The following is a 72,089-nucleotide window of genomic DNA, read 5'->3' on the forward strand; positions in this document are numbered from 1 at the left end:
TTCAGGGTAGTGGTCTCCCCTATGGCCCACAGTAGGTCCAGAAATCTTATCCAAGATCCAAGACCTGGAATTGGGTACCCCAAGAACCTACTTGTTGTTTTCCCCACTGTGGCGAAGCTGGTACCTAAGCTGCAAGACAAAGTCCCTTTTACTTTTCTCTCTGCTTTTCTCAAGCGAGAGTCTCTCCTCACAGCCTCCACAGCTGTGCTGGGTCACACCTGAAGCCAGAACAACTCAAAGTCGCACCTAAGGCACACTCCATGTAATACCTGTTTACCACTCCTGATTATTCAGGGCCCAAAGGATCTTTACTAAGCAGGTGTTCCTGTCAGTACTGGGTCCTTCCCTTCTAGCTAGCAGGTTCCTTTTTGGTGCAGGGAGTGTCTAGAATGCCGTCTGGGAGCTAGAGTCTGGAATAGGGGCCGATGATCCTGCCTGGTGCCCTATTCTACTGTGGTTGAGCTAACATTCAAGTTGCAAGACAAAGTTCGTTTTACTCTTCAATCAGAAAGAAAGAGTCTATTTTGGATTTGTGAGCTGTGCAGCTTGGGGTTAGGTGAGGGTGGTACAAGAACTTCCCTGGCTACCCTGGCAGGTGTCTCACTAGGTTGTGTGCACCCCGTCCCCCAAGTCCACTGGCTTTGATCTCAGCACAGCACCAGTAAATGCCTAGGAATTGCCTTCCTTGTGGCTTAGACTGCCTTTCAAGTTTATTTAGAACCTCAGAGCACTTAAGCCCACAGCTGTGAGACTCGCTGAAATTCAAGTTCAAACCAGTGGGACACATGATTCCCTTATGACTAGGACATGTCTAAATGCTCCCTTTGTTGGAATTGGCTGAGTTCTGCCAAGTGTTGGCAACCCTGAGATTCAATGCAATGGCTCACAATTGCTGTGCTCTCACTCCCCCAAGAGTACAGATTTTCTTTCCAAGAGACCGGTACACTGCCATGGGATGGAGATGAGTGATATCAGCAATTCAAGACAGTTTTTTCTGACTCCCTTCAGTGCCTTTTTCAGCAATATAAAGTTACACCCAGGTACTGTGATTGCTTTTCTGATTTTTGGTGCTAATGAAGGTGCTTTTTGGTGGATATAGTTGCTAACTTTTGTGTTTCCATGATCAATGGAGGCTTCTATCCAGTCTTCTTGCTGTATCTCCCTATATTTATTGTCTCTCTCTCTCTCTCTCTCTCTCTCTTTCTCTCTCTGTGTGTGTGTGTGTGTGTGTGTGTGTGTGTGTGCTCGTGTGTGTGAAATGGAGGCTCACTCTTTTGGCCGAGGTTGGAGTGCCTTGGATCACTACAATCTTGGATCAATCTTGGCACAATCTTGGATCACTGCAATCTCCGCCTCCCATGTTCAAGCAATTCTCTTGCCTTGACTTCCTGAGTAGCTGGAATTACAGGCACACACTACTACACCCAGCTACTTTTTGTATTTTTGGTAGAGACAGGGTTTTACCATGTTGGCCAGGCTGGTCTAAAGCTGCTGACCTCAATTGATCCATCCACCTCAATCTCCCAAAATGCTGGGATTACAGGTGTGAGCCACCATACTAGGCCATTTTTTGTCTTTTTAGTGCTAGACATACTACATAGAGTATGAAGATATCTCATTTAGTTTTGATTTGCATTTCCCATATGATTATTAATGTTGGGCACTTCTTCATTTAATTGTTGACATATCATATGTCTTCTTTTGAGAAATGTCTACTCAGGTCCTTTGTTCACATTTTTAATGGGATTATATTATTATTGCTGAGTTTTTTGAATTTCTCCTATATTCTGGATATTCATTTCTTGTTTGATGAATAGTTTGCAAATATTTTTTTTCCAATTTAACTATTTATCTGTTCACTTTGTTGATTATTTCGTTTGCTTTGCAGAAGGTTTTCAGTTAATATAATCTCATGTATCTATTTGTGGTTTTGATATTTGTGCTTTTGAGGATTTAGCCAAAAAATTTTTGCTTAGACCAATTTTCTGGAATCATTCTCCCATATTTTCTGCTGGTAATTTTCTAGTTTTAAGTCTTACATTTAAGTCTTTAATTCATCTTGAGTTTATTTTTGTACATGGGGAGAGATAGACATCCAGTTTCATTCTTCTGCATATGGATCTCCAATTTTTCCAACATGCTATAAAAGAGAATGTCTTTTCCATAGTATATGTTCCTGGCATCCTTGTTAAAAATTTGTTGGCTGTAAAGATGTGAATTTATTTCTTGGTTCTCTACATTGTTTGATTGGTTTATATGTCTGCTTTTTGTAAAAGTGCCATTCTGTTTCAATTACTATAGCCTTTTAATATATTTTGAAGTCAGTTAATATTAAACTTTCAGCTTTGTTCTTTTTTCTTATGATTGCTTTTGTTATTCAGGCTCTATTTTTTCCATTGATTTTTCTATTTCTGTGAAAAATGATATTGGTATTTTAGTAGGGATTGCACTGAATCTGTAGGGTTTTGAGCAATATGGTCATTTTAACAATATTAATTATTCTAATCCTCAGCATGTGATGTCTGTGTCCTTTTCAGTTTCATCAATACAATTTCTTTCATCATTTGTAGTTTTTTTCTTTTAGAATTCTTTCAACTACTTATATTCTGAGCACTGCTATGATAACATTATATAAGTTTTAAAATTTTTAAGAATAACTAAGGTAAATTAGTATGATTACACTCAAATAACAAACTTGTTCTTTTAAATTAAAATATAAAACACACAGCCAGGCACAGTTACTCATGCCTATAATCCCAGCACTTTGGGAGGCTGAGGTGGGTGGATCATGACATCAGGAGTTCAAGACCGCCCTGGCCAACATGATGAAACCCCATCTCTACTAAAAATACAAAAATTAGCCAGGCGTGGTTGCATGCACCTGTAATCCCACCTTCTAGGGAGGATGAGACAGGAGAATTGCTTGAACCCAGGAGGTGAAGTTTACAGTGAGCTGAGATCATGCCACTGCACTCCAGCCTGGGTGACAGAGCAATACAATGTCTCAAAAAACAAACAAACAAACAGAAACACAGTCATTGCCTTTAAGATAATGCTTTCTTCTTTGCACATGGGTTCTATGAAGGAGTTCTGGATGGTCTTTTGCATAGCATAATCTTAAAACATTCTATTTTATTTCTAGTAAGTTTGCTTAAAAGATAGTGATATTTTAGATTTTTTTAATTGAGTGTAAGATTCTTATGTATTTTTAGGTATTTTTTCTCAGTTTTTAAAAATGGACTCATTAACTCCTAATCATTATACAAAATTTTTAGTGATTCACTTTTATTGAGCTTTCTCAAAGCCAGACTTCCAGGCTTACTGGAATTCTTTATTGTTAACATTAATATGTCACTAGTTCATCTAATATTGAAAATGTTCAATTATTATAAAAAGTACTACTGTCAAAATTAGGCTTAAGAAAAGCAAACCTTATTAATGTGGTAGATGTAATGCAGCTGTTCATAAGAGATTGAAGGCACATTAGAGTGTAGGCAAAGCCTGCCAAAATTAAAATGTTCCTTAATCAAAATTTTGTATGCTTTACAGAAATACAAAGAGCAAGATGGTTAAATGAAATTGACTTTTATGCTAAGAACAGCAAATAATTAATATTTTGATAATAGTTAAATCTCCCACAAATGAATAACATCAATGGGAAACAAATGGAAGAGCAAGAAGATAATGACATAATGGCAATTTATAGAAGAGAAAAAGCACAAACAACTAATAAGCATATTTGAAATGTAAATGAATTTAGGAGGGCATACATCTCTTTGACAGGCTGATTTTACATCTCTCCTTGAGGTGATTAATATGCCTATTAGCTTAATTTAATAATTTGATATTACATTCAAAAATCACAACAACTTTTTACTCAAAAATATATAAAACTATAGTTTGTCATTATACAATTTTTAAAATAATAAATAAATAAAATGTAAATACAAGGAAGATCATTTGACTGCATTTACCTGAAAATGACTGGATCAGGTTTACTGCCAGAAGTTTGAGAAATGAGAGTTAAAGATAGAAACTTAATCCAATTATAGAAAACTAACGCATATTCTTCATACAAAAATATTTGGCTTGTAAAATTCATAACTTATTTATGGGTAGAATTAAATGAAAAACAACATAAATGAAGAAAGAAAACAAAATCCACATAACAAACTCTACTGGTTTTTTTTGTGACTGATGTAAAAATGGCTAGAAATGCATTGGCCTAAAACAATATAAATATGTCATAGAGTTCTGTAGGTTAGAAATGTAATACAAGCCTTACTGGATGAAAATCAAGGCATGAGCTGGCTATAGTATTTTCTGGAGGCTCTAGAGGAAAATCTTTTCCTTTTTTTTTTTCCATCTATCAACTGCTTGCAATCCAGAGGAGTAAATAATTGTTCATCCTCAAATCCAGCAAAGTTGCCCATCTCTACCCATTATTCTGCAGTCACATTTTCTGACCACACCAAAAAAGATCTTCCATTTTAAAATCCTATGTAATTAGATTGTTCTCAATGAACATTCTGGTCTAATCTCTTCAAGTCCCTCGGGTAATCATATATGCAATATCCTTTTTCATGTAAAGTAACATGTTCAGGAATTAGGATAAGAAAATATTGATGTGGATGTATAATTCTGCTTATTAAGCAAAAATTCTTTTATGCCTGATTTTTATGTCACTGTCATATCATTGAGGAACAGGTGAAGAAAACTGAAATTAAGGATGACATATAAGTTTATGTCTCTTTCCGAAAATCAGCCTTAAGGAGAAAGTAATGATAAGCTGGATGAGGGAAGAGAGCCTTGAGGAATTGTCGCAAGAATGCCAGTATGAAAATTTTAGAAAGCTAAAGAATAGAAATTAATATATATTGGTTGTCTTTTTTTTTCTAAAGACTCTGTTAAACATTTCCTTAGGTTATACCTTTTTATCTTTTGGACAACTCAATCAGCCTACAGTGGCGGGGGGAAGAAATATGGTGTACTGGATGATATTTAGGAGAAAACATGAACAAGAATTGCTATAAGTATTCTAATAACACTAGAGAAGGGAAGCCATTGAAGAATAAAGTGAGAACTTCCAAAACTAAAAGAGAGTCTAAAAATTACTTTTATGAGATCAAAGTAAAAATTACTTTTATGAGATTCTAAACATGAGTGAAATCCTGTGGTATTTGTTTTTCTGTGCCTGGTTTATTACATATAACATAATGTTTTACAAGGCCATTCATGTTTTCACAAATGACAAGGCTTGGCTGGTTAGGGAACGGAAGAGAATGGGAAGATATTGGTCAAAGGATATGTAGTCACAGTTTGGAGAAATAAAGTGAAACAATTTTATTGTACAGCATGGTGGCTATAGTTAGTGAACATATAGTGTAATGCAAAGATAGTAGGTAAGGGTTCTTATTAAACAAATAATTATGTGAGGTAATGCATTTGTTAGCTAGTTTCAATTACTGTACAATGTATATATACTTCAAAATGTCATGTTGTACATAATAAAGACATATAATTTTATCAATTTAAGCAAATAAATAAGTTTTCCTATTAGTAAGAGAAATCTTATTTATTAGATAGGAAAACTAGATTATAAGATTCTAAGAACTTAATGGAGGTGAGAAAGAAGCTATAATAACTGTAAACAATTTGTTTCAAAAAGCCTGGGTAAGATAGTAATACAAAGTAAACAAAGAAAAAATTACAATGAAATCAGCTCCTCATAGAGATATCTTCATTCCCATATTCATTGGGGCATTATTCACAATAGCCGAGATGTGGAAACAATCTAAGTGTCCACTGATGGATGAATTAATAAAGAAATTTTGTCATATATCCACAATATAATACTATTCAGACATATAATAAAAAAAAAAGACACTGCCATTTGTGACGACATGGATGAAACTAGAGGACATTATGCTAAGTGGAACAAGCCAGACACATTAAAAAATATTGCATGGTCTCATTTATATGTGAAATCTTAAAAAATTCAAATAAATAAATAACTGACTGGAGCAGTGGTTACCAGGGACAGGAAAGAAGAAAAAAAAATGGAGAGACATAAGTCAAAGGGCAGAAATTTGTAGTTAGGTAGAATGAATAACTCTAGAGATCTGAAGTACTTAAGGATTTTAATAATATTGCATTGTATACTGAACATTTGCTGAGAGTAAATTTTAGGTGCTTTTACCACACACAAAAGAATATCTAGGGAAGGTGATGAATATGTTAATTTATTTTACTATAGTAAATATTTCACCGTGTATATGTATATTAAAATATGCCGTTCACCTTAAAAATATGCAATAAAAACAAATTTCAAAAAATTAAGCAACTGATTATGTTATTAGTAGAAGGAGTCAGTGAATTGATGAGAGTTCAATAGAGCAGATTTATAAAGGAGTGTTTGCATAGAGATGAGTGGTGGGAACCTAGACATAAGGTGGTAGATGTATTAGTCAGGATTCTCTAGAGGGACAGAACTAATGGAATATATAAATATTATATGTATAAATGAAATATATAAGAAATATATATGGGAGTTTATTAAATATATATCTACATATACACTTAATAATAATGTATAACTCCCATATATCTATATATGGTATCTATATAGGGGAGTTTATTAAGTATTAACTCACATGATCACAAAGTCCCACAAGAGGCCATCTGTAGGCTGAGGAGGAAGGAGAGCCAGTCTGAGTTCCAAAAATGAGGAACTTGGAGTCTGAATTTCAAGGGCAGGAAGCATTTAGCATGGGAGAAAAATGTAGGCTGGGAGGCAAGGCCAGTCTCTCTTTTCGCATTTTTCTGCCTGCTTATAATTCTAGCCTCACTGGCAGCTGATTAGATTGTGCCCACGCAGATTAAGGGTGGATCTGCCTTTCGCAGTCCACTGGCTCAAATATTAATCTCCTTTAGCAACACCCTCACAGACACACCCAAGATCAATACTTTGTATCTTTCAATTCAAACAAGTTGACACTCAGTATTAACCACCACAGTAGGAAACCCCAACAGTTTACATTATATGAAACTCACTTTAAAACAGATTGAGGTAAAAACAACATATCTTGATGTAAGAATAAATATTGAATTTTATTATAATATTCAAAATTTACATTGACCAAATGAATCAAGAAAAACAATGTAATGATAAAATATATAAAGTATACGAATGTTTTTGTTGGAGTCCAGAAAATAATGTCATTCAAAATTTCAAAATTACAAAGTTATAGAATTTCTCTGAATGATTATAGAAGACTTTAGAAAATCAAAACATCAGACAGGATAAGCATTTAGATGACACAATCATCCACAATGAAAAATAGTAAGCATTTAATATAGTAGATTCAGAAATAGACCTGTGATCACAGTGCTACCTATAATTTATTGTTCCCAAGTGCTAGAAAATGAGCCAAATATTTTGATTCATAATCTGATTTAATTTTTATGAACACCATTTGAACAATGACTTTCACAAATCCTATTTTGTAGGTGAAGATATTGAATCATTTAGAGTCCAAACAAATCAAACAAAATCAGTAAATACTAAATTATTGAGCTAGTATTAAATTCAAGTCTGTGAAATTCTGGAATAAACTTGTTTAACCACTACATTATGCTACGTCCTGATGAAGAACATTCCCCCCCACCAAAAAAAAAGAAAAGCGACACAATGCACACAAACACACACACACACACACACACACACACTTTAATAGAAAAGTTGTGGCATGAAAATATCATAACTTAAAGGGGTACAAGTATTACATTTTATAAAAATAATATTAAATCTAACAAGAAAATGCTTTGGGATTTAAATAATACCTTTGCATTTTCAGTTTTCAAATGTAATGAATTTATGGTTAATACACTTGACACAGCCCAAGTAATTTAAAAACAAATGGGATTTATTATATTGATCTAACTACATATCTGTTAAGTAATTTTTAAAAATCCACCTGAGAAAAGTGTTTTTCTATAAAATTAATATCATGATAAATCCAGGATTCCAAGGTGAATTTTGGCAAATGATACAAATCTACAAGTATCTTAATTTGTCACAAATTCAATTGCATTTTTGTAAGCTATATTATATCACCTGACTCAACAAGTTACTTTCTTAATTTATTTGAAACTATAAAAAAAGGAGTTCTCGTAATAGTATGAATAAAGTCTTTCTACTGTAAGCAATTGTCAGAGTTAATATTTGCTTTAGTTTCTCAAATATAGAGTTACACTAAGAGAAAAAATTTCACTTAAAGTCAATCAATTGTTGCAAACATTATCAAAATAAGGCCAATAAATATGACTTTTTGTGGGAAGCTGTTATGAATTTGACACTTTGATGCAAAATTATCTTGGCTAACATTTCTTAGAGAATTCAGATACTGGATGACCATAATTTTAAACAACTGATTATACAGTATATGTTTGCTACATGATTGATTCTCAGTGTTGTTACCTGCCACTAAGTTAAGTCAAAGAGCCTAGAAGGTTTAATTTTTTTTCCCATTTGATTTTTAATTCAAAAATAATTGTTAGTTGTTTCCTTACCTAAAACATTTTGGTTCATAGGAAACATATGATAAAATATTATGTTTGCTTTCCTTATGCTTATTTCTACTGTATAGAGTATTAATATATTTTTCTTGAAAGGGCTTTAATATGGAAATTGGTAAATGAAACATGAGTTTGAAGACAGTGGATTAAAGACTGGAAATCAGTTGCAATTTTTTAAAACAGGACCTAAATGTTATGTTTTATTTTGGTAACATGACCACTTGTCTACTGGCATTATTTAACATTGGTCATGCAAAGAATAACTCAAGAACACTTAATAGAAATTATTAAACTTTACTTTTGTAGAATGAAAAAGCGTCTAAAGGAGAAAAGTGAGGAACACTTTAAGAGAAACTATAAATCCTGAAAATGTATCTTAAGTGATACATTGTATTTACAAAGTTATTTATAATATTTTTGTTATTTATCATGGTGTGTGAGTGATGTTATATGCTAAGGGAGAAAGATTAATAACGTATGGTCTTAATTCTCAAAAAACATACCATGTGATTTGACTTTTGAATTTGTAGTTGCTATCCTGGCACTTGCTTTATTTCACACTCACTTTACTTTTTGCACAAACTGGAGGGTTGAGTTTGGACTAGTAGCAAGACAACCAGTTTACAAACAATCCTTAGATTCGCTGGGTTTCTTCAGAGAGCTAAAAGCGTATTGAAGAGTTTAACAAGATAGTGTGAACTCAACTTGTTTTCAATGATATACTGACTGACCTTAAAGAGAACATTAAAATAAAGAGCAAAACTGAAGGTACTCCAACTTGTGTTAAAAGACATCTTAAGCCATTTGGGGGAGGGGGAGAAACAACTTCTTACTGTTGTGAAAGGATAAAAGTTTTTATTTATTATTCCTTTACCAATTAGCCTATATATTTTAACATACTTATGGGACTATAATAATAACAGCTAATATTATTTCAGTATCCAATATCTTATAGTCTTTGTAATTTGTATTGCATTCAATATATCATTTACTTGTTACAACAATCTATGTATCAGATATTTTTTTAAAAATTCTCCATTTTATGAATGACAAAATTAAGGCTTACAGAGCTGAGTGTAAGTAAATGGTAGAAAAGATAAATCATTTATACATGCACATACACACAGATAGATGGAGAGATGTGTATATGTGTATTATATCTATACATAGAATTGGCTATATATACGCACACACATATACATGTATCATTTGGCTTTTCAGTATGTTAATATTGTATTGAAATTCATTCCAAGTTTATCAAGATAATATTTTTCTTTATTTTAAAGCTAAAGAAAATGAGTCAAAATTATTAAATAACTTGTTGAATGGCACACAGTATTAAGTTAATAGGGTTAGAATCCCAGCTTATGCTCTTTCCAAGTTGTTCCATTGCCTCTTAACCTGGTTCACATTTTTTTCTTTCCTTTTTTTTTTTGAGATGGAGTCTTCCTCTGTTGCCAGGCTGGAATGCAGTGGCACAATCTTGGCTCATGGCAATCTCTGCCTCCCAGGTTCAAGTGATTCTCCTGCCTCTGCCTCCTGAGTAGCTAGGACTACAGGGGCAAGCCACCACACCCAGCTAATTTTTGCCTTTTTTTAGTAGAGACGGGGCTTCACCATGTTGGCTAGGATGGTCTCAATTTCTTGACTTTGATCTGCCCACCTCAGCCTTCCAAAATGCTGGGATTGCACGCGTGAGCCACCATATCTGGCCTTCTCTGTACTTCTTTAGTCCCCTATCTCCTTGGTTTTCTCTAGGAATTTACTATACAGAGATGGGTGTGATAGCATGTTTTAATCTTGCAATAACCATATATCATGCTAGTTTGTATTAGAAAGGATTATGCTGAAATTTCTATGGTTTATGAAACAAAATACAAGTGCTAACTTATGTCACATATCCTAAACAATGGTATGTATGTCTTGTAGAGATTGACTTATGAAAATATCAAATTCTGTAACTGCATCATTAGGACCTCAGGTCTCCTTGGTTGTCATGCCAGGAGGAAAAGCATGGGGATTCATCAGTGATATTTTCCTCATTCTAGAAGTGATAAATACCATGTGCCTCATATTTCATTGACCAGACTAGTTTTCTGAACCATTCTTATATAGAAGTAAGCTAAAGAGTATTGTCTTCCTTGCACAGAAAGGGAATGTGAACTGGATATTGGTGAAAACTAGTTATGTCTACCGATCATCCTAAAAAAGTGTCTTGGTCCTGACATGGGATTTCCCAAGAGACCACCTCGGCAAGGTCAGAAAATGAAGACCTTGCATAGAAGATACAAGATGCATAAGGTGTTTGATTGATGAGATGAGAGGTGAAACAAAAAGTAATATAAACTGTACAAAGTATAAGATTGCCTCCCCAAAGGCAGAAAACAATCTCTCATCCCTATGCTGCAGCTTGAATGAAAAATAGTGATAAAATTTACCACTTCTATGGATAAACAAAGAGACCCAAAAGATTGAAAGGCTTTTAAAAATAACCATTTGGTGGTATAATATTTTATAATGGCTCATGGCTTTTATAATTGTTTCTCATTGTGCCTGAAAAAATCAGAGGAGTACATGCAAAGAAATACAAAAGCAGCAGCCAGAGTCAGCAGTGACAGGCTCCCCACTGAGTGCCATAAGCTCCATTATCTTCTGTCATAGCAACTCCTCAATCAAAGAGAAATAGTGCACCGCAAGCAGGAGATGAGGAAAAATAAAACATACGCAAATTGCCCAAATGATAGTACAAACTACTACTGAAGACACACTTAAAGAATAATAGAAAAGAGCAGGCATTTTCTCACAATTTAGTTTTTTAATTCTAGCAAAAATTACATCAATTTACTCTTTCACATGCATTCCCTGAATAATCAAAGAGGTGGCTTTTTTTTTTTTTTTTCATTTGTAACAGGTATTTCAGAATGTTTCTGCCAGTATTATAAACAGAAGTTTATAATATCAATCTGTTCTCTTCTTGAGCCTTACACTCTGTGTATAGGGCATGCAAAATCACAGTTCTTTTATAAATATTTCATGTAAGATTTGTTGATGTATATTTTAACTTTAGGGTATGTATTGATACATGATATAATCCATGTGTTTCAACAAGAAAGACATAAGAGCACATGCTTTGCTAATCCTCACGTAAGTACCTTTTATCTGAAAATTAGCTTCTTTTGTCTGCTGTGTGTATGCCTGTCTCACAACTATATTTGTAAACACCAGTTTTGTATTTGCCAAACATGCCAATGAACAATAAAATACAAATTAAAGAAAATATTCTCATTTTTTCACTTATACAGCACAGAAACATTTCTTATTTTAATGTACTTTAAAATAAACCTTGCCTGCATTTTGAAACATGAAGATAATTGAGAATTTTCATTTCTCCATCTGATTTCTAAATTTTGCTAGTATTTTTTGAGTTGCATAATCTGCACACTAAAGCCAGGTGCTCTGCATTAACTACTGTAATCTGAATGACCCAATCTTATATAATAAAATGCATGACAAGCCTGAGTATATACATTAATTATATATCATTCATATACACAGTCCTATACATATTCATGAAAATGATGACCTTATGATTTATTTCTTTTCTTAGTGTCTATAATTGTTCCAAGTTCTAGTAAAACTTAATTATTTTAATTTCTATGTTTTGTCATTGCAACATTTTATTGCTATTGTGCAACTATAAAAAGGCAAAGAATCTTATGTGCTATGAGTCCAAATGAAAATCTCAAGAAACAAAAACAGTGAAGTGACTGGAAAAATGAAATCATTTTGAACTGATCCCAACAGCACTTCAGTTTCATTAGTGTTCTATTAATTTAATACTGTAACTAGATTTTAAGTTCTGACAAAGTTCTGTACTGCAGATCTCAGTATTAGGTTAATGTATGAATTGCACTGCAATACACATAAACATGATGTAACTGTGAATGTATAACAATAGTCTTATAATTTGAAAAGTCTTTGTAGTATTTTCAGAAAATATCCTAGATTTTCTATTGTTGAATTATTTGATTTTTACAAATTATCTTGAATTATGGAAGCTTATGTTAGTTTTTTCAAGCCTTAACACCATTGAGGATATTTATGTATCTCTAAAAAACAGAAAATGGTTTATAATTTACTCCAATGATTGATATCAATTAGATTTTATGAGGTTTTCAGGCATTATAAAGAACTAAGTAATTAAATATGCTTGAAAATTTTTTCTTCAAGTTTTAAGTAGGCTTTACATAGTGTAAACATGGTCATAAAAAATGATAGTATTATTGGGAGCTCACTTAATCCTCATTTTCCCTCACTATAAACTATGTACTATGATTATTCCTATTTTCTAAATAACGAAATGGAGAAACTGAGAAGTTAAGTAACTTGGTTAAGGTTATTCAGCCCAGTAGTTCAGAGCCATGATTTAATCTTTAGTCTGGCTCCGGAGTCTGTACCTCTAATCAATATTATCCAGTTTTAGTTTTGTATTTACACTCTTTTAATTTTACTCCTGTATATTTTGATTTTTTTTCTAACATTTATGGGACTTTTGGGTAATGATAACTTATGTTTTTATATTTACAAAAAATAAACAAACATAAAACATTACAAGTCATTGATTTTCATTTTGACTGGGATATACAATCTGTTACAAAGCAGAATATTAATCAGCTTACCTGCCCTCAAAGGAAAATCTCTTCTGTCTCTGAAATTTTTATGTTGCATCTAAGACTGTTTTTCTCTTGATAACACTAGGATGAGAAAGACGAAAATAGACTATAGCCAGAAGGTGTTACTGCTGTCTCTGTGACTATCTTTTTGCAACTTGAGTTTTTCTTTCTGTTTGTTAATTTGCAATTCAATCTCTCCTGTTTCATCTTGGCCCTGCATAATCTTCACAGAGTTCATTTATTTACTCATATTATTAGCTGACCACTGCAATCATGTAAGTTTTATAAACATAGTTAAGTTTGGGCAAATTCAGGGTGGCATAGCCATAGACAGTTTTTATAAACTTAAAAGCTGTAGAATCCTTCATAGGAAAGCTAAACACCTCTATTACTTCTGAATTTGTTAAAAAGTGTAATAGAGTAAAAAAGAGAGTTATATGTAAGTGTCTTAACATAACTATATCTATGTTTTCATCCAGTTATTATGCTAATAGCATCTTCATCAGATTCAAATATTTTTATTATTGTTTAACTGGAAGAGAATAACTTCCAACCCTTACTGCATACTCACACACAAACACATAATGTATATCTATTGTTTAAGAGATTCAAAGTAGATATGGTGAAAATCAGCAACATTTTTTAGAAAAAATATCTAACAAGTAGTAGTCTCTAATTAATCATATCATTCTGAATATTGTTATTACTGTTTTTAATGATCTTAATGATTCTGTTGACATAGTAAAGCCTATCTGAATGACTTAACCAATTATTGAAGGTAATACTAGAGGGAAACAACTTGATTTGAAAATTCACCTCTTTAAGGCTAAATCATTAAAAACCTCATTTCATAAAATTAACTACCAGCGTGAGCCACTATGAAGTATAGCATTCTTCTCTCTTGACTTACAAACCTCCACGCCTGTTTCGAAACTGCAATTCTAGACTTCCCAAGTGAAATATGATTGGCCTACTGCAACACATTTCATGAAAAGGAACTCAAGCTGCAAATTTGTCCAGGCATTTTTCCACTAAAGAATAAATAAGGAAGAAACTACAGTTTTCTTAGACTTTCTATCCTGCTTTCTTCACCTCTGTGTCTTTCTGTGATACAAATGTAAACTTGGGACAAGTTATTTTAACCTAATTAGCAGACTTCTCTGAATCTTTCAGTATATGTACAGACTGTAAATTTTCTCCTTTGATAAAGTTCATTCAGTTTTGATTAGAGCCACAATTAAGGAGTAAGCTAACGGTGGAAACGCAAATGTTGATTAACTTGTTTTGAAAATATTTCATTATAGTTGGACATGATAAATTTTAATGCATGATTAAAAATCATAAGCCTCAACCAAGAACGTTTTTTTAAAATAAAGTGAAGACATACGTACAAAAGAAAAAGAAAAAAACTTTAAGGCAAAACTGTTCTTTAATGAACTGCTACTCTTCAAGTGCACTAAGCCATATCTTTGATTAGATTATCTAAAATTCTACATATTCTTTCTTTTTTACACATTGGAATTTCTCTTTCTGTTTTCTTGGAAATATACTTTTTATATTTATTCTTAAGGTCACAACATGTTCAATTTCACATATCACTGGACACTGAAATCCCTTTTTAATTAGCTGCTTAGCTGCATTTTTACCTTCCATTTCCTATTTGGCTCAATTTACCAATTTACCAGACTGTCCTTCCTAACATACTCATGTGAGAGTCTGTTAACTTTTCTTACAAAGACACCCTCCGTCCTTCTCAAATTCTCACGAAATTTTAAAATATGACAAAAACATAATGCCAATTGGATAACAAAATATCAATATACCAATAAAGACAATGTTGGAGAATCTAATTCAATATGCCTCATACCCAAACCTAAGAATTTGGCAAACTTACCAATCTAAAACAGAGAAAGTTCTAAACTTGCCCAGATCCCAGGGAAGTGGCTTCATCCGGGAGGACCAGAGGGAGGTTAAAGGCAGGCTTATGAATGTGTGGAGGTAAGCTTAAATATTATTTTTCAATTTACCAATCAGTTAAACTCTGGTCCTCCTGGGCCCAAAAGAGTAGAGGGACAAGAAAAGGCCTTCCACATAGAAGACAACATCAGGAGTGGGGAAGAAATATTTCCACTAACAACTTTCATGATTCCACTGCTACTTAATAATTTATGTTGCTTTTATATTTCATATTAAGACCTATATTTGCTGCATTTCAAGAAAGTTTGTAAATTTGACCTCGGTCTCTTGACAACCCTATTCCCCAGTTCTCTGTATTCTCCCATTAGTTTTGACCACCACATGTCTGCATTATCTCTCACATATACTTAATTTACAAACTCCTTTTCTCATGCTTCCTTAGGAATAATAATTCATATTCTATCTGCATTTCTTTATTTTCCAAATAGCTATTTTAATCCATTCAACTTCTCAATTATTTTTTCTTTCAATAGCTTTTTTTTATTACTAAACTTTGAATAGTCAAATTTCGTCTTCTTCACTGAACATTGATGTCCTTAAAATCACTGGTTATACAACATAGCACCTAACACCTAGTTGACATACACTACTCATTAAGTGCCATTGAAAAATAAAATATAAAACAATTTTTGCATACTCAAAGTGCTGAACATTTTGGTGATTTTATTACTGTGTTTTTGCAAAATTTTAAGTCGTAACACAGGTATGACAGATTAAGAAATACGATACATTTTGTATACCTAATATTAGATTTCCATGACATTTGTCATCATCAGATCAAACACAAATTACATCTAAGGCCAAAACAGAAGACATGGATTTCTTTTTTCCTCACAGACAATACAATTAAGGGCAGTTGAGGGGCAGGACTTCTAAATAGTTAAGTTGAACATGGTTTGGCAGAGTCAGAACTGGTGTTCTAGCTTTTGCTATGAAGTGTTCATGAAGAGACCCATTCTGTGATGGACGTGTTGAAGAAAAAAATTATCTTCTTCCCTTTCGCTAATCATTTCCTGATGAAAGAGAACACTTGATTGATAAGAGAGCATTCCAGGGATTTCGAAATTACTAATGAATTGAGAAATCTTACACCTACTTAACACTGGGAGTTTTCTGAGTACAAATACCACAAATATGCTTGTTGCTGTTGGGTCCTGGAGGAAGAAAAATGGAGAAATGGCCAAGAAGAATAGTTATATGAAGCCAGTAAATATTTAACTGCCAGTTCTAGGGGTAGAGGGGAGGGAAATTTTGCATGTAACATTTGCTAAATTTTTCTCAATGTAAATATGCCCATCATGGCTAATTTCAAGCAACCAACATGAAGTTAATAAACAGGGAAATAGGAAGAATTTCATGCAACTGGCCCTGATAAGCCCACATAAGCGGCTCCTGCACCACTCTGGCTTGGTGACTGGTAACAATGTTCACTTCAAGTTTCTCTAGAGGAAACTTTCATGTGCATCCAATTTTTAAGTTTTGATGGTGGAAACAGAAGTACTATGTGTTTAAACTTCCCTAAAATCTACATGTCTGTATGTTAATCCATTCTTCCTATACTTCCTAGTATCTTGGAGATACAAATATATAAACTCCATAAAAATATAAACAGAACTAACATACAGGGGAGACAAAAATGCTTGAATAAAGAAGATGAAAGGTGTTCTGACATTGGCTGAGCTAATTGTACCAGAATTTAATAGGCTATTGACCTAAAATATATGTTATTTTAGTCAGAATGAACTAGGATATCTGAAAGCTGTTTTCTGCTGCAAAATGAAAATAGGCCACATAAATTCAGATGTATTAGTTAAGTAGTGTTATTGTGCATTATCTGAGGTGTGACTAGCAGGTTTTGCCTATTATGTGAGACTTGTAGAATTAAATTTTCCATACCAAATTACTTTAATCTGTGAACATTTTAATTTTTCCTATGCTTATCTTTCTTTTTTTCCTTTTCCAAATTTGAATCTGTTTCCAAATCTAGTAAAATCATTCTCCGTATCTATAATCCATTCATTTTTTAATATCAGTGCCTACCATTAGTTTATCCACGTGTAATTTTTGTTTTCTTTGTAATTTTCATACATCCATTCTTACCTCATTCTAGCTGTGCTACGGTTTGTCAGTTCTCATAGTTTTTTTTTTTTTTTGCAAATATTCCCCTTTTTTTATTGATTCACATTTTTCTGTACTTTTTTCTGTAATCTCATTGCCTGTGCCTTCTGCCAGATGCTCTACACTGAGCCAAAATGAATTGTTCACTGCTCCCCCAATTAAAATACACATTTTTACATATTTCATGTTGTTTTTCAGTTTTTGGGTTTTTTTAGATACAAGATTTTTCTGTGTTGCCCAGGTTGGAGTGCAGTGGCTATGCACAGGCAAGAAGATTATGCAATAAAGTCCTGAATCCCTGGTTTCAAATAATCATATTGCCTCAGTCTTCTTAGCAGCTGGAACCACAGGAGTGCACCGCCACATCCTCCATAGTTTTACTTTTACTGGGCTGGTATCTCTTCCTGAAATACTCTCCCTTCAATTTGTCCCCTTTGGATCACATCTCTAATGTTATTTCATCATGAAGGGACTTGACTCAATCATTGAACTTAGGTTGCATTCTGTCCCCTTTGCTAATACTGGCTTACCTCTATTTATCAAAGATGCTTTTTCATATGTATCTTCCTGGTGGATGATGAGTACAGCAAGAGAGAGATATATTTATTTTTATGTAGCTAATGTCTATTATATGACAGAAAATGGTGGCCATGTGATAAATATTAAGAAAACTTGTGTGAGGGGACTGTGTAGATGCTGAAGACATGTCACTGTAGTCCATGATGTTTTTCATAATGACTCTAAGGTAATCTAGGGTGCTACTAATTTTTTAAGAAGTTGAAGGCATTATATTAAGAAATTTTAGGCAAGGGAAACAAAAAGAAGTATAATAGAACCCAAAATTTAAGATAGTAATTTGCTATAGTTGGCAACTCTGAGAAATTGTGAAAGGCAATGATTTATGTGTTATCTTCCTGATATGTATTGTGATAATACAGTCAATATTTTAAAAAGCATATTTATATGTGGCTTGTTAAATATCTGACATATATAGGGGACTTTATGAAATTTTAAAAGGTATGTTTATATAAAAATAAATTTCAATTTATTTATCATACACAAAACCTATTTATAACAGCCAAATCCTAGAATCAGTATACATGGTTTTTGTTATATATCAATTAATATATAGTTAATATCAATTAAACAACAAAATTTTATATGTATGTGTTATGTCCCAGACAGTACTTTCAATATTTTACGTCGATTATGTTATTTTACAAAGTCTTATTTCCACTTTATACATGAGAAAATGAAGGCACAGACTATTGAGATGGCTTGTCTATGATTGTATATAGTAGCTATAAAACATTAAAATCTATGTATTGTTTACTTTATGGAACATATAATCACTTGAATGTGCTGACACTTTAGAGAGTAATGACTAAGAATTTTTGCCTTTGAATTCAGAAAGTAGATATCTTAATATCATGTGCATGGCAAGATATGATTTTACTAGCCATTTCCAGAAGATTCCAATAGTTACTTGTGTACTCTGAGAAAAATATATTTGCACAATGGCTATATCTGCAGAGGATTCCATATGTGATTTCCAGTCCTAATTCACTAAGTCATGAAAAGAATTGATGGAATTTGCTACTATGTGTACTTTTCTAGTTAGCTGACACACCAAAATCTATACTTAATCCATATCCACTTCACAAGGGATTAACATCCTGAATGATTCAGATAGATTTTTAAATACATTGATGGCACTATAGTGTGAACAGTGATGGGAGGAAGCATTCCACATTCCAGATGACATCTATGATGTCACTAAGGATTTTGTGTTCTCTGTCTCCTATACAATGCTGGGAAGATTGATCAGAAATTTGCAAATGCTGCAAAACTTTCATAAATGAGGAGCCCATACAGCCCTCCTAAAAGAGAAGTGCCCTGACAGTGGTCTCTTTATTTGATTATTGTTTGTGGTGTTCCATTGGCTTAAGTTTCATTAGATTTGGTTTGCCATTATATTTAACATTTGAGACACAGTGCCTGGAACAAAATATGCATACAGCAAGTATTGATAGAAGTAATTAATTAGGAAAACTGTTGATAAGTAGAAGCTACTTGGAACTCATTTTTGTTTGAGGTTCATACTAAATCTCTTTGAAGAAATACAGTACAGTGTCTGTCTCAAACTAGAAAGCTGCAACCCTACAGTCAAGATTAAGAAAGACTGATCTCTACCAAAGGAGTTATTTTGGGGGAATAACTTGTACCAGATTTTCTAAAGCATGCACTGATCTCTACCAAAGGAGTTATTTTGGGGGAGTAACTTGTGCCAGATTTTCTAAAGTATGCACTGAAAAGTAACTTGTCTTTTCTCAAGGATGAATAAAGCATTCAGAATGAATTATTTGTCTTGGAGGGAAGTTTTTCCTGGAAGGAAAAGGTAAGTACCTTGACAATAGCCATGGCAATTATATCAGTAAGCAGGAGCATCATTGCACATTGTGCTGTATTTTAAACTATTTCAGCAATGTTTTCTGTCCCTTCTCCTTGGCACAGCTTGGAGGAAGAGAATGTTCTAGGAATGGGAGAAGAATAAACTGGAATTCAAATAATCTAACTGACAGGGTGTATTATTGAGGGTTCTCTAGAAGGACAGAACTAACAGGATAAAGATATATATAATAGAGAATTTATTAAGGAGAAGTGACTCACACGATTACAAAGTGAAGTCCCATAATAGGCCTTCTGCAAGTTAAGGAGTAAGGAAGCCAGTAGTCTCCAAACCTCAAAAGTAGGAAAGCTGACAGTGCAGACTTCAGCCTGTGGTCAAAGGGTGGGAAACCACTGGTTTAAGTCCAAGAGTCCAAAAGCTGAAGAACTTGCAGTCCAATATTTGAGGGCAGGAAGCATCCAGCATGGGAGAAAGATGAAGGCCAGAAGATGCATCAAGTTTGCTCCTTCCAACTTCTTCTGCCTGCTTTATTCTAGCAATGCTCGCAGCTGAGTAGATGGTGTCCACCCACATTGAAGGTAGATCTGTCTTTCCCAATCCACTGACTCAAATGTTAATCTCCTTTGGCAACACCCTCACAGACACACCAGGAAACAATACTTTGAATCCTTAAATCCAATCAAGTTGACAATATTAACTACCATATGGGACATGTTACAAATTCCCATGTGTGATCTCTTTCTTCCTTAACAACAGTGTACTGGAAAATGTATAGAATAAACATTTAAACGAACAAATGTAAACTGTATAAAAGTTTTATATTTATCAGAGTTTCTTTCATAGTTCAAGAGAAAAAGAAAAAGAGAAAGGTATTTCGAGAAGGGATTTTATTCATCAAAGAATTATGATAAAAATTTGCATATTTTTATTAATTTGAAGATACCTCTTGTTTACTGTTCACTGTTTTTATGAAGTTGGAAGAATACATCAGGAATTAAAACATATATCATATTGAACTTTTTATATTTAATTTTTTATTTTAAGACAAATCTAAATTCTAAATAAACATTATACATAATATTAGTTCTAAGTTTTAAATTTTAGCTCATGTTTTTCCTAATCAGCAGACATTGAAAAACACATTGCATTTAAGTTTCTTGATTAAATACATTATTCAGGTAGTCAAGTCTTCACAAATATGTCACATGCATACTAAATATTAGATACAAGGCTACCAGATTTAAGTCAGGAATTCCCTTTTGAATGACAGAATTTTAGCAAAGCTGACATATTTATAATTAATTGCCGTTAAATATTTGTTCAGTTACATTTATTATTATTATGAAAGATAATCTATAGCATTTGCTTTTCATCTGCCTCTTTATTACTTGATCAGATTTTACTTTTAAAAGAAAACTGTGTATAAAAAAAAAAAATGTTACTTCTTCTTAACCAAGCCATTTAATTGCTAGGACTCAAATATACCAGGCTCTAAGTGCTTTTAAATATGTGCCTTTAGAAAAATTTTAAATTTCAAAATTCTTATCTACATGATCCTTATACATTAAAAAATATAATGTAAAGCTTTAATTTAGGTTTAAAAATGTGTGTGTGGTATGTGTATTTATTTGTGTGTATCTGTGTGTGTTTGATTTTCTGTTATATCTTTAAAGAAGAAAAGGACAGTGCACACATACATATACATTCGCATACATACACACTCACATAAAAGAGGCTAGAATGTCTTTGTTGAATAAATGAAACATTAGTATTATCATAGCAAGTTTCAAGTAGACCCTTTGGAGATGATCTCCCAGATTTTAAAACCTAGCTGCACTACTAAAAATGCCATCTTCAGCAAGTTAACTAAATGCTCTGAGTCTTGATTTCTCCATCAGAAAATGAAGTTAACGAACATAGGGTTGTAATGAGGTCTAAATGAGATCATCCACATAGTAGGCAAGCAATAAAAACAAATGATAATTATTTTTTAAATACACTTACTAAAATTAGTGAGAATGTGACAGTGATTTGTGATGTTAATGAAGGTTATTGATCATAATAGTGTTTTAATTTATTCAATCCGTAAAGTCTTTTAATTGTCCCAGTCCTATAGCATTTGAAAGATTGAAAGGGAGGTAAATTTACAAATGTTTTGTGACATTCAAATGCTGCTTAATAATTTTTAAATTATGGAAGGTTTTCAGGTATTTCTAAATCACAAACACATTAAAAAATTTTAATTAGTGAAGAATATTTGTGCTTATCAAAATCTTGTTTATTATCTTTGAGATTTTTTTTATAACTTGCTCAATTGTGAGCAAGGGAGTACTCCTTTGAGCTTACTTCTGTGAGCTGTAGTAACCAAATGTGTAAGGAGACCTGAATATTAGAGCGAAGTTTTTTCTTTTTAACTAAATAAATTAAGTTTCTTTCTTTTTCTGCTACAATTAAAAATGCTTTTCAACTCTTGTCAAGAAAAATGTATAAAAACTTATTTTTTATTATTATTATTATTTTGACACTGGGTCTCCCTCTGTCGTCCAGGCTGGAGTGCAGTAGCATGATCTCGGCCCACTACAACCTCTGTCTCTTTAGTTCAAGCAATTCTCCTGCCTCAGCCACCTGAGTAGCTGGAACTATAGGCACGTGCCACCATGGCTGGCGTGTGTGTGTGTGTGTGTGTGTGTGTGTGTGTGTGTGTGTGTGTGTTTAGTAGAGACAGGGTCCCACCATGTTAGCCAGGATGGTTTCAGTCTCCTGACCTTGTGATCTACCTGCCTTGGCCTTCCAAAGTATTGGGATTACAGATGTAAGACACTGCGCCCTGCCAAGAACTTATTTTAAATGCAATAATTCAATGTGCATTAACGAATTCTGTGGTATCTAAGTCTTTACAAATGTTGCCCATTACTGTCCAGTATTGTAGCCACCAGTCATATGTACCTACTAAACACCTAAAACATTAGTATGATGAAGAAACCAAATTTTTAATTTTATTTAATGTAAATTATGTAAATTCCCACATGTGGTTTTTGGCACTAGATAGTGTAGCTGAAATGAAAAGTCATAGTGGTAAGTTCCACGTGTCAAACTGGAAATGTGATTTCAAATAAAGTAGTACTATAAGTAAGTAAAAATAAAACAATCTGCATTTTTACTTTTTATAATAATTTTGTTTTTCCTTTTCAATAACATTACAACATGGATCTCCCCAGGTACTCTTTTTCCCTCCATCTCTCCTCTCCTGCTCTTTTTGTCTGTGTCTACCTTTCTGTTTATCTACTCTACCAGTTTCTCCTAGCAGTTTGTATACAGCCCTGCTCCAATGAGAAAAGAGATTAAGAGAGAAAAACTAAAAACATGTTGCAGAGATTTAAAATGTTAACTCACACACAAATTTTGTATGTTCTCTTTTCTCCTACTGTTTGAGATAGGTAAGCACTTATTTTTATGTCATTGAATAATAAATATAAGCTGTACTGATCAAATTTTACTTTGAAACCTTCATTTCATAAGACATAGAATTTTTTTATAGTTGAAGTATTCCTTTCCCTATCTCAAGATTCACTGCTACATAATCAAATGTTTCAAACATACATCAATCGTGATTTAATCTATGCTGTGTCAAGACCACAGCAATGAACATATCTGTAAAGTTTCTTAGTTTTGTTTATTCATTAGAGCAATGAGAAAATAAAAGCATAATGTCAGTGAAATAAATTTATTTTCTGGTACTGCAGCCTATTGATATGATTTCTCCTAAGGATGCAGATCTGAAAACTGTTCATGTATAGGATTTGGATGTGTTTGGGTCTTATAAATTATCTTAATCTACATAAAATAATATGTTAATCAATAAAATGTATCCCTAAATATGATAATATATTTAAAGCAATGATCAACTGATTTACTTGATTGGATAAGGATTTTGGAATAGCTAAATGAAAGTATGAAATACTATATACATGAATAGTGATGCTCTGTGCAGGATAACTAGAAAAAGAACTGGGGCTCTAGGAAAGGTGTAAGTTTTAGTCACAGACAAAGGTCACTAACCTTTTTATTTTTTAGGATGCTTCCCCTTCCCTGAGCTCAATACCTCTAATCTCTCTGAGCTCACCTTGCCATCTCTAAGGATTCACCGCAATGGCAGTCTTTCTAGGCAGCTGTAGATTTTGATATTGCTCCAGAAGGAACCTGTAGCACTATGTTTTCAGTAAGGGCAAGGCCACAACCATCTGTAGAGCACAGATGCCTGACTGTAAATTATCATACCATGTGACCACAAGCTGTAGAGTAGAGTCCCTATGTCTATAAGTCAACGTTTATTTTTTCCTTGACAACATCTAAATTTTACTATGTCATCTCTCTTAATAAGCTTGTATTAAATGTTTTGGGATCTGTTAAATATGCAGGTAGATGTAATAGTCTAATTTAGACTTCTACAGACACTATTCCATGCGCTCCATTCAAAAAGAAATATTGTATATATGCGTGTGTGTGCATATTCATGTGTGTGTCTAATTCAAGGTTATAGAGCTAGATGGTGTACAGTGCTGTGGGGATAGGGATCAACAATCTAAGTGAAGCTTATAAATTAAATAAAATGTTAAAAATATTCTGAAAGAATTGTGGTTGTAGCTCACTAGTGAAGGGCAAAGGTAGGTGACTGCGTTGTATCTCATAAGGAATTGTAATGCATTCTAATAACAAGAGGTAGCATTGTCTTTTTTATGAAGAAGTGACAAAAAAAAAGCTGAGATCCATGTGTATTTGGGAAAATATGCAGTATAACAATGTGTGAGATGATGTATAGAGAAAAAGGGCTAAAATAGGATGAAAAGTTAGAAAATGTTTATAAGTGTCTAGATTAGGGATGAGGAGATCTTGAACTAGAAAAATACATAGAGGGTAAAAAATCTAGTCCATATCAGTGCTAATACAGGTTGGAGAACAATATGAAAGGCAGATTGAAAATTAAATATATTTTTTAAAATTTCTTAAAATTGTGACTGAACATATAGCATACTTTAAAAACTTAGACAAAGAAGGGCATTACATAATGGTAAAAGGATCAATGCAACAAGAAGAGCTAACGATCCTAAATATATCCGCACCCAATACTGGAGCACCAAGATATATAAAGCAAGTTCTCAATAACCTACAAAGAGACTTAGACTCCCACACAATACTACTGGGAGACTGTAACACTCCACTTTCAATATTAGATCAACAAGACAGAAAATTAATAAGGATATCCAGGACTTGAACTCAGATCAGGACCAAGTGGACCTAATAGACATTTACAGAATTCTCCACCTCAAATCCACAGAATATACATTCTTCTCAGCACCACATCACACCTACTCTAAAATTGACCACATAATTAGAAGTAAATCACTCCACAGCAAAGGCAAAAGAATGGAAATCATAACAAACAGTCTCTCAGACCACTGTGCAATCAAATTAGAACTCAGGATTCAGAAACTAACTCAGAACCACACAACTTCATGGAAACTGAACAACTGGCTCTTGAATGTTGACTGGATAAACAATGAAATGAAGCCAGAAATAAAGATGTTCTTTGAAACCAATGAGAACAAAGACACAATGAACCAGAATCTCTGGAACACATTTAAAGTAGTGTCATTTATTTATTTATAGCAATAAATGCCCACATGAGAAGCAAGGAAAGATCTAAAATCAACACCCTATCATCAAAATTGAAAGAGCTAGAGAAACAAGATTAAAAAAAAAAATCAAAAGCTAGCAGAAGACAATAACTAACTAAGATCAGAGCAGAACTGAAGAAGACAGAGACACAAAAAACCCTTCAAAAAAATCAATAAATCCAGGAGCATGTTTTTTGAAAAGATCAACAAAATAGACCACTAGCCAGATTAATAAAACAGAAAAGGGAGAAGAATCAAATAGATGCAATAAAAAACAATAAAGGAAATATCACCACTGATTCCACAGAAATACAATCTACCATCAGAGATTTCTACAAACAACTCTATGCACATAAACCAGTAAACCTGGAAGTAATGGATAATCCTGGACACTTTCATCCTCCCAAGCCTAAACCAGGAAGAAGTCGAAACTCTGAATAGACCAATAACAAGGGCTGAAGTTGAGGCAGCAATTAATAGCCTACCAACCAAAAACAGCCCAGGTCCAGAGGGGTTCACAGCCAAATTCTACCAGACATACAAAGAGGAGCTGGTACCACTCCTTCTGAAACTATTCCAAACAATCCAAAAAGAGGGAACCCTTCCCAAATCATTTTATGAAACCAGCATCAACCTGATTAAAAAAAAAAAATGGCAGAGATTCAACAAGAAAAGAAAACTTCAGACCAATCTCCATGATGAACAGAGATGCAAAAATCTTCAATAAAATACTGGCAAACCGATTGCAACAACACGTCAGAAAGCTTATCTGTCATGATCAAGTAAGCTTCATCGCTGGGATGCAAGGCTGGCTCAACATATGTAAGTCTGTAAACATAATTCACCACATAAACCGAACCAAAGACAAAACCACATGATTATCTCAATAGATGCAGAGAAGACCTTCGACAAAATTCAACAGCCCTTTATGCTAAAAACTCTCAATAAACTAGATGTCGACAGAACATATCTCAAAATAATAAAAGCTATTTATGCCAAACCCACAGCGAATATCATACTGAATGGGCAGAAACTTGAAGCATTACCTTTGAAATCTGGCACTAGACAAGGATGCCCTCTCTCACCACTCCTATTCAATATAGTATTGGAAGTTCTAGCCAGAGCAATCAGGCAAGAAAAAGAAATAAAGGGTATTCAATTAGGAAAGGAGGAAGTTAAATTGTCTCTATTTGCAGACAACATGATTGTATATTTAGAAGACCCCATCGTTTCAGCCCAAAATCTCCTGTAACTGATAAGCAACTTCAGCAAAGTCTCAGGATACAAAATCAAACTGCATAAATCACAAGCATTCCTAAACACCAATAACAGACTTAAAGAGAGCTAAATCAAGAATGAAGTGCCACTGACAATTGCTACAAAGAGAATAAAATACCTAGGAACACAACTAACAAAGGATATAAAGAACCTCTTCAAGGAGAACTACAAACCACTGCTCAAGGAAATAAGAGAGGACACAAACAGATGGAAAAACATTCCATACTCATGGTTAGGAAGAATCAATATTGTGAAAATGGCCATGCTGCCCAAAGTATTTCATAGATTCAATGATTTCCACATCAAGCTACCTATGATTCTCTTCACAGAACTGGAAAAAGCCACCTTAAACTTCATATGAAACAAAAAGAGAGCCCACATAGCCAAGTCAATTTGAGCAAAAAGAACAAAGCTGGAGGCATCATGCCACCTGACTTCAAACTATACTGCAAAGCTATGGTAATCAAAACAGCATGTTACTGGTACTGAAACAGAGATATAGACCAATGGAACAGAATAGAGGCCTCGGAGGAAATGCCACACATCTACAACCATCTGATCTTTGACAAACCTGACAAAAACAAGCAAGGGGGAAAGGATTCCCTGTTTAATAAATGGTGTTGGGAAAAATAGCTAGCCATGTGTAGAAAGGAGAAACTGAACCCCTTCCTGATACCTTACAATAAAATTAACTCCAGACTTAAACATAAGACCTAACACCATAAAAACCCTAGAATAAAACCTAGGCAAAAAACATTCAGGACATAGGCATAGGCAAGGATTTCATGACTAAAGCACCAAAAGCATTGGCAACAAAAGCTAAAATAGACAAATGGGATCTAATTAAACTGCAGAGCTTCTGCACAGCAAAAGAAAGAGTCGTTAGAGTCAACCAGAAACCAACAGAATGGGAAAAAATTTTGTAATCTACCCATCTGACAAAGGGCTAATATCTACAAAGAACTAATATGGATTTACAAGAAAAAAACAAACCCATCAAAAGTGGGCATAGGACATGAACAGACACTTTTCAAAAGAAGACATATATGAAGCCAACAAACATATGAAAAAATGCCCATCATCACTGGTCATTAGAGAAACGCAAATCAAAACCACACTGAGATATCACCTCATGCCAGTTAGAATGGTGATCATTTAAAAATCTGGAGGCAACAGATGTTGGTGAGGATGTGGAGAAAGAAGAACACTTTTACACTGTTGGTGGGAGTGTAAATTAGTTCAACCATTGTGGAAGACAGTGTGGCGATTCCTCAAGGATCTAGAAATAGAAATTCCATTTGACCCAGCAATCCCATTACTGGTTATATATCCAAAGGATTACAAATCATTCTATTATAAAGACATATGCACACGTATGTTCATTGCAGCACTGTTTACAATAACAAAGACCTGGAACCAACCCAAATGCCCATTGATGATAGACTGGACAAGGAAAATGTGGCACATATACACCATGGAATACTATGCAGCCATGAAAAACAATGAGCTTGTATCCTTTGTATGGACATAGATGAAGCTGGAAACCATCATTCTCAGCAAAGTGACACAAGAAAGAAAATCAAACACCACATGTTCTCACTCATAGGTGGGTGTTGAACAATGGGAACACATGGACACAGGGAGGGGAGCATCACACACTGGGGTTTGTTGGGGGAAACTAGGGGAGGGACGGGGGGTAGGGAATTGGGGAGGGATAACATGGGGAGAAATGCCAGATATAGGTGACAGGGGGATGGAGGCAGCAAACCACATTGCCACGTATGTACCTATGCAACAATCCTGCATGTTCTGCACATGTAGCCCAAAACCTAAAGTGCAATTAAAAGAACATAGGAAACAAATCGAGAAGAATTTTTGATAAAATGTGGCCAGTTGTGTTTTAGACTATCAGTGCCATCCCTAGTAAACTCAAAATGTATATATTGATGAGGAGAAAGGCAAGGTAGATATCTGGATTTGGAAAATATTAATATAGGGATTATAATTAAAGATTTATAGTGACGTACTCTTAAAAGAATGCCTGACATACAAAGTTAGATTAAAAATTTTGGAAGGTGGAATAGTTCTCAGTGATGGACAGATTCAATTTGTGTTTGTTGATTTGAAGTGTTGGGACTGTGGAACGGGCCACAGAACTCCTTGTTTTGAGTGCTATACATATCATCAACATTGACGTTGAATTTTGCTCTAAGGCTGTTTAATAAAAAGGACAAAGTTGGGTTTTTTTGGTGATATTTAATCTGTGTCAACCTGATACTTAAAAGTGTACATTACATGAATTACATTTGTAAAAATGTCTATGGTACAGAATAGTATTTGTGTCCACTTAAATTTGTTAACTAGATTTGTCAAAAAATTGAGTCTGAAATATTCATTAATATTGTGACATTTATCTCACTAATCTGACTTGATTCATCTTACTGTAATTAAACAACCAGTTAAAATTCCCTTACACATATTCTCTAAGTTTAGGGGAAAAGTATTTTCTACCTACATAAGTTGTAAAATAAAAGTCAATAGTAATTATATTAGAAACATTATCAAACAAAAACATAATTCAAAAATTCTGCTTATCTTTTTTGATTTTCCAAAAATGAAATAATAACTAAGTTATTCTTAAAGGTGCTTTAAGATAACAAGGCTGTATAACTTCTGTCATTCATAGTCTATGTTTTTAGTCAATAAAATGACATGCTAATGCAAGAGATAGTTACTAAAGAGTTTGCACAGGTAATAATTTATGAAAAACTACTGATGAATAGTCATTTCTCATCTCTCACAGTAAGAATTAAATCACACACTTTTCAAAACACCTTAGTGAGTATTTCTCAAGCACTATCTTCATACAGCCCCCCATTACAAGATCTTATCATCTTTCTCCTGCATTTTTATTTATTTTTTATATTAGCCTTCAAACATGCTTTCTTGCTTTCACTTTTCTTCCCCTTTATTTCATCTTCCACACAGAAAGTCAGTGGTCCTTTAAAAATCCTGTTCAAAAATTTCCAATGGTTTACTTAGAGTTAAAAACAATTTCTTATGGCCTGAAGACCTCACATAATCCATTTATCCAGGTCCTCATGAACCAACACCCCTTACTCACACACATGCACACTTGCTTTTTATTTTTTGATTTCAGGTCCACTAATGATATTCTTGGTGCAATGCTTCCACTTGTGCTGTTCCATCTGCTTGGGATGAATCCTCTGGGTTCTTATGTGCTCCTCTCCCTCATGTCATTCTTTTATCTGCTCAATAATTGCCCCCTCAAACCTCAAAAAAAAAAAAAAAGAGCAAAACAAAAAAATAATTCTTGTATTTTTCTATTCACATTCACAGATTTTATTTTTATAACACTTTTACTATGTAAAATTAACATACTATTATTTTTAAGTTTATTTTTGACCCCTCTCAGTAGATATAAGATCCATATTTGCCAATTATTTTTTGTTTTATTTGCCTCTGAATTATTAATACCTAAAACAGTGTTTGACACAAAATAGTTACTGAAAATGCTATGGTAGATGGGTATCATTCATTGACATTCATTGTATAAATGATGTTGTATGGAATGAATGGTGCCAGAGCTATGCATTAAAGTAGACACTCCTTTCAACTACAATAGTAGCATTCAATTTTTGCTATTTTAGAAAAATACATAGAAGTGTACTTTCTTCATTTTCCCCCAGGAACTTCTATTTTTATGTGTTATTAGAATAAAAGGTGGTGGAAAACACTTGAATGTGAAACATTATCAGTTATATGGTGTGCTATTTTCCAATACGTATATCACATTTTTATTAGTAATTGAGGAATCAATATTTTATATATGCATGGAAAAATTTTAAAAATAGTGTTTTTTTTTGCAGCTCTGAAAAACTAGTCAGCATTTATTTTATTTATATATTCCTTAAAGTAACCTTGATGCTTTGTTATATCTAAAGGCATGGGTATTAAAATTGCATCTAACTCTGTGTGAGATTTCCAGTATTAAAATGTATGCTGTCTGATTCCTGGAATCTCTTATCTCTTCTATGTAGATAAGTGTTCAAGTTGTGCTCCTTGTGATACTTTTCTGGTCTATCAGAGGCATTTCTATGATTAGACCTTTGAGTAAGTGATTGAAAATTCAAATAGCAAATAGAAGATAGACCTTTAATTTTTATTTAGAGAATCTGAGGCCTTAATTTTTAAATAGAAAGCAGACCGGTAGAAATAGAAAAACAGGAGTGCTTGTCTTAAAAATAAAAATTTTCTAGCCTACCCATGGATGTTCTGAATCAGAATTCTAATTAGGGAGTCCACTAGGCTTTTTTAATAGATGCACTAAGTCTTTGCTACTCAAAATATAGTCTGTAGGTAGACTGGCAGCATCAGTCTCACTTGGGAATTTTTCCAAAATTCAAAATTCTCACCCACATTCCAGACATACTGAGTCAGAATCTGCATCTTAACAAGAGCCACAGGTGTTTTCTGTGTCTGTAGCATTTTGAGAAGCAGTACTTTAGATGATTCTGATGCCTACCTGGATGCAGAAAATAATAGAATCTAGAAACTATAGTGTAGCATTAGAGACTGTGGCTAAAAGACAAAAATGGCTGGAAGCGATCTTTCCCAGAAATGATTCTGATATCCAACCATTGATTTCTGTGTCTTTTACGCTAGAAGAGCTCTCTGCTGTATTCCACTCCAAAGGGCTTATTAGAGAAAAATGTGTGAAACTACTAAACTCAAATTGTTCTCTGAAATCAACATTCCTAAAGTGTAAGCTCCTAACAGATATGAGCAGTTCATTTTTTTAAATTCTTATTATATCACTTTGAGTATTTAGTTTATTCAACCTAATGACAACAAATTCCTGTTCACTATAGAATTTTGACTATTTCTTAAAATTGAAATTATATAGAAGAATTTTAAAAAGTCAACGTAATAATAATTATTTTTATGTTCCTAGTAGTCCTAAGATGCATTTCCCATTGACACAAAACCTACTTATTAAGAATATCTATGTGGAAAAATTGAGAAGCCAATAAACAAAATTAGTCCCAAATATATTTCTACATATGATGTGAAATAGTTTAAAGAAAAATGTATGTGTATAACTGTCACAGGATTCTTGGGATGATGCTTTTCCAGCCATAAATCTCTGTGGCTGGCGGTGTCTTTAACCAAATTTTGCTTGGGCCTTCTGAGCTTATTCCTTCCACTTGGCCTGGCAGGTTGCACTTGGCTTGCACTACTGGCCTGAATCTCATACCTGCCAAGGGTGAGCCAGGTGTGGAGTGGCAAGGGGTTTTTGAGCAAGCAAGCATGGGGTCCGATCACTGACTGCAGTGAGGTGGGAAGCTCCAGGTGCCAGCATGGGCATCAGCTCCCAGAGAGGCTATGGCTGGACCAGGCATACTGCAAGCAGCTTCCACAGCTGGCACAAAGAATGTTGTGGTGCCAGAAGGTAGGAGATTCCAGGAACACAGAGCACCAAAGGAATGTCACCACCTGGCTTGAGGAGATCCTAGGTCTGGGCTCTCCGAAGAGCCACAGCTCTTCTCTCTTGTCACCCACAACATGGAGAGCAAGGGGCATGTTCAGCTGTTTTTGTTACAGTTCTTTCAGCTCCACCATTCAGAAGTCCTGAGTTCATGTCCCGCATTTGGAAGAATGAGGTATGTGGACAACTGGAGGGTGAGAAAGGCGAAGAGGTGCTTTATTGAGTGACAGAACAGCTCACAGGACACTTGCAGTGGGTAGCTCCTCTCCACAGTCAGGGCGTCCCAACGAGAGTCCCGCTGTCAGCAGAGAGGAGACCCACAGTGTGTAGCTCCTGTCTGCAGGCAGGTCGTCCCATTGTCTGCTCAGCTCTCAGCAGAGAGGACACCCACAGTGGGAAGCTTATCACCACAGGCAAGTAGTCAGGACATCTGCTCCGCTCGCATCAGAGAGGACACTCACAGTGGGAAGCGCCTCACCACAGGCAGGTCACCTTGTAGTCTCACCAAGTATGGCTGAGTCCCGGGTTTCTGTGCACTTCAGAGGTGAGGAAGCGCGTGCTGATTGGTCAATGGGCAGCCATGGGTGGGCCTGGAAAAAGCACCATAAGTTCTCAGTCTGGTCCCGGGCACTGGCAGCCTGGACCACAGGCATCAGGCCTCCCTGGCCTGAAGGTGGGGTTTCACTGGGGACACGCCACTTTCCACCCAAAAGCCTGTCTGCCTCCTGCTGCCATTAACCTCTCATCCACGGTGCCCATAAATCCCAGGCTGTTCCTGCCGAGGGGTGCTGCAGGCCTGTGCCATGCCGCCCTTACCCTACGTTCGGCCTCCCTCTCTTACTAGTCACTGCCCAAAGTCCGGAGGGGGCCAAGCACACGCACGCCTGTCTGGGTTGTGACAGCACATGGTCTTGACTACAGTTTTGCTCTGAAATAGGAGTGGGTGCCACGAGCAGGGAGAGGCCAGACAGCAGGATCAGGCACTTCCCAGCCTTTGGGGACAGGGGAGGGTTACCAGTCACCCGAAAGCGTGCAGAGATGCCCCAGTTTGCAGTCGTGGTTGGAGGACTGCAGCTGCGCCGCTCCCAGCTCCTGATGGCTCTGTGGAACATGCAGCCCTGGCCGCACCTCCCACTGCAGCCTGTGTCATAGCAGCGGCAGCTTCAGACAGGCCACCACTGCCATCATAACTATATATGGTACAAAAGAAAAGTTATTAGAATTAATTAAACACCATTTAAAAGTTATTCAATTAAAGAATATAATATATAAACTTCAAAAATTTGGCTACAATAATTCGTATGCATGTATTCTAAAAGTGTAGTTCTCTAGTTAGTAATGTAAAACTCTCTTAAAACATGGGGATCTCTTAATGATTAAAAAACTTTTAAATATATTATGAAGTCTTACTGGAAATTTAGACATCCCTATATAACAGATATTTTGAAAATAAATGTTATATGGAAAATTAAAAACAATTTTATTTTATAATTTCTCGTAAATCAGTTTAAAATTCAATCATATGCTTCATTATGGGTCTCAAAGAACTTCAATAATTAAAGTACTCAATTCATCATTAATGCTTTTGCACTGTATCTAACTTTCATTTTTCTTCTAAGAATCAAGAAATCTGAGATTTTGATGAATTTAAAATTTGTAACAGTTCATTAAATTATTAGTGAAGCTATTTCTGCACCCACTTATATATTCATGCTTCTCCCATATATGCAAACACCAAAATCTACCTTTATTTATTATTTTCCTGGAATTAGAGAGGCTTTATATCATGTGAAAATTGCTGAATCATACTAAATATATTTTTCGAAATTATTCGTTTGACAATGGCAGCATTCTTCTTAGAAGGATAGTGTATGATTTTTTTTTTCTTATCACTCCCAGAAGGCATTGTTTAGTCTTTGTCATTTCTAGTGTTCCTTTAAAAAAAATACATATCCAATTATTTCACTGCACACAGGAAAATAATTGCTATTTGAAAAATTGTTAAAAAGAGAGAAGTGAAATACACATGTGAAATCATGGCATTATAAATACTTAAGAAAATACATATGTCAAAAACTGTGAAAACTGGTTTTACGAAGACGTAGATGGCAGGCTTCAGGGGTTTAACTGAGAAGAGTTTAATGAAGGGTTTATTTACAGTGGTATAAGCGGAGTTAAAGAGAACAACAAGGCTGGCAAACTCTCCAGGGATTAGCAGCAGAAGAATGCTGACACCAATACCCAACCTGACGGGACAGAGGGAAGGGACAGTGTTAAAGGAGGCTGGAGCCACCTTGGAAGCTGGAAGGAAGGCCTCCGCAAAACAACTCTAACCACAAACCTGACCACTGTCATGTCTGAGGTGAGACGGAGGAGTGGAGGGAATAAATACCTCAACCTCTCTCTTCCCTGGTCAGTATTCCCTAGAAGTTCATGTTGATCTATGATGATCCCTTGAGTGTTGGAATACGACTACTCACATGGGTTTTCATCCTGCTCCTTCCTATTAAAATATTTTAATCCAGCATATGGTTGTTAGAAGTGAGCATGTTGAGTTCAGGGTAAAGCAAAATTTGAGCCATTATTAGTAGTTTATAACTTATTTAAACACTTGAAGAGTTTCTAGGTAGATCAATGATTGTAGTTTCACAGAGGCAGAGCTCAGCTTGATTATTTTCTGTAAACCACTGTTACTTACCTTACCGCTACTCGAAGATGAACTTAATTTTCAGTGACACAGTGGGTCTGAGACTCTCCAATCCTTTTCCAATAAATTCCACTATTGCAACAATAGAAAATATGAGTGCTTTCTGAAGAAAAACAAAACAATATTTTTTTAATTAAAATACTTTGTTGTATTTTAAAATACAACTTCAAAGATTATGCTAGTACTTTTAAAAGTAATTTTATCTTTGGTATCTCATCTGGTATCATTTTCCTTTGTTGTTGTTTTGCCATAAATGGATTATTCATGATTATAAGTAATTTAAACTAGTCAATTCAGTTATGCCAAGTAAAAACACAATTGTTGGTTAAAATATAATTAATACATTTGAAAGTCATTTTACACAAACAGTATGTGATTATTATAAAGTTTACTTTCATATATAATATATAACATTTATTCTTGTTTTGGAACATAGTTGAATATAAAATAAAACATAGTCTCATTCTATATGTAATAAAGCTAAATCTAAAATGAAAATACCTGCAATAAAACTGAATTTACAATATCAGAAAAAGTATATTTGCAGTTGCTATATATTTTCCTTGTAAACTTTCACTGTTTTCATATAACTAAAATCTGAACTGTAACTAAAATGAGTTGACTACCTAATAAATCATAAAAGTAAATTATTAAGCAATATATGTAGTATTGTAACTATTTTTCTTATAATCTGGCAGTTATTTTTGTTGTCTTAAGAGATCCTTCTCTTTTTCTGTTATTCTGATACTAAAACATGTCAAGCAATGAAAAATTAATTATCCAAGACTTGTATAATACAAGTAGTTCCATCTTAGCCTTACCATTAATCTATTCTTTAATCTATTGACTTCCTAAAAAAAGAAAATCCCTGCTTATTTAAAAAAAAAACAAAAAAAGAAAGAAAGAAAAAGAAAAAAAAACTCTATATCTTCTGTAGAGATTAGAATCCTGGAATCCTTCATTCAATTTTGGAAATGTTATAGAGCAACACAAAATAAGGGTGGATAGTTCAGTTGTTAACCTGTCAGTCAAAACTCTTGTTATATTCAACTGTAGTATCAGATTTATGTATGACAAACTTTCCTGTCAATCAAATGCTTTTTTGTAAAAAAGAAGCTTTATATATTTCATTAGATTCAGTGGTAAGGAATCCATCTGATTGACAGTTGAGGCATATATAGTTTGGAGGAAAATATGTTACAATTAGGTATACTTCCCTTTCATAATATAAAATTATAGCATGACCATTATTTCAACTGTTGTTATTGTATTCTTCAAATACTTGCAGCAAATGTTGTGTATGACTTTTTAAATTTACTCAGCTAAAAACAAATAATATAAACTTCTATGAAAGTAGGTAATAAGCAACTCAGACCATTCTCTATGTAATTAATCCAGTTACCAAAAAACATTGATATAACAGTAGCTGGAAGTTCTTATAACTGTCATTATAATAATATAGAAATGTATTATTAATAAATAATAAATATATCTTATTACTGTTATATAATAATATAGAAAGTGCATATATTGATACTTTTTTTAATGAAAAAGTTGAAATAATGACGAATGCTGTGACATTGACTGCATATACATTTCATGAAAATACAGTCTATAAATGTTAAGGAACTTTTATTTCCTGTCTGCATTTGCTAACATTTATTAATATCTTTCCATATAAAATTTCATTAATTTAAGGAGGTGTTTTAGTGAAATAACATCTTTCTATTTTAGTAGGACCTGTCTAACATTAAGCATCAAAATATATTGTTAATATTCTTACCTCAACTTCTAGCCCTGAGTTGTAGACCATCTCTATTGATTTTCATTCAATATGTGTTAAAAAGTGCACACTGCCATTATAAGAGATAGGATTTTCTCCATTATTTTATCCATAATAAACAAACACATGAGTCTGGTATGAGACAAGTGATTTGCCAAGCACATAAAAATACAAAAATTAATTTCATAACACCCACTGACATTCTCACAATCACCACTTTATGTATGAACTGATGACAGCTTCATCCTTTGATTTTTCTAAATTCCATAAGATCTTTAATATCAGAAAACAAACAGAAAAACAAAAAAAAAGAGTCAAAGGAGGGATTGTTTTGCATATTCTGGTTAAATAAAATATAGGCCCTGAAGATTCAGCATAGTCCTACAAAATTACTGGGTGAGGCTTTAAGAGAAAGCATGAAAAGCTTAACAGCAGTATGAGCTCAAGGGAAAATAATGAAACAACGCAGGCTTCAGCATGCAGAGCAATACTCTGATGAGTGAAATCAGAATCATTTATTTAGTCACTAAATGGGTTAATTACTTTTATGGTCATTGTAGTTTACACAATAAAAATCCAACTCTATGGAAAAAGAATGAAAAATCAGGACACACTATTGATGATGAAGAACAGCACAATTATACTAATAGATAAAATATCAATAAACTTTTTCTGAACTGTTCTCTAAGGTGGAATAAACTATTTTCTTCAATATTTCATAGCAAGTTTTATAACTCTATTATTATTATTTTCACAGTTCCTTATATAGTATTTATGTGCTTATCGTTAACTTCATATATTATGAGCTCACTGATATCAGAAACCATGTACTATATATGTAAATAAATTCCGAAATAAAACATTTCATGCATACAGTAGATGCTAAAGCATATATTCTCATAGATCTTTCTTTATCAATATGCCCCTCCTAACTATAAGACCTCATTTTTAAATTTTATAGGTACTATACACACCATACAAGAAGCATTAGTGGGTAGAACTTTATTGGCACATCCTGAGGGGAGCTCTCACCCTGATTCCAAGTTATTGAATACTGAGGGAGGCCTTCCCTTACAGAACAATGTAACTCATGCCCCTTCTCCTGGCACCAAAACCTCCTCATCTAGAAATGCTCTCACAAAGACCCTCTGAATGGCCACTATATTGTCATTTTTAATCACAAGCCGACCTGAGTTTAAATTATGAAGGATAAAAAGGGTACTTAACACAACTACAGCTTTGGGGGTGTCCTCTCTAAATGTCCATTCAGGATCCCAAGGGGACAATCTTCTCAAACAGTAAACGGAGCCAACCCTCTTCCCCAACCCTCGGGATTGATGATCCCCGACTTCCTGCCTTAGGAGTTTGGCTCCTTCCTGGGCCTTGTCCTGCCACTCAGGACAATCACCCTTTTACAAGGTGGCTGATTGGAATATGGGTAACTCCCAAAGGCTCTTAGTCCTACTGGACACTTGGTGTCTAGGTCTCTGTTACCCTAGGAAATCTTGACTTACATCCAAAAGATGTCACATACAATTTGCAAGTCATGGCCAGAAAGGTTATTTAAGGAAAACAAATCTTAATTTTTGCACCAGTCGGCAATGCTTTCATTAATTCTGTTAGTGACAGTGGCTTCACTGGCTCTTTCTTTTCTTGTTATAAGGATTGATGCATTGGCTCATGGCCACTTCAGCTGGAACAAATTTAAATCCATAGCACTGCTGGTGGGAAAATACAAATGGGACTCACTGCAGTTGCCAGCCCCCATCAAGGTGGTAAATACACCACCATAACTACTAAAACTAGGTACAGAAGGGCTATGATTACTAATTGTATTACCAGAAGGAGTTATTGTCTCCACTAATTTATTATTTAATAGTCCAATTTGGCCCATATTAAAAACCACTACAAATGAATGAAGACTAACAAAAATTAATGTAATTTAAATTCCCAGGTGCTACCTATTAAGGCCCCCATTCCTGACATTGTTGAATTAATGGAAAGTATTCAAAAGGCATCTGGTTCTCATTCTGCAGCAATGGACCTGGCCAATAGATTTTATTCCCTTCCAATTTCAGTGGATTCCCAAAGCCAATCTGTCTTCACTTTCAAGGGAGCACAATACATGCTTACTCATCTCTCTATGAGATAACTAAACAGCCCAGCTATTGCCCACAACCTTTGCCAGCAAGATCTCCAACAATCAAAATTAAAATATTGCCAGGCTTGGCACTATATACATGGCAGAATATTAAAGGAGCCTTCTACAGATGCAATAAAACAACATTTAAATACTCTAATTCAGTATGTATAGTACTTACACTGGGCCATTGCTGCCCATGAAATATAGAGACCTGCCACCTCAATAAATGTTCTGTGGACTATATGGGCAGCTAAAGGTTGAGAAATCTCCCCTATAGTCAAATAGAATTTACTCACAATTTAACCATCTCAGACACTCAAACATAACACCTTCTGGGCCTTTACCCACAGCACATTTCACATTTTACATTACTCCTTAAACTTATCTACACTGTTACATGCAGATTCAGTTTCTTCCACTCTGGAAAGACCCAGAGTTGCTGCATGAAAATTGGCTCAACAAGCAGCACAACAGGCCCTGACCCTAATGCCTCCATGGTCTGACTTCTGTGCAGAGTCACTGGCCATTCTAGACTATCCTTCCCAGAGCCTGTGGACACGACATGCCAACACTTGGTTACCCATGGGATTGTGGATCAGGTGACTACCACAAACCCCTTGATATCCTTTTCTAGAAAACTATATTTTGACAGCCTCCTGGGCTATATCAGAGACAGAGGTGTCCACTGGACTTTGGCTGATGATGCTACATGCATGTAGTGAGTTCTGGTATGTCCTGGGTTAGAGATGTTTCCCAGCATGGGCTCTGCAAGTCCAGAGATGGCTCCCAGTTAAAATAGAAATGGTATCTTCAGAAGAGCTAAGCATAATTCAAAAGGTCTTTCCAAATTGAAGGGGGATGTGGCTTTCCCAATCCTCTGCCCCTTGCCCACTACCTTTGAGGAATGAGTGATGGTGTCTCTACTACTTGAGTCTCTGGCTAGGTGGGGAGTCCCTTGGGACCAACTGTATAACCCAGGAGACTGTGTGCTTCCCTGACCACAGTGCCACCAATGTATGCAATGGGGCCCGCTGGAGCACTGCAGCACACCATTGGCTGCACACACCACTCTGGTGGAGGAAAGCAACCTCAGCTCAGCCCACTTTGCCAAACTTGTAACTGGTGACTGGTTCTTAAAGACACCCTAAAACATGCCCTTCACGAATTAAGAATTTTCGCCTGCTTGGGAGGTGGCAAATAGGTTAGCTGCATGGTTGGAAGAAAGGAAACAAAATAACTTTCAAATACAAAATAAGCCAGTATGGGAATCCCACATTTGGCAGTAACTGGCTACAATTATGCTTTTTATTTTCATGTCACCTGCCTCAGCACACAACTGTAATACATCTGAGGCTCACTTTAACAACAACACAGACACTCTTGCCAAACAGGCCTATGCCATCTTAAAAAAAAAAAAAAAACACAGAACAAAAACAATCTGGTGTGCCATACTCATTGGCAGCATGGGCTCAAATAACCTTGGGTCACCAGGGCTCCTCAGCTTTTTTAGATTTGGGCCTACCAGAGAGGATACCCTTAACTTCTTCCTTAGCTAAAACAGTTACAAATAACTGTGAAACCTGTCTCAAAACAAAACTTTGGATGCTCCTACTAGGGTAGGGTGCCTAAAGGAAATGATCCTTGCTCATGATGTCATTTTAATTACCTAAGCCCCTACTAGTCACCACTGGAGCTATCCGGTATCACTTTACTATGAGTGACTCTTCATGGGCCTCCTACTCTCTTCCCACACACCATGTCCCAGTCACATCCATCATTGCTGGTCTGACAAAATCTATTCTAATTTCTGTTGGAGCCCCCAAAGTTGTTGATTTTGATCAGTGGCCCCGCTTTAGAGCACAAACAGTCCAATGGTGTGCACTAGAACAAGGCACACTGTGGATTGTCAATCTGTCTTAGTTCCCTGAGATGGTCAAGCTTGTTAAATGACAATGTTACCTATTAAAACATCACTTGTTTAAATTAGTAGAGTAATGTTGTATCCTAACTGCCATCTTACTGCAGGTTCTCCCCTCATTGCCATAATACCCCAAGTTCTCATCTGATTGAATTGTCCACCTGCCAGATTTCACACACTGCACACCAACTATACCAGACTTCCTACATTGACTCTATTGATGGTCTCAGGTAACATGAGTTTATTTAAAGTATTTTAAAGTAGAGAGCAATTATACATAAATATTCATAAAGACAAGTCCTCACCTTATGTTTCCAAATTTTCAGTTGTAACTCCTTCTCCACCTCCCACTAGTATTCACTGGCAACCAGAGGTGGGATGGATAATTAATTATGATGCCCTTACCAGTTAGCTAGCACCGGTGGCTCACTGACACCTCCAGATATTCCACTGGCTTCCCATGGGCACCTTTAAGCTCTCTGGACCTAAAAGTAATAATTTTTTTCTGTTTTATGCATTTGATTATGTCTCACCTGATATGCACACAGCTGAACCTAATCTTTTTGGTGAGTACCTTTTCTTAATGAGTGGATATCTTAGTAGGAATGACTAGACATAGTTCTGGCAAGAGTCACAAGGCTATCTACTGGGTTCCTGTGGGAAGCATACCAGGTCAGTCACAGGTTGGACACTTAGGTATTAGGAATTTTCCAAGATAAGGAAGTTTCCCATTCAAAGTACACTGTATTCATGTAATACACATCTAAGAATTTCTGGGCAGGGCAGAGCTGGAGTTCTCAAGATAACAAACTTAAGACCAAATTAAAAAGAAACCACAATAGAAATCTTAATAGTACCAAGTACTGTTAACCATTATTTTGGTTAAAATATAGAATCACCTTAAATAGTAGGCACTATGATTACTGCAATTTATAGATGCAGAAAATGAAGCTTGAAGTTTTGATGAAATATAACTATAATGGGAGAGAAGTAGAATTTGAACCCAGAGTGCCTGAGTTCCAAGAGTTGTTGTTAACTACTACTGTTTAATATTCTCCTAGAAGGCTTTAAAGTGACACGTGCTCAACCTGAAAATTATAAATGATGATAAGCAAGAGGAGAACTATTTATTTATTTTTTTTTTAAAGAAAAGCATTAAAAAGAAAAGAAAAACATTGTGAATAAAATGAAATGATATTATGAACAACTGGTTAAAGAAGTCAGGTTTGAATACAACAGAAAGTCCACATAGTAGTTTTAGAGTAACTGACTCTGTTAATTTAGAAAGTAGCATATTTAAACTAGAAAATACTGAATTTCATGTGATTAAGCTCTTCCATGTCTCTGTTTTTAGATTTCTTATATCTGAAAGGAATTGTATCATTCAGTAAAGTATCTTTGGTACTTTACAAAGTCTAAAGTAAATGCTGTATTTTTGTCATAAAACTCTACATTTTGATTCTATGATGTGACTGGAAAGAGTTGTGATAAGATATTCTAGTTCCCAAATTTTGACCCGGAAAAATAAAAATAAAATTTAATCTGTGGCAGAGACTATTAGTTGCAATCCCCATATTGAGTCTTCCATTAAAATTTAGTATCAGCATTCCATTTTTAATTCTTGCACATTCTCCAAATACTTTGCAACTGGGTACAATGATGAGATTACATTATAACTCTTTAAGCATAAGGGAAAATGTTATGTTGAACTTTAGAAAATCTTGTTAAAGAGTAGAAGGCACATGCTCTTTCTTTTTATATTTTCTACAATGCAGGTAGGTTTAATGTGGCACTCGCATCCTCTTCAAGCATGAGGTAACCTTAACAAAGAATAAGGACCTTGTAAACAGCCATTGTGTCAAAAAAAAAAAAAAAGAATCAAAAAAGAAATTTGAAATTAATTACATTGAGACAAATGAAAATGAAAACACACACTAAAATTATAGGTTTCAGCAAAAAAAAGGCAAGTTAGTAGCAAGAAATGTCTACATTTAAAAAGATGAAAGATCGCCAATGAACAATCAAGTTAGATTTGCAAGGAACTAAACAAAATGTCTGAGCCCAAAATTAGCAGTAAGAAGGAAATAAGAAATATTAGAAGTCAACAAAATAGAAAATAGAAAACAATTGAAAAAAATTAGCATAATAGTTTGCTTTTTGCAAACACATAAAGTTGACAAACTTTTAGTTAGACTAAGAACAAAAAAAGAAAAGAGTAATGAGACAAAGACACCTACTTTTGTAAAAAATAAATAAAATCAGAAATGAAATTAGAAATATTACAATTGATGCCACAGAAATAAAAAAGGATCATAGTAATATTTTACTACATACAAGTATTCACCTACCAACTGAATAACCTAGAAAAAAATGAATAAATTCCTAGAAATGTGTAACAAAACTAAAGTATGAAGAAATAGAAAGTCTGAACAGATGTATAACTAGCAAGAAGATTGAGTTGTTAATGACAAACCTTCTAACAGAGAAAAGCTCAACACCAGATGGTTTCACTAGTGAATTCTACCAAATATTTAAAGAAGAGCTAACACCAGTCTTTCTCAAACTAATACAAAAAATGTTGGAGGAGAATACTTTCAAACTCATTAAATGAGGCAAGCATTTTACTAATTTAAAGTCAGACAAACCCACAAGAAAATTAAACTGCAGGAAAATATCCTTGATGACTATAGATATAAAAATAATCAATAAAATACTAGCAAAATGAATCCAACAGCACATCAAAATATTATAACTATAAACAAGAGGGATTTATCCCTGGGATACAAGAATATGTAAACCTAAAGAAATATATCATATTACCAGAATGAAGAATAAAAATCATATGATTATCTCTATAGATAAAGAGTTTGACAATATTAAACATCCATTCATGATAAAAATTCTCAACATATTAGTTATGTAAGGCATGTACCTCAACATTAAAAAGGGCATATATGAAAATTCTAGAGCTAACATTATATTAAATAGTTAAAAAGCTGAAAGTTTTTTCTCTAATATCAGAAATGAGACCAAGTGACTCTTGTCACTTGTATTCAATCACAGTACTGGAAATCCTAGGCAGAGCAATCAGGCAAGAAAAATAAATAAAAGTCTTCCAAATCAGAAAGAAAAAAAACCTGAATGTAGGAAGCCCCTGAATGTAGACACACATATATATGCTAACACTACTCTAAAGACATCATAAAGAAAAAATACATGGGGGAGGGCATGGGGAGAAATGCCAGATATAGATGAGGGGGAGGAAGGCAGCACATCACACTGCCACGTGTGTGCCTATGCAACAATCTTGCATGTTCTTCACATGTACCCCAAAACCTAAAATGCAATTAAAAAAAAAGAATCAGCAAAAAAAAAAAAAAGAAAAGAAAAATATACCTCAAAATATTAAACAAATTCAGCAAAGTCACAGAATACAAAATCAACATACAAAATTAGCTGAATTTCTATACACTAATAACAAACTATTTGAAAAATAAATTTTTAAAAATGCCTTTATAGTTTAGCAAAAATAATAAAATATCTAGGAATAAATTTATTAAGGAGATGAAAGATTTTTGTACTAAAACCTAAAACACTGATGAAAGAAACTAAACAAGAAAAACCACCAAGAATTGGAAAGACATCCCAGGTTCATAGATTGAAATACTAGATATTGTTAAAGTGTCCATGTATACCAAAGTAATCTACAGATGCAATGCAACATCTACTAAAATCACAATGGCACTTTTACGGAAATAGAAAAAAAAAAATCTAAATTCATATAGAATCACAAAGCATGAATAATCAAATAAGTCTTGAGAAAGAATAAAGGGGAAGGCAAAACACTTCCTTATTTTAAAATATATAATAAAGCTATAATAATAAAAACAATATGGGACTGGCAAAGAACAAATATATAGACCAATGAAACAAAATAGAAAACACAGAAATAAATCCATGCATATATGGCCAATGACTTTTAACAGGGCCAATGGAATACACAATGGAAAAATGATTGTTTCTTCAACAAATGGTTATGGTAAAACCGCATATCTCCATGTAACAATGAAATTGGACAGGTATCTTATAGCATATGCAACTCTTAATTCAAGTTGTATTAAACTTAAACATAAAATTTGCACCTGTAAAACGACTAGAAGAAAATACAGAGGAAAACCTTCATGATATTTGCACTGACAATGATTTTATGGCTATGACACCAAAAGCACAAGAAACAAAACCAAAAATAAACAAGTAAAACTATATGAAACAAAAAAGTTATGCACAGCAAAAGAAACAGAGTGACAAAAGAAACTATGGATTGGGAGAAAATATTTGCAAACCACTTATTTGGTAAGGAGTTAGTCTTCAGAATATGTAAGAAACTCTTTAACTGAATAGCAAACAAACAACAAATAACCTGATTAAAAAAATAGTTTAATGACTTCAATAGACATTTGTCCAAAGAAGATATACAAATGACTTACAGATAAATGAAAATGTTCAATATCACTAATCATGAGGTAAAATGTAAATTAAAACCCCAATGAACTATCAGTTCACACCTGTCAGGATAGTTATTAAAAACAAGATGGTAAGTGTAGGCAAGGATGTTGAAAAACTGACACCCTTGCACACTCTTGGTGGAAATGCAAAATGTTACAGCCAATATGGAGATTTCTCTAAGCATTAAGAATAGAACTACATATTATCCGGCAATCCCACTTTTGGGAATTAGTTCAAAAGAATTGAAATCAGGACCTCAAAGAAATAATAGTATTACTATGGTCATTGCAACACTGTTCACAATAGCCAAGCTGTGGTATCAATGTAAATATACATCTACAGATGAATGGATAAAATGTCATACACACCCCCCTGAAACCACACAATGGAATACTATGCAGCCTTTTAAGAGAAAAGGTGTGTGATAACAGATTAACCTTGAGAATATTATACTAAGAGAAATAGGCCAGTCACAGAAAAAAAAAATTGCACAATTCCACTTGTATGAGATATCTAAAATACTCAAACTCATAGACTCAAATTGTGAAATTATGGTTTTCAGGTGCTGTGGGGATGTACTAATTAATGGGCATAAAGTTTCAGTTGGGCAAGATAAGTATATTCTAGATATATGCTGTAAACATTGTATCTATAGTCAATAATAATTCATTGTACATTTAAACATTTGTTGAGAAAGTAATATAGCATTCTAACTACAATAAAATAAAGTAATAAAATAGGTAACAATGGAAACAATATACTGGGAATAAAGCACATCAATGTGAAGCTGGATTCCTCACTTTACTGGGAAGCTGACACACTCAATTTCTTCTGACTTCCTTTGAACTTCTTTCACAAAAAGTTAATTCCTATATAACTTGTTTAAACTAGAAATTTCATTTTGCTAGCAGCTAAACAAACACACACTCATATGGTACTGGTGTAGAAGGTTTATGCAATTGAAACTTTGTTTATACAGGAAATGCACCATAATCGGATATATTACTTGGATAATTTTAGCATTATCATTATGTGTGTGGTTAATGGTAAGGTATTCTCATGATCATGTGGAAAATAGGAAATTGAAAAATGTAGCTGTGCTCAGAACAGTTCAGAGGCATTTGAAAATTATCCTTTTTTTAAGGTAATGGATAATGAAACGTGCACTGAGACCTCAGTTTTCCACTTTATGGTAATTTATGTGAAAAATACATCTGTTAATTGTTTGTTACCTGTGGTTTTTCACTTTTCAATTTATACATCAATTTTACTGATGATGTCTTTTCTGAAATATTTTGCATTTGAAATTATTTCCTTTAGAGCCTTCTTTTATTGGCACCTGCAGCATTTTTATTTTTTCTAAACCTCAGACTCTGAATTAAGAGTAATTTACTTCATTGTTTGCACACAAAACATGTTTCCTCTTGAATCCAGCATTAAAATGATCTGGCTATCCTGAAAATATAGCATAAGTTCATTAAAATGCTTTTATTAAAACAAATGACAGAATACAAGTTTATTCATATGTTGCCATGTAATTTTGATTTGTTACCTTCCATTTAAGTTTCAGATTGTTTATACATAAAGTAGAATCTTTAAGTACATACAAAATCCTAGCTGAATATTTTGGAAGACAGTACAAACTCATCAAAGATGATTGAGCTGGAGAAAACTGCCTAGATGTTGGTTTTACACAGATGTACTGAGAATCATTAGTACTAGGTTATGATGAGCTCAAAAACATTTCAACTTTCGGAATATAAACATCATCAGTAATGGCATGCAAATTACAGTAATGGTGGTAAAAAGTTTTAGCACCATCATAATATTCCATTTTAAAGTAAAAACATCTGTGAAATACAGTAATTCATTTTCATCAACTGACTTTGCAGAGAGTATTTCTTTATCCGTAAGAACATCTATTTTGCAATGAGCAAGCTAAAAAGCAAAAAAAATTAATGATACTATATCCTAGGTGCCTGGCTGAGTTGTCACAATATTATTTTGTTTCTTCAATTTTTATTTTATATACCACAGAAAAAAATATATTACTTATATATACTGGCTTCCAAAAGAAGTAGACCAAAGAGTATCTCAGCTTACTTTTACTTAGAATTTTCTTGCTCAGGCAATACAGTACTGTGAACTCACACAAGTGAGCTCAGCTCACTGGGATTATGAGTTTTACCTCAAAGTTGATATAGAGCCATACAAGAAGCAGAGTGATAATTTATCCAGGGTATCCTCTTCCATATGTGTCCTTTCAAATGTGTGTCTATAGGGCAAGTTTTGAATAATCTGAGCCTTAAAAACCTAGGATTTTCTACTTCTGAGCTATAATAACATTGACCAAAATTACTGGTTAAATACTTTTTTTAAATATTCCGTTATTAATTTTAATAATATTTGTCGGGTTTTGATCCAGACTTATATGTCTATAAGTGTATTTCAAACTTCAGCACTTTATCTTACTTGACAGTGAATGAAGAAACAGATTTTAAGTGCTTTGCTTATATGCTGTTTGGGGAAGCTCCAAAGAAAACCACTATGACAGGCATATTTACCTATTCCATAAAATGCAGAGACCACACAAAGGATTGTGACTGAGAGGGTTTTGTATAGGCTTCTTTTTTTTTTTTTTTTTGTCTTCACAAACTATAATTTTATTACATATATTTCCCTTGCAAAACTTTTAAAACCACTTTTGAAATAATACATTGTTTCATTACTACACACTGTGGCATTGTGGATGTATTTCTTTACCCTGCTGTTAGGAGGGAGGATAATAAGGTACAGTTTATTTTTATCTTGAATCTCAGCAAAATAAATTATCTGGAAATCACCACCGTAATACATTGCATCTTCATTACTACTAGAAAGGTAAAGTGTAGTGAGAATGAGAAAACTAATCATAGAAATGAAATTTTGGAAACACAGTGGTGGAAATAGTCATCCTTGTTTAAGGATCAGAGATGGCATTCCTTCCTGGAGCACAGTGTATTGGCAGATATTATAAATTTCACCTTTGTAACTTGTCATCTTTAATGTTCTGGGCAGGCTGTCACAAGGACATTTCCATTAAAATCTGAGATGTAAGAAGATCCTATTTCCCTCATTTTGAGGGTAAAGACAACAATGGTTAAAATAAATTCCAAATTAGCCTTGCTCTTTACTCTGACACAACAGTGTTGCACTATGAAGAATATGTTTTAAGAAAATCTTTTATTGCAAAGTTTTTGCCCAAAAATTTTTAGAGATCATGTTGAAATGCCTCATGGCTTGGCAATATATATCTTTCTTAAAAACAAGGGGACACAAGCTTTTATATCTGCAAGGGTGCAATAGACTACATTAAATCTTGCAATATCTCCATAACATTGGATATTTTTTAAATTTTTAAAAATTTAAAAAATATACTACTTTAAAGAAAGTATAAATGGAGACTCTATTAATGATTTTTTTTTTTTTAAATAAGTACATTTGAGTTATATTCTAAAGGGTAAAATAATTGTTTAGGACAAAAGGAGTTTCAAAATCTGTAAAAAACCTATGGAAAACAAAACTTCCTTTATTTTTATTTTATTATATCTATTTATTTATTTGAGACAGAGTCTGCTCTGTTGCCTAAATTAGAGTGTAGTGCAGTGCTATGATTAAGATTCACTGCAGCCTCAGCTTTCTGCTCTGCTTCAAACCTCAAGTAGCTAGGACTACAGATTCGTACCACTTCACTCAACCATTTATTTTTTGTAGAGAAAAGATCTCGCTATGTTGGGCAGGCTGGTCTCAAATACCTGGTCTCAAGCGATCCTCCTGCCTTGGCCTTACGAAGTGCTGGGATTATAAGCGTGAGCCACCATCCCTGACCAAAACTTCCTATTAAAACCTTAGACACATTAAAAGCCATATACCATGCACAATCACAAATACATTTTTCAACATTAGTGGATGATTTTTAAAAATCTCCCATTTCTAAAATATTATGGCATCCAGAAATAAATAAAAATATAATAGTATTAGAACACTTTTTAGAAATGCATACCTTTTCAACTCTCATGTTTCGATGCATAAAAATAATTTTGAGAGAAATGAGAAAACTGAAATACTGAAAAAAATTGTGTCAATGGGTTCTGCTATTCATTTATTATGGTTAGCTTGCTTTAAGCAAATTATAATGAAAAGGCATTAATTAAAATACTTAATATAAATAAAAGTGATGAAACGCTCTTTGGTACAATATGACACAATATTTAATGTTATTCAAATATTTTTACAATGTTTAGTTTTGTGTTGTCTGGGTGATTTGGATTGTTAGATGAATTTATAATTAACATTTTTGTCCTTTATTTCTAAATAAACTACATTAGATGATGAACTAAATATAACTTCTGTTTCTGTGACTAATTGCTACAGGAATTAGCCCCTTACTGTAAACAACTAACAAGCTAAATAAAGTATATGAAACTACAATTTTTCAATTTTACACAAAGGCACCATACAAATGTGATTCCTGAGGAAGGGAAATAAAGTAGACACTATTATTGTTCACCTAACTACCTAGAAGTCGTTTCCAGGCCATAGCACTGGTAGGAAGAAGTGAAACACAGCCCTGCAGTCTTACCTGTATTGAAATGAAAGAGACCAGAATTTAGGAATACTGACAATTTTCAGGGTAAAATAACAAAAAGAATAGTGCTTCACAGAAGGAGCTCCTGAAATCCTTCATGGGATTTGCTAAAGATGCTGTCTTGGTGCTGATGTGCACATGTGAGGGAGGAAAACTTCACAAATGAGCAAAGAACAACCAGGAAGCAGTAGAGTGAACAGTTTCCAGAGATCAGACAAGTTTGGGAACAATTTGTTTTCCTACAGTGTAAAGATCTTGAATTAAAAGGGGCACTGGGTATAGTCCTCAACAATATGCCTTCAAAAAGGGGTGTAATTACACCCAGAATAAAGGCTCTTCTACAGCCACTATTAGAAACAAAAATGAACAAACAAAACTTAACGGAGAGCTTTGAAAAAAATCAAACACATCTGCAGGTAGTTAAACCATGTACTGGGACAAAACACAATACTTTTAAAAGGGATACAACAAATTTCTGCAGCTAACTGTAAAATTTCAATACCTGGCATCCAATTAAAAAATTGTCAATATACAAAGAAATAGAGATCTATAATCCATAACGAGGAGTAAAAATAGTAACTATCAATAGAAATAACCAGAAAATAGTGAGGATAGTGAGATGATTAGACAAGATTTTAAAACTTATATAATAAATATCATTAATATATTCAAAGACACAAAGGAAAATGCATACATGGTAAGGAGAGAGATAGATGATATTCAGAAGACAAAATGGAAGCCTTAAAGATGAAAAAATAATAGCTGAAATTTTAAAAATACATTATGTTATATTAAAATAAATTTAGACAATGAAGAAAAAAAGATCAGTAACTTCAGAGATACAGTAACAGATTTTACAAAAAACGAGGCATGATGAGAAAAAAGACTAAATCCAAATTGACATAACTTCCACGACCAGTGGGATATCAAGCAGTAAAGCATATGTATACCTGGAATATTAGAAATAAAGATAATTGAGTATATAATAATACAGCATTGGCTTTGTTATATATGCAAAATGAAAATGCACAAACGTCGCAAAATATCAGGAGGGGACAATGTAAGTATATTACTGTGTTTCTTATACTACCTATACATGAAGTTGTGAGTAGACTGTGAAAAATTGTATACGTGTATTCTAAAACCTAGAGCAAACACTGACCACAAAATAAATAAAATAACAGAGCTCAAAATATATGAAGCAAAGCCTGACAGAATTTTTTAAAAACCATCACACACACACACATATATTACTATTTTGCCTTTTTAAAAGCAAATATCTATGTATATTTCTTTGCACATTACTTTTTTCACTTCATATTGTTTTATGTTATAAATATGCAAGCCTTTTATAGCAAAAAAAATAGGCTTATTAGAACAAATAGAAAAAATAATCCATAAGGCAGTGAAAGAATTGATAGTGAAGATCAACTTTACCTGACTGACATTTAGGATACTTGTCCTGTCCGCGACTTGACATTCAAATGTATGTGGATTTTTCACTAAGATGAGCAACATTCTTGGCCATAAAATAAGCCTCCATATATGTAAAGGATGAAAGTACAAGAAGTATTATTTCTGATCACAATGGAATTAAATTATAAATCAATGATGAGTATTTATTTGGAAAGTTCTCCAAATATTTAAAAGTTTCACTTTTAAATGATGCATGGATCAAGAATAAATCACAAGAGAAATTAGAGATAATTAGATTAATATTTTAAAAAATCAACATTTGTGAAACACAACTAAAGCATTGCTTAAAAAGATAAAATGATAAATGCAACATTAACTGCTTACATTAGAAAAGAAGAAAGTCATAAAATCAATTACCTACATTTTCTCTTATAAACACGGGTAAAAGAATAAAGTGAGCAAAAGAATAAACAACATAGTGTTGAATGTAAAACAAATTATAAAGTAAATATACATTAGCCCATTGTAATGTAAATGAAGGAGTGACTACATGAATAAAGAGAGAGAAGGAAACCAGTTTTCCTTAGAGAGTTCCAAATAAAATATGTAGATATTCTTCTCTTCAAGGCATGGATTTAAGCACACCTTACCTGCACCCCCAACTTGAGTGTAGGCTGGCCCTAATAATTCATTTCCAAATAACGGATTATGGGAAGAGAAAAATAATAACTTCACAGTTAAGAGACTAGGCAGGCCTACCTTAACACTACCTAACTAAATGATAAAGACTGACATCACTGGGGATATCATGTGGATGTTTTTGTATCTCTAACTTGATATGATGAAAAGAGTGTTTTACCTCTGTGATCTTCTTCCCCAAAACCTATAACCACTGCCTAAAAATACAGAGATCACTAAAGATACTAGAAAGAAAGGATATTTACAAAATAACTCACCAAACTGTCTTCAAACAATAAGATTATGAAAAACAGGAAGATGAAGAAATTGTCACAGATCAGAGGAGACCAAAGAGACAAGACAAGTGAATGCAATGTGGTATCCTGGATTGAATCCTGGAATACGGAAGTGGCATTACTTGTGAAACTAGCGAAACCCAAAAGTGTTTGGTGTTTGGTTAATGGTAATGAACCAATATTAATCTCTTAGGTTTGAGAAATGTACGAAGGTAATATAAGATCTTAACATTAGGAGATGCTAAATGAAGAGTATAGAGGAATACTGTGTACTGTTTTTGTAAATATAAAATTATTCCAAGATAAAATGTTTATTTTAATGAAGATAGATATGTGGGGTACATTATTATGAGACACAAGATATTAGATCAAATAATATTACCCAAGGTTAAGAGCTCATTTCTTATTTATAAGGGAAAATTTTAATATAGCAGAAACAATAATCCTGAGTATTCCTTTGCACTGAAAACTAGAATTTCAAAATCCAAGGAGCAAAACCTTTCTCCAGTAGGCAAATTCAGTAATATTCAAAGATGTACCTGACTTCACAATTGATACAAGTGGACAAAAAATCAATAAGGACATAACACTTGCATAACACTATCAAACAACTTTTCTATTAAACAAACTTTTTTTGTGTGTGATTCTTAGAAGAATACCTTGTTCCTAAATAACAGAGACTCAGCCAAGGCTGAACATACATAGTGCTAGGTTTTCTTTTGTTGTTGTTATTGTTGTTTGTAAAAAAGCCATTCGGTAGTGTGGCACTTAGTTTTACAAGCACCCCAGAAAGACCTTGATATAGTTCCCAGGGAATTTGAGCGACACAGCTGTCTCACCCAATTCTTGTCTAAAAAAAAAAACCAGGAAGGAACATGGCTGAAGTGCTCTCAGTAGTAGAATAAGAGCTGAGCTAAGAGTGTGTTGCTTCACTCTATAGAATAGAAGAAGGTCCTGAAGTTAAGAACCAGATTGGGTTGCTTTAAAGGTATCCAACCTAAGTGGGAGAGGTGACATCAGCAAAAATAAGCTGGAAATTCTTATCATATATAGAACCCAAGGTGGAAATTATTTGAGGTAGGCAGCCAGATGAAAAACAGAGCCTCAGGCGTACTGTAGTTGGGAATCTTTTTGAAAAATTACGAAAGCACCTCACATGAGCAAGTGCTAGCTTGGTACACTAACCATGCTCAGAGGGCGTCAACATGAGACCATAATAGAATCTATCAATGATATTGTTCCTGCCTCTTAGTTCTTCACCAACACACCCATATTTTTTCTAATCCCCAAATTACCCCATTTTATCATGCATGTTATTATTCTTGTTACTGGATATTAAGACAAATTATACAAACTTTTAACAAGACTTAGAATGCAACTATTGCCTACAATGCCAGCATGGAATTTCATGATTCTTATATTGATGAACTTTGAAAAATATTGTCTTCAATATTCTGAGGAATAAAAGTGTGCTGAAAAAGGTGATGAAACTTCAGAATCAAGGAAATGACCAAATTGCCTTTCAAGACATTGGGAAAATGACTGTGATGACTAGGAAAAGTAAACAGCACAAGAGTTATGCAGCTGGTGAAGCTTTAGCTGTAGGGGCCTCACTTGGAACAGCTTATGCCCAACAGTAGCTGCGTTCTCCGCAGATGCTAGGAGAGAGCAGCAACTCGACACAAGTATCAGAGACCTTAATGTCTTAGACAAGGAAATATAGAATTTGTCAAGTACTTGTATAATTATGTAGCAAACTTGTTCAAGATAAGGTGTATTGTTGTATGGTCAAGTGCTTTTATGATAAGCATATCCTCTAATATGGTGGCAATGAAAGCCAAGTGTCAGGCTACTTTTCCTACAGCCATGGTTTATAAATTTTGGAAGAAGCTTATTATATACACAAACACATATACATATACAATCATTTATAAACTCATACACACATACTTACACATATACATACTGATGTGTATATATATATATATATACACACATATATATATGTGTGTGTATATATATACACACATGATATACAACTATTTAAAGCTCAATATAGTAATCATAGGCTGGGTTAACTCCAAAGACTAGGTTTTAAACTATAATAAAATACCAGGAAAATGTTCCACTGTATTTTAACTTTACTTTTAATATAAAAAACAATCTATTTCTAATTAAATCAGTAGTATTTTTGTATTAAATACCCATCTATTTATGCTACTTTATGGAAAGTAACTTTTAAGGTTAAGTGATAACACAGGGAAGGTGTTGTTGCATTATTGTTTCAGGAAAAAGTGAAGTGAACAGAGAGTGACTAAACCCAGATTTAAGTCCCACTTTTAGCACTTAGTATTAAAATCTGTAAGTTATCAACCACTGAACCTTTTATTTATCTATAAAATAAGGATGTTAGATTAAATAAATTATTTGTCCCTCTCTTTTTTGAAATTTTATTATTAATATATATTCATAAACAATATATTGTATTTCCAACCTCTTCTATTTGATATCTTTGCATTAATGTTTTAAAAGAAGAAAAATAATGCAAAAAAATCCAAGATTATCTTCTACAATAATATGATGAGAACATTGATTGACTATAGATTCACAGGTTCTCTGAATAAATTTGTCAAATTTCTAAATATTTTTAATCTTACCTTCATCTCTGAGAGCTCATACAAACACCTATTAATTGTGAACTTCAAAAGACTCCTTCACAAGTCAATTGTTATAAACCTGCTGAAAACTCAAAGATATCTCACCATTTTCTTCCATACTTCCCACTCTGAGATGTCTGTTTCCTTTTAGAAACTCATCAAATTGATCTGCATGAAGAATGGCACATGGTGTAAAATGAAGTATCTCCCAGGCTCTGTATGTACTAGCTGCTGCTTCAAACTTTATTCTCCTTCTACCTTACTACTCTTCGGTCCCCCCATGTTTCTACCTTAGGGCTTCTGCTCTTGCTTCTGCTCTGCTTGAATATTTCCATAGTAAATTTGTGAACAGGTAACTCTGGATCATTCAGGTGTTAATTCACTTCTTAGCTCTGCAGAGAGATTTTTCTTATGACACAATCTAAAGACAGTGTCTTCCACCTAATCATTGTCTATCTCCTTTCATTATCTCAGTTTGCTCTCAGAACTTCTTCCTATAAGAAAATATCGGCTGGGTGCGGTGGCTCACACCTATAATCCCAGCACGTTGGGAGGCCAAGGAGGGTGGATCATGAGGTCAGGGGTTCGAGACCAGCCTGACCAACATGGTGAAACCTCCTCTCTACTAAAAATACAAAAATTAGCTGGGCGTGGTGGCATATGCCTGTAATCCCAGCTACTCAGGAGGCTGAGGCAGAAGAATTGCCTGAACCTGGGACGTGGAGGTTGCAGTGAGCCAAGATCATGCCACTGCACTCCAGCCTGGGCGACAGAGTGAGACTTTGTCTCAAAAAAAAAAAGAAAAGAAAATATACCTTTTTCCTTTATTTATTTATCATCTGTTTTTCACAGTGTCTACCTGAGTAGTCTTGTATATTGACACCCGCTACACGTGGCTATTGAAATGTAAATTAAATAAAACTTTAAATATAATATTCAGTCATACTAGCCATATTAAATGAAAATTTAAGACTCTTCTGTCTCAGTCTATACATGTGGTTAGCAAGTGCCATATTGAACAATAGACTATTTCTGTTACTAAAGGAAGTTCTAATAGATAGTGCTGCTTTATCACATCTGCTTCAAGAGTTAAGATCTCTCCTGATTTTTTTCACTGCCATATGTCTACAGACTAGAAGAGTTCCAGGCACCCAGCATGTATCATATCAGTATTTGTCAAATAGATTGTTAAGTAAAAGCCAGCACATTTTAGCTTCCTCTAAGAACAAGAAACTGAATTACTTTGCAAATGAGCAAACAGCAAAATTGCACAAGACGTATTTAAGCTATGAAAGATTACTACAGATCTCAGGTAAACATTTAAATTTCAGAGAACTCAGTCTCTTGTTCTCTTGCTCTCCGTCATCCTCCTTCTTTCTCAGGAAGAAATCATAGAAAATGTCTCTTTTTTATTCCCTAAAATATATAGGAAGATGCTGTATTCATAAAAATAGAGAAAGTAGTTAGGGAGAAAATCCATTTCAGATAAAGCATGTAAATGAAAAACATGATTGGTAAATGCAAGTCCTTGATTGAAGCAGTAAACAGTAGACTGATTAGTACAGAAAAGTGAACAACTAAAGCAGAACACACTTGCCTAGGATTGAAAAAAAAAAAAAAAGAGTACTGGAAGATAAACTTGTGTAAGTAAAGAACATATCCAGAAAATCCTATCTGTATTTAAAAGGAAGTATACAAATGACAGAAAGCAGCTGAAGATTTTAAATGCTGATAAAAGCAATAACAGAAATCACGATTTAAAGGAAGACCTGAACTTTCAGATGTTTCAGGTAAAAATTAATTGAAGGGGTGATATAAGTTTAAAAATGGTTACATTTTATAAAAAATAGGTTAAAAAATACCTAATACGTACACCCCTTCACCCACAACCAACACACCCTAAAATACTTCTTATACAAATAAATTTTAGATTTATTTGTCACAATAAATAAATGCAAAAATAGAGCAATAGCTACAGAGGCTTCTTTTTTGGTAGAGAGGGTATTACTGACAGAGTCAAGATTATTGATGGGATTATGGACATTACGGAAAAAAGAATCTGTATCCACTCAATTATAGTCATTTGCAAACGCAAATTAAGGTGGACTTTGGCCTTCACCTAATCTGAGGCTTCCAAACAAATTGAGTTATCTATTCTATTCAAGGAGCCAATAAATATTAATAATCAATGGCAATAGTGTAAGTTTCACTCTTGTTGGGATGATGAGATATAAGTGGATATGTATTGATTCTGATGACTGTCAGAATTCTATGTGTTCTCAGAGGGTAAAGAAATTGAGATCCTTGATCATTTTATAAAGAATAGCCTCCTGAGATATTTTCAGTATTTTCAGATATTGATGCTTCTTTCCACTTAACTTTCATATAAGAAGGCTGGGAATATATAACAAGCCTGATCCCTGCTCTAGTCAATAAACTGTGGTGTTAGACTGTCGGTAGAGTTTCAAATATTTAAAATAAGCATTTGTACTACCTTCTAACTCTCGTAAAAGAAGGCTTTCAGATTTCAGAATGCCTAGCTAGCAAGATCAATAGTTTCATCTCCCAATTAGGCAATCATGAAAAGGAGAGGGAGATAAACCAACAACATTAAAAAAAATTCTACAAACACAACAGAAACTTCCTTACCTCCTCCTTTTGGTAGATACCTCCTCCTTTTCCTTCTTGAGGAAAATAATAATGGAAAATGCATTATTATCTTCCTCAAGAAGTTCAGAGGAAGGATGATTAATTTAATGGATAAACTATTTTGTCATGAATCCAGTATCTTTCAGTCCTGCCATTCTCAGCTTTGACTTGAGGCCAGTTCCTCTTACAGTACTACAATTCTGCCACAATTTGAAACATCATTTGTGGAGACCGTAGCCTCCACAAATTGTTGGAAAAGGGACTATATCTTCCCTATGTGTGTCCCTTTAGATAAGTCCAGAAACTTTTCTAGAAGCCCCCAGAAGACTTTCTCTTTTACCTAATTGATCAGAAATGTGTCACTTAATAATTCCTAAATCAATCATAGGCAAAGGGGAATGGATGGCTAGGATGGATGTCAACTAATGAGAATTTACCTCTGAGCTGGAAATAGAGTCATTCAAAGCTGATTACCTGTAAAATTTTGTAGTTTAATTAATGAGACAGAAAGAGAGAGTAGATATTTAATAGGGCAACTAGCAGTGCTGTTATACTATTCAACTTCAAATGTAGTTTACAAAAATAAATGGCATCTGTAGCAAAAAAAAAAACTGCATAGACAAATGAAGTGTCCTGAAAATCTGTTGTGTTGTTGCACAGTAACTGCCAGTTCGATTTCATCTCTGCCAGTTGGGTGTTGATAAACAATAGCTGGGCTGCAGCTATTTTGGCCTTCTCTGAGTGTAACAACATATGGCATCACCACAGGGCATGGAGGACAGGAAATTGCTATTTATAGCTTCAAGTGGAGAGACAGGTAGCAATGCCAGGAACCAGTAGGTCTCTAGGCAGAGATGGCCTCCACTTTTCTGACAGATGGCACCATACAGGAAAGAACTAGCCTACTGGTCTTATGAGGCTTAGATTTAGTTAGATTCGCTACATGCAATAGTGTATTTTGAAGTTGAAATGGATAGGGGTATGGGAGAGAAGAAATTATGTTTCAGAAAGGACCATTATCTCTTCAATGTGTACTTCAAAGGGGACCAATATTCCAGCAATATAATGGCTGAATTGTGTAGTAAAGAAATTCGAGCAAAGATTGTTTTCATGTTGAAATAACAAAAAAAATTATTGAGCATTATGTGTGTAAATGTGTGTGTGTGTATATATGTGTGTGTGTGTGTGTATGTATGCAGCTTTATATGTATATGTGTGTATATGTATATATACCTTTTTATATGAGTCAAAGAGAAATTCAAGGTCACAAAGTCCTTCAGTATGGGGTCTATAATCACCAGTGCAGTCCTGTAGCTTCCTGCCAGGTGATTAGTATACCCCAGCATATAGAAAGCTAGCACTTGATTTCCTTTCTTGAGAGTATTTGCCTGGAGTCATCTGTGCATCATAGTAAAAGATGAGTTGGAAAAGCTGTATCTTACTACTATGGCTCTGAAGGGAGATTTGTAATAATATATTTTATTACTAATAATTATTAGTAATAATACATTTCATTACACTATTATTAGTAATAATACATTTTATAATATTTTATGAACTATATATATAGTGTGTCTGTGTGTATATACACACACACACATTCTCTCTATATATAGTACATAAAATATATATATACATATATATAGTGTGTGTGTGTACTCTATATATATAGTACATAAAATATATATATAGTATGTGTATACACACACACTCTCTCTCTCTATATGTAGTACATAAAATATTATAAATGTCAGATATTACTCTTTTAATTTCCGTCGGAAAACATAACCTGAAAATCTTGCTTTAGAAATCTATTAAAAGACATATTTTATAAACAACTGACAAGAAAATCTGCTGGACAAAATGTATTTGTATATATTTATTCAAATGTAAAAGATTATTCAAATTCCTCATGAAAAAACTAATTTCTCATCAGTTTAGGTCAAAAATTGAAAAATTAAAATATATTTGAGCTTTTTTTAAAGCACATTTTTATTTGTATGTTTTATATAATGCTAAGTACATGTTTACTAGGGATTGTGGACAGAGCGTTAAAATATTCGCAGAATCATGCTTCCTTCTGTAGTGCAGATTTGATGCTAGGAAGCAGATGTCCATCCAAGGACTATATATTCCAGAACATTTAGCATTTAGGAGGAGCCATATGATTAGCTATTATCAATGAAATAAAAAGTGTATTATTACTAATCTTCCTTCAGAGCCATAGTAGTAAGATACACCGTTTCCAACTCATCTTTTACTATGACCTAAATAGAAGCAGAGAACTCCAAGGCCCTCTCACATCACAGAGATGAAAAATGAGAGAAACAAGGAATCCTACATCACAGCATAAAATGCTACCCGTCAAACCCTTGGATTGTATCGTCACATCTGTTAAGAAATAAATTTTTTCTATTTCCTATTTTGTTATTCCATGGTGCTATATTTATTCTTACTGTAATAAGCCTATGAGATTTACTAGATTACCTAATTATTGCAGTTAGCATTACTGCCTATAGTACAAATGGAATCTCTTAATTGAAATTAGATAATACCCCTTGTCTCTTATCATTGGATTTTTATTGGTTAAAGTGTCCATGAAAATGCATATTGTAATTGGGATTGGACTTTGAGGATGCATGGTACATTATTTCTGAATGTAAGGACAGATACTAACTGAATAACTTACTCCATTTAAAAGACTACTCTTTGACTTCTTCTGTAAGCGTGTCAAGTGGATATAGACCTTGCTACATAGATCCAGCGTTACCACCAATCTACAAGTTTGATATATCCTTCTATATTTTGGCAACATTTTAATATCTAAGTTTTAGTACAATCATATGTCTAGATTTAGCCCTTTCAAATTATAGGTGCTTAGAAGACCAATGAGTCATCATAACGTTTATGTCTTCTGCACTTTGTGAGAAAGACTTAGCCATAAAGGGAACAGGTAATTTTTCTCAATTCCATTTCTGTAATAAATGGGTACATCCACAGTGTGAAAAAATGTTAGCAGTAGTTAAAAACTGACTGCAATGCAAACTATATATACAGTTCAGATAAATCAATCTTTATGTATCTAAGATACTGAAGAAAGTCTGTGCATTCAGTCAGAACATGAAGCTGGGTAATGTCATACAAGAGGGGTAAAATTCTCTATCCCCAGTGGTAAACTAACAATCACAGTTAATGATAACTTGTTTATTAATGAGGGTAATATTTAAATTTATGCAATCATAACTGTTTTCTTCCTTATAAAACTTCTTGAAACAGAACCACAGGAAATTATTTAAGATGCCTAGATAAGTCCACTAAAGAATGTGCAAGAATAACTTATGGGATGAGAACAGGCACTCAAAAGCTAATATGAAACACTAAATAACATAAGAAAAAGGGCTTTAGGATATTCCCTTTCATCAGATTTGAGTAAAAGAGGACAGGGAAGAGTAGGGTGAAGCAAACACTGGAGCCCATAGTACACAAGAGAGGAAGTTGGAGCAATGGACTGGAAACATACCTCAATTCACTATACTTCTGCTGGTCTTGCTCATTCTTGAGGGAGCTAAACTGCTGGTTGTGTTGGTGAAGTCACTGAAACAAATTACAGATTAATATTTTAAATTTAGATCTTCAATTTCAATTTCAGTGATTAAAATGGGACTGTTCATACTTAAGATGTTTAAAAACTTTATGGGTTATGTTTCAAATGTTTAGCACACTAATGGTAGGAAAATTTGACAAAAAGGAAAAAGTTGTACTATGAATAAAAATTATAATCATTCACTGGTTAATATCTATCAAATACAGCCCAAGCCCATTAAATAAACATAAAAGTTATGTTTTATGTACATTCTCTGATAATATCCTTTCCCATTTATCTACTGGGATATTCAAGTTTAAAATATAGAACAAAAACATTCAGCAACTCTGTAAACATCACATTAGGCATTAGTCAAAATAGTTTAGACACTGTAGAAATATGGAAATATTAAGTTCAGTGTACAAAAGAAAAGCGATAAAATGAAATTTTTAATCTAAGTGTAACATGTAAAAACTAACATCAATTTTACTGGGTTTGAGTAAGAATTTGGGGATTTTCTTTTTTTTTTTTTTTTTGCTATTTTTAAAGATGTAAGGTTTCTTACTCACTTTTTAATAAAATTGCTTAAATAAACTAAAATAATAGAAGTCCTTGACTTTTAGAAAAAAAGTTATAGAAAAGAGCATTATAAAATATCTGACAGTATAAAATTGCTTCACTTCATACTCACTGAAGTACAATTTAAGTATTAAAAGTCACATTGATAAAACATGAATTTGATACCTTTTAATATACTTTAAGTTTCTTAATTTCTTATAGAATATATATTTGACAGGTTCTCTGCAAGAATAAGAAAAAGTAAGTGATTTAAAATACTACTTAGACAGAACTGTTCATATGATCCCAATATGTTTTGACATTCTTCAGTTTAGTTCACTATGTTTGAGTGACATTAGGCACTTAGAAATCAGCACAAATGGGTTGAATAAACATTTACACTCTAAGAATGCCCTGTTCTTGCAAACAAAAAGTATCTATTATAAGAGAACATTTGACTGGTGTAGTTAAAATCAGTGAAGTATGGTTCATTTATATATGGCAGATGTTTTGGGAAGTCAGTGATCATAGCCTATATATACATTATTATTTAAAATAATTCTTAAGATTAATGGTGTGGAGATACATATACACACACACACACACTATATATATATATATATATATATAGAGAGAAAAATATAGTGTGATATATATATAGTGTGTATATATATATAGTGTGTGGATATATATATATATATATATATATAGGGTGTGTGTGTGTAATTATATACCTTATTAAATGTTGTAAATATTGGCAAAATCATTTTCTTACAAATTTGCACATTATACTTAAGGGTATATTCTTGCTTTTAAAAATTGGTTTATTTCAATATTGTAGCTAAATAGTGCTTGAGAGCATTAAGAGTAAAATGGATTATATAGGTAAATTTTATAACTGGAAGTGAACCAAAAACTTCTAAATAGTTAATATGCTACAAAATCTTGGATTATAAAATTATTTGCCTCCGGGCTAAAATTCTCTGTCTAGTTTCTCATACTTATTGCATTTGGACCATGCTCTAGGACAAATAATAATAATAATAATAATAATAATGGCACTTCATCAGCAAATTCAATTCAATCTGATTACCAGCTTTTGTGTGTTTTAAAATATTGATGCATAATTTATCTGTCTCTCTTTCAACAAGTCAACAGCAGTATGACTTTTGCTATGCTTTCATAATAAAATTAGCTTTATTATCTATATGGGTTTAACCAAGTCAACTTAGCTCACATATTACATAGGTCTCGCAAACTGATATGTAAATATTAGTCTCTGTTATGTTTAGCAAATCTATTTCATTTACATACATTAAACACTATTTTAATTTCTCTTTTACCAGGAAATATTACAAAAAAAAAAATAAAACTTGCCATGATATGCAAATTCTATCTCTTTTACATTCTTCATTTAATCAAATGCATGTATCCTATTCTTCATTAAATAAGAAATCAAATTATTTACTTATTATAGTATATAGAATATCTTTGTGTATCATGAAATATTACTTTGGGCAGCATGATCAAATTGGAATTCTCCTCCATTATAGTTTTCTTTACATGAAGACATCTTCAGATTTCAAGGTCTAGTGAGTATCATGAAACAGAAGCAAAAATAGAGTCACCTTTTAACAACTGGAGTAAAAAAATCATACATTATAGTGTACTAAATCACATTTTATATATTCCTTTTATCCAAAGATAATCTGAGTACCCCAAGGAAAATGATAAAATACAACAACGTTACTTTGGTTTGCGTCTTAGTATATCCATCTTGGAGAAGGTAGCATTTTTGAGTACTTCAGGTAGAGGGGAGAAAATAATTTCACTACCCACCCCCGCACGACCAAAAAAAAAAATGCCAAGGGAAATTAATGGAAACTTGAAAGGGTAGTCTTCATTTCAGGAATTGTAATTAGTTCCTTATTACTGGAGTTTAATACAACAATTGAAAGGCGGCTGTGACAGACAAAAATGAAGTGTTCATGAGAAGGTTGTAATGGTAATCTTCATTTTTAAAACCATCAGCAAAAAGAGTGAACCTTAGTTTGAGTTGTAAACTGCAGTGTGCCTAATTTACAATTTATTTAAAATTTTGCTTTACCTCATATTGAACTAAATGGTCAAACTAAACTTTCAACATCAGTTGAATGGGTCAAGTTACCAGAAATAGTCTAAATCTGAAAGCTGACATAAAGCGGGAGCTATTACTGTTGAAACTCATTTTGTGGGGTCCTTATGTAGTACTAAATAAAACCAGTATAATATTTTACAACTGCCTCTGCTAATGTAATCACTTAGGTTTGAAGCTCCTGATTATTGCCCATTTTAGATTACTAAATGTACATTGATATACTGTGCTTCATTTTGAAGATAGATGTTTCTGTGCCAGTCTTATATCCTGCATTTCTACTTTGTTTTTTGTCTTTTACATTTCTTATCTGAATTTTAGCTGCAGATAGTACATTGATGGGTTTTTACATTTCAGTGCAAAGTGCTTGTTACATTTGCAAGTTCTTTACTACTTACTATTGTAATATTAAATCCCTATTGATATAAGCATATTGATATTTTCAGAACATTTTATAGCTTATATTATAAAATTGGATATAGCTTGAACTGGACAAGTTGACTTCAATTTTCTAAATCAGTGCTTCTCAGATTTTATTGTATATTAATGTAGAATATCTCAAACTAAAAACATACATTCTAAAGCCCACTTTGAAATACTTTGATATGTTAGTGGTAGGATCAGCACTGGGTATGTGTAATTTTATCAGACATTTCAAGTGATTCTGCTTGATATGGTAATTCTCAGGCCAAACTTCAATAAATACTAGTTTACATATTATAGACAATGATATTTTGGTAAGAAATGTAGTTTTTTTTAAATTGTTGTTTTGATTTTCTTAAAGATACTATTGTATAAGACTGGCAAATTATAAAACAAGACAAATAAAGACAATTTCTTATAAAATAAAATATTATATGTTTGATCATTTATAAGGCTGAAATAATTGCAGTGTTTTGTTTTTTAATTGATAAATAGCTCTTCCACACTTCTTTTGGTCACTATTACATATTTATGAATGAATAATGGTTGTATAAATGTACTTTGACTGAGGGAAAAATTTAAAACAACTGCTTTCAACTAATTAGAAGCTGAATTAGAAACTGATGTAGGTGGGAGAATGACAGTTTAGGCTATCTACAGCTTTATTGCTGTCATTATTGTTGCTGTTTTTGAATTTCTAAAATCCCAACTGTTGATCTAAAAACTGCATATTGTTATGGTTATTTTTAGTATATTATAGTCTGTTTAAGATGACACAATATCTGTGATAGGCTAAACCACGATCCCAGAAACATAGACTCACTCTATATTATTCTCTCCTAAATTAAATGTGCTTATTTTATTAAAATGATGCATAAAGGACAACCTATCATCATGGTAGGGAATTATAAGACACAAGTCTCTATTTTACAAGAATTGACTTATTTTAAAGTTTAAGGCACTTCTAACTGTCTCCTACTGCTTGCTTATGTCATTAACTTCATTTTTTCTTCAGGAGGTTTGTATCTGTCAGGGTTTAACCAGGAAAACAGACATAGCTTTACATTTTTATAAGGGAGAAAATGTAAGGCTTAGAATTGCTTACACATGTCATGGAAAAGCTGACAAGCAATCATGGATATGGTGAGACCATACTGAGGTTAGTAAGTGCAGGTAACCCTTACTTTCCCTACAGTGGAGAACAAAGGGGGACCCACTACTCCTGGAGGCCAGCACCTGGGTCCCTTAGGGAAAATGGAACCAGGAGGGCTTTTTAGAAAGCCAGACCACAGCAGAGGGGGAATAAGGAAAATAATCCTGGCTTTTTCCTAAATTACTTCTCCAATAATGCACCAAACGTCTTTGTTGAAAGTAACTAGAGCAGCTGAGTGAGGGACAAGCTACCCTGAGATGCAGAGAAGAGTAAGAAGGAAAAAGACTGAATCTAAGGACATGAAGACCAAGGACATGCACAAGGTTTCAGCCCACCCACACTTTCCTTCAGCATACATGCCTCTGATTCTGCTCAGATTGCTTTTGAAACCATCAAGTTTGGAGTGACAAAAAGTACAGCTGTTTCCACTTTGGTGACAACACTTTTCTAAGAAATATATATGAACTAAATAATCAGTGTCAACAAAACAGTGAGGAGAAACATTAGGTGAGTTAAACACAAAAGCTCACATGATCTAATAATACTCAGAAGATATTTCTGTTCTGTTAAGGTTAATAAGCAAAAAAGAAGGATACATTCTCTTAAGGTGAATCAAATAAAATTAGGGAATATGCCTGAAGTATTCTGAAATTCTGTTTAAAACTTCAGGATCAAATAAGCCTGGGAACTATTTAAAGTGAAAGGATAGATTTGATTCAATAATTGTTTCAGTGGGGAAGTGGGTCCAGCCTGAATTGAACTTCCCTTCATGAAACAAAAGGCCAGAGACTTTTTAAAGTCTGGGGTGTTTTAAGGGAAAGGCACTAACTTGTGTGAAGGGAAATTAGTCCCTATGACTAGGCCATCTGAGCTTGTTAATTGGTTGTTACCACAGGAGAAACAAATTTCTATCTTTAGGACAGGAGGCAATGGTACAAGTTAGAGAAAGGTGTCCATGGAATTTAGGCCCTTATATTCCCATGGGGATTGGAAACAAGAGGGAGAGGTACCTTCCAGGACTCTTGCATTTCAAAGGGATAGCCTCCAGCTCCTGGATCTCTACAGTTTTTTTAATGTGGTAGATTTGCATCTCAAAAGGCAGAGAAAGTGTTTATAATTGCAAGTTTTCTAAAATAACTGCTTTAAGAGCTGGTTCGGTGGCTGGAATAGTCAATTCTCCGGTAAGGCATATTAAGGGGTGCTAGGGTCATTCTAGAGATGACTCCTTAATCTACTAAAAGCCATAGTAGAATTTGATCAGATCTCAGTGCAGATTTGGATAGAGTCTTTATGTACTGGGAGTTCTGAAGGTTTCACAGGCTCTCTGGTAACGACACTTCATTGATTTAAATGGCTTGAAATCATTCTGCAAGTTGTCTCTAACCACATCCTTAAGGAGAATTTTGGGTTAATATCTAGCTATCATAGTATTAAGTCGGTTCGCATTATGTATTTAGAATATCAGGATCTCTAATAACAGAGTAAGCATTCAGAGGGCAGCATCTATATTTCATTCAGTTTTATAGTCTCAGTGTTTGGCACAGGAGTGATATAAATTTAAACTGCATGAAGCTCCTGGCATGCACCAAGCACTCTTCTCACTGCTGCTGAATGGACCTCCCCTTTTAATCTCCATAGTCACCTTATTGAGGAAGGGCCAGGTTGTCCAATGTCAAAGGTATTTGGTGTGAGAAAATGAAAAATTAGATTATGTAAAATTGAAATCAGGATTTCATATTTAATGTTAAAAATATATTGAGAATTCAGCTACAAAACAAAAATGAATGCAATAAGCTTTTTCATTCACTCAATAAAATTTTTGTTCTAGTTATCAATATATGCCAATTTCTAGACTGAATAAATTTTGACATAACTCTTGAGAGAAGTGTATGACAATAAAATATGACATCCATCACTTTCTATTTTATTCTCAGAGTATGGCCACCAAAAATAATTTTTGTAACAATTATTTAAGAACTTTTTCCAACTTTGACAAAAGCTATTCTTTTTGAAGGATATATCCTTGTATGTTTTCTGACTTTTCGTAGGTTTTCTTTTTTCATTGTAATATGTTCAACTCCACCAGACCTTCATTTTCAATTACTTAATGTTACTTTTATTTTTAGGATTTCCCTAAGACTAATTTTATCAAAATTTATCACAAATTCATATGCTTCACCATTTTTTCACTTAACAGCTCTGTGATTGGTTAATATTTTATTTCTATTTTTGTGAGGCATTTTAGACACACTCATGTAGACATTGCGCATTTATAAATAGCTAAGTGGATCATATTTTCCAGTTTTCTTGGGAAAGTCTTGGTTTACACATATTAATGGAGCACACTTTCATCTCAGAAGTGTTATAATTTGGATATTCTGTTGCATACTTGACCTAGTAATAGTGATGCTTGAAGAACATTTTTTGAATCCCAAGTATCTTTCTTAGTGGTCATATAAGTAAAACACTTATTACAACTCCGTGAGGTGAGTAGAACAGTAATTCCCATACTATCAGTTAGGATACTGAGAGACAATTGACTTAGTATCTTGACTAGATGATAACCAGTATTTTGTCTATTATCTAAACACCGGTGATCTGGCCAAAGAGATTATACTGTTTACCAAATTCACAGTATGTGGTTCTCATTGCCCCAAAAGACATGAGCAAGGTTAAACATTAGTGTTAGCATGAAAGAAGTTTATCACAATTCAAAAATATTAGTAATTTATTTGAAATATGGTAACAATGCTTTTCTATAAAGATAAGAATCAGTAAGGAAAAATAATGATATTACAGACAGTTTCGTTAGAAATTTTAGATCAAGGTACATATATAGCCTAAAATTGGGAATTATTTCTATGAAATAAATTTCAAACTGTGTTTATGCCTTATATATTCTGATTTTGCATGATTTTATTCAAAACAAAACTTTACTGCAAAAAAGAAAAGGCAAAAGCCACAAATCTACCACTTAAAAAATGATGTGCAAAACAAAAATGGATTATAATAAATAAATTAGAAAATCACAAAATAAAAAATAAATGAAACGTGTTAAGACAAATGACTTTTTATTATCTGCAATAGTTAGATTATTTAATTTTATACCAAATAAAATCTGATAAGGACTTTATCTTTTATACAATAATAAAAGGTCAAGCATATTTAGAATTAGAGGAATTTTATTTTTATGGATTATTAAATGGTTGGCATAAAAATTTTTAGTTTTTGGTTTTTAAAACTTTAATTATATTTTTATTAACTAAATATGGCATGAAGATTGTTCCCTCACCATTAAACTATCAACAGAGTAAGCAGACAACTTACATAATGGGCAAAAATTTTTGCAGCTCTGCATCTGACAAAGGTCTATTATCTGGCTTCTATAAGGAACATAAACAAATTTACAAGAAAAAAACAAACAGCCTCTTTAAAATGTGGGCAAAGGACATGAACAGATGATCTTCCAAAGAAGGCCTACCTGTAGCCAACAATCATATAAAGAAAAAACTCAACATCACTATCATTAGAGAAATGCAAATCCAAACAACAATGAGGTACCATCTCACACAAGACAGAACAATATTATTAAAAAGTAAAAAGAAAAAAAAAAAAAAACAGCAAATATTGGTGAAAATCTTTTTTCTTAAATTACAAATTGTTAATCTTTGTAAAAACTTACAGGCTTTTAAAAATATTTTTATGCATTTCTTTAAACAGTCATGCATTCAACAAAATGGCATATATAGTTTAATAAATATTCTTGTAGACTTTAAGAATTTACAAGCCACGGATAATGAAGAGAGGGCACAGATGCCCCAGCCCTTTCAGCAGCTTGCAGGACATGTGCTGTGGCCAAACATTCAACTGTCTCATACTCCACAGAAGAGACTGTACTGCTGTTTCTTCCATTTTTTAATTTATCTACTTGTTAATTGACAAATTAAAATTTTATATACAGATAGTATACAAAATGATATTTTGATATATGTAGACATTATGTAATGGCTACATCAAGCTAATTAACATATCTGTTACCTCACATACTTATGTTTTCTATAGTGAAATATTTAGAACCTATTCTCTTAGCAATTTTCAAACATATGGCACACTGTTATTTATTATAGTCACGGTGCTTACAATAGACCTCTTGAACTTATTTCTCCTATCAGGTTTTGAATCTTTTAATCAATGTCTCCCCAACTTTGTTTCCAACTAGTCTGTTCTCAGCCTCTGTGAGTTCAACATTTTTAGATTCCACATGAGTGAGGCAATGCAGTATTTGTCTTTCTGTGCCTCATGTATTTCACTTAACACATTGTCCTACAGGTTCATCTATGTTGTCACAAATGACAGGATTTCCTTATTTTTAAAAGCTGGATAGTGTTCCATTGTGTATACATATATCACATTTTCTTTGTTGACGGGGAGGTTTTTTTTCTTTTTTTTTTTTTTTTTTTTTTTTTTTTGAGACTAAGTCTCGCTCTATTGCCTAGGCTGGAGTTCAGTGGCATGATCTCAGCTCACTGGAATCTCCACTCCTGGGTTCAAGTGATTCTCATGCTCAGTCTCCCCAGTAGCAGGGATTACAGGCATGCACCACCATGCCTGGCTAATTTTTGTATTTTTGGTAGAGATGGGGTTTCACTGTGTTGGCCAGGCTGTTCCTGAACTCCTGACCTCAGGCAATCTGCTTGCTTCGACCTCCCAATGTACTGGGATTATAGGTGTAAGCCATTGCACCTGGCCTGATTTCGTATCTTGGCTATTGTCAATAATGTTGTAATAAACATGGAAGTGCAAGTAACTCTTCAACACACTGATTTTATTTCTTTTGGATATATACCCAGAAGTGGAATGAATTAAAGACAAGGGCAAGGCCCAAAAAAGTAAAACTATGAGAGGAAAACATTGGGGGAAAACTCTTTGAAAGTGGTCAGGGTATTGACTTTTTAGATATTAACCCAAAGCACTGGCAACAAAAGCAAAATAAACAAACAGAATTGCATCACACTGAAAAGGTTCTATCCAGCAAAGAAAACAATCAACAGAATGAAGAGACAACCCATAGAACGAGAGAATGTATTTGGCAGCCATACACCTGATAAGGGGTTAACAGCCAAAATATATAAGAAGCTCAAATAACTCAACAGCAAGAAACAAATAACCTGATGAAAAAAAATAGACAAACCATCTAAAAAGATATTTCTTAAAAGGCAACATACAAATGGCCAACAGGTATATAAAAAAATGTTCAAAGTTACTAATTATCAAAAAATGCAAATTAAAACCACACTGAGACACTGCCTTGCCCATGTTAGGATGGCTATTATCAAAATGACAAATGATAACGAGTCCGGAAAGGATGCGGGAAAAAGAGAATGCTAGTGCACTGTTGGTGCAAATATAGGTTAGTACAGCCATTGTGAAAAACATTATGGAGGTTTCTGAAAAAATAAGAAATACAATTACCATATGTTTCTCCCATTTATGTTGAAATGTAAATATATCTTGTTGCTAGGAGAACTATTTGAGGACCATGTAGTTTGGTTTATTTTTTTAACTTCTTCTGTCAACTTTTATTTCAGAATCAAGGGGTACATGTGCCACGCTGCCCCAAGCAACTTACAGATTCAATGCTACTCCTATCAAACTACCAATGTCATTTTTCAGAGAAGTAAAGAACACTATTCTGAAATTCATACAGAATAATAATAACAAAAATCCTGAATAGCCAAAACAATCCTAAGCAAAAAGAACAAAGCTGAAGGCATCACATTACCCACCTTGAGACTGTGCTACAAGGATACAGTAACCAAAACATCATGCTACTGGTAGAAAACAGACACATAGACCAATGGAACAGAATAAAAACACCCAGAAATAAAGCCACACATCTACAATCATCTGATTTTCAACAAAGCCAACAAAAATAAGCAATGAGTAGAAGATTCCTTATTCCATAAGTGGTACTGGGATAACTGGCTATCCATATACAGAAAAATGAAACTGGACCCCTACCTATCACAATACACAAAAATTAACTCAAGATGGATTAAAGATGTTAAGACCTCATAATATAAAAATCATAAAAGAAAACCTAGGAAATAATTTTTTTTGTTGTTAGCCTTGCAGTCTGGTTTAGATATGTATGTGTTATTGAAATAATTTAGTGTTTGTAATATCTAGAGAACTGGAACCTTTAACAGCTGCCTCTTAAGGGAGTGAGAAAGCCACTCTGGGCTCTGGGAAGGCGAGTTCAATTGCAACTTCCTCCTGCTGGAAGAAAGAGAAAGTTCCATTTTCAGGGAACTTTCCAGGAAATCCAGATTGCACATCTGGCATCACTTTTGGACAAACATATTCATTATGCAACAAAAACATTGGTTAGCCTAGCGAAAGATGAGTTCCGAAACATTACCCAAGTATTCATAAATGCTTCCAGTTAATAAGACTTTCAGGCATTTTCAGCTTACGTGGGGAGGGCGCCTTTTTTCCTAGTAGTTTTACCATAATTCTTATGAAAATGGAACAAAAAAATTGGGGGAAAAAAACCTAGCAATTTTGCCCATACTATGAAACCAAATTAAAAAGAGACAAATTTTGTTGGTTATTTTCCTAGTGATACGTAAGAACTTCAC

This window comes from Sapajus apella, unplaced genomic scaffold (assembly GCF_009761245.1).
Source record: "Sapajus apella isolate SASKATOON/1434 unplaced genomic scaffold, GSC_monkey_1.0 scaffold28, whole genome shotgun sequence".
Classification (NCBI taxonomy): domain Eukaryota; kingdom Metazoa; phylum Chordata; class Mammalia; order Primates; family Cebidae; genus Sapajus; species Sapajus apella.